At 41.0% G+C, this 72089-nt stretch overlaps 2 protein-coding genes across 2 annotated transcripts in view; both read right to left on the reverse strand.

The window, feature by feature from the left end:
- Window positions 1-14519: 14519 nt before the first annotated feature.
- LOC124152124 lies at window positions 14520-52738 on the reverse strand. Its single transcript, XM_046524898.2, has 3 exons — window positions 52560-52738; window positions 28232-28312; window positions 14520-23044 (listed from the first exon to the last, which is right to left on the reverse strand). The coding sequence occupies exon 3, from the start codon at window positions 23027-23029 to the stop codon at window positions 18587-18589; it is 4443 nt and encodes a 1480-aa protein (XP_046380854.2). The 5' UTR covers window positions 23030-23044; window positions 28232-28312; window positions 52560-52738; the 3' UTR covers window positions 14520-18586.
- Window positions 52739-71448: 18710 nt separating this feature from the next.
- LOC125372270 (repetitive proline-rich cell wall protein 1-like) overlaps window positions 71449-72089 on the reverse strand; it is a 1555-nt gene continuing 914 nt past the window's right edge. Inside the window, exon 2 of the mRNA XM_048381583.1 lies at window positions 71449-72049. Within this exon, the coding sequence (XP_048237540.1) occupies window positions 71449-72049 (601 nt within the window). The remainder of the gene's footprint in view (window positions 72050-72089) is intronic.

The raw sequence follows: 72089 nt of genomic DNA on the forward strand, positions 1-72089 counted from the left end.
CTACACACAACCATCTACACCAACTTCATATCACACTATACACAACAATCTACACCTACTTCATATCACATTACACACAACCGTCTACACCTACTTCATATCACACTACACACAACCATCTACACCTACTTCATATCACACTATACACAACCATCTACACCTACTTCATATCACATTACACACAACCATCTACACCTACTTCATATCGCACTACACACAACAATCTACAACTACTTCATATCGCACTACACACAACCATCTACACCAACTTCATATCACACTATATACAACCATCTACACCAACTTCATATCACACTATACACAACCATCTACACCAACTTCATATCACATTACACACAACAATCTACACCTACTTCATATCACACTACATACAACCATCTACACCAACTTCATATCACATTACACACAACCATCTACACCACCTTCATATCGCACTACACACAACCATCTACACCCACTTCATATCACACTATACACAACAATCTACACCTACTTCATATCACATTACACACAACCGTCTACAACTACTTCATATCACACTACACACAACCATCTACACCTACTTCATATCACACTATACACAACCATCTACACCTACTTCATATCACATTACACACAACCATCTACACCTACTTCATATCGCACTACACACAACAATCTACAACTACTTCATATCGCACTACACACAACCATCTACACCAACTTCATATCACACTATATACAACCATCTACACCAACTTCATATCACACTATACACAACCATCTACACCAACTGCATATCACATTACACACAACAATCTACACCTACTTCATATCACACTACATACAACCATCTACACCAACTTCATATCACATTACACACAACCATCTACACCGCCTTCATATCGCACTACACACAACCATCTACACCCACTTCATATCACACTACACACAACCATCTACACCAACTTCATATCACACTACACACAACCATCTACACCAACTTCATATCACACTATACACAACCATCTACACCAACTTCATATCACAGTACACACAACAATCTACACCCACTTCATATCGCAATACATACAACCATCTACACCAACTTCATATCGCACTACACACAACCATCTACACCAACTTCATATCACACAATACAAAACAATCTACACCAACTTCATATCACATTAAACACAACCGTCTACACCTACTCCATATCACACTACACACAACCATTTACACCTACTTCATATCACATTACACACAACAATCTACACATACTTCATATCACATTAGACACAGCCGTCTACACCTACTCCATATCACACTACACACAACCATCTACACCAACTTCATATCACACAACACACAACCATCTACACCAACTTCATATCACACAACACACAACCATCTACACCAACTACATCTCACACAACACACAACCATCTACACCAACTTCATATCACACTACACACAACTATCTACACCTACTTCATATCACATTACACACAACCGTCTACACCTACTTCATATCACACTACATACAACCATCTACACCCACTTCATATCAAACAACACACAACCATCTAGGACTGGGTGAGGTTTGATGGGGCGTGGTATGGTGTGGTGGGAGGTGGTTTGGTGAGCTGGGATGTGGTGTGGTGTGGTGTGGTGTGGTGTGGTGTGGTGTTGTGTGGTGTGTTCTGGTGTAGGGTGTGTGTGTGGTGTGGTGTGGTGTGGTGTGGTGTGGTGTGGTGTGGTGTGGGTGTGGTGTGGTGTGGTGTGGTGTGGTGTGGCGTCGTGTGGTGTGGTGTGGTGTGGTGTGGCGTCGCGTGGTGTGGTGGGGTGAGCTTGGATGTGGTGTGGTGTGGTGTGGTGGGATGTGGTGTGGTGTGGCGTGGCGTGGCGTGGTGTGGTGGGGTGAGCTGGGATGTGGTGTGGTGTGGTGTGGTGTGGTGTGGTGTGGTGTGGTTGGTTGTGGCGTGGTGGGGTGAGCTGGGATGTGGTGCGGTGTGGTGTGGTGTGGTGTGGTGTGGTGTGGTTTGATTTGATGGGATTTGGTTGAATCAAGTTTTCATTTCAGGTAGCAGTGAGATGTGAGATGTGAGATGTTGGTTGGTGGTTGTGTGCTATTATCACAGACAGGTACATTTTGAGAGCTTGTCTCGAGCTGACGTTGCATGTCGGCAGAGTGTTTCATGGGTTACCTTACGGTGGATTGTTGAATAATAGTCTTTACACAATATAGGCGCCATTTCATCCAAGCTTCTGGATCATTCGAAGAAATATTAATTTAATTTGCTCAATTGTTTTCAATTAAAAATTATGCTATGCTCTTCGCTGTTCTTTCACTATGCATTGTGTAGAAGTTGGTGTGGTGTGGTGGGATGTGGTGTGGTGTGTTCTGGTGTAGGTTGTGTGTGTGGTGTGATGTGGTGCGGTGTGGTGTGGTGTGGTGTGGTGCTGTGTGGTGTGGTGCTGTGTGGGTGGGATGTGATGTGGTGTGGTGTGGTGTGGTGTGGTGTGGTGTGATGCTGTGTGGGTGGGATGTGAAGTGATGTGGTGTGGTGTGGTGTGGTGTGGTGTGGTGTGGTGTGGTGTGGTGTGGTGTGGTTTGATTTGATGGGATTTGGTTGAATCAAGTTTTCATATCAGGTAGCAGTGAGATGTGAGATGTGAGATGTTGGTTGGTGGTTGTGTGCTATTATCACAGAAAGGTACATTTTGAGAGCTTGTCTCGAGCTGACGTTGCATGTCGGCAGAGTGTTTAATGGGTTACCTTACGGTGGATTGTCGAATAATACTCTTTACACCATATAGGCGCCATTTTATCCAAGCTTCTGGATCATTCGAAGAAATATTAATTTAAATTGCTTAATTGTTTTCAATTAAAAATTATGTTATGCTCTTTGCTGTTCTTTCACTATGCATTGTGTAGAAGTTGTCTTTAATATCTATTAATGATTAATGGTCGACAGTTAGAATATATATAATTTCACTCAAGAAGCTGTTGTGAGTCTTCTCTCTGCGATAACACAGGAAACAGTTTAAACAACACCATGCAGTATAACGAGGTAACAGCTTATGTATTTTATACTGTTTCAAATACTAACACAGAGACAATAGAATAGAATAGAGTGTACAAGTGGTCCTCGTGGTGTGGTGTGGTGTGGTGTGGTGAGCTGGGATGTTGTGAGGTGGGGGGTGGTGTGGTGGGGCGGGATGTGATGTGGTGTGGTATGGGTGTGGTGTGGTGTGGTGTGGTGTGGTGTGGTGTGGTGTGGTGTGGTGTGGTGTGATGTGATGTGGTGTGGTGTGGTGTGGTGTGGTGTGGTGTAGGTGTGGTGTGATGTGGTGTGATGTGGTGTGGTGTGGAGTGGTGTGGTGTGGTGTGGTGTGGTGTGGTGTGGTGTGGGTGTGGTGTGGTGTGGTGTGGTGTGGTGTGGTGAGGTGTGGTGTGGTGTGGTGTTGTGTGGTGTGGTGTGATGTGATGTGATGTGTTGTGATGTGGTGTGGTGTGGTGTGGTGTTGTGTGGTGTGGTGTGATGGGGTGAGCTGGGATGTGGTGTGGTGGGGGGTGGTGTGGTCGGGCGGGATGTGGTGGGGTGGGATGTGGTGGGGGTGTAGTGTGGTGAGCTGGGATGTTGTGTGGTGTGGTGTGGTGTGGTGTGGTGTGGTGTGATGGGGTGAGCTGGGATGTGGTGTGGCTGGGTGGTGGTGTGGTCGGGCGGGATGTGGTTGGGTGGGATGTGGTGGGGGTGTAGTGTAGTGAGCTGGGATGTGATTTGGCGTGGCGTGGCGTGGTGTGGCGTGTGGTGTGGTGTGGTGTGGTGTGGTGTGGTGCAGTATAACGAGGTAACAGCTTATGTATTTTATACTGTTTCAAATACTAACACAGAGACAATAGAATACAATAGAATAGAATGTACAAGTGGTCCTCGTGTAGTAGGGTACTTGACACATTTAAACAGCATGTTATACATACAGGTTGTTGTAGTCTAGCTTGGTGAGACGTGTATGATACTTGTACACACGAATTTGTTCATACAGGCAACACAAGACAGCCACAAAAGCATTTAGTACTGGAAGAGTTATGTCCCTTGAAATGTCATTTTTCACGTATCATAACAATGACTGGGTGTTATTGCAAAGTCGTGGACAGTTTGTTCACCCAGTACCATGATTGGGGTTGATACCGGCGTGTGTTAATGTTATTATATACCGGAAGCGACATGTCGGTCAGTGATAACAAATTAACGCCCCTTTGCATTTTATCATGATGCTTTGCTAATGCACTGCCATGCCCTATGACTTCACATAGTATAGTGAGTGAGTGAGTTGGGCTTAACGACGCTTTTAACAGTATTCCAGTTATATCGAGGCGTGTCAGCTTAACGTGGGAGGAAAGCCCGAAGTAATGCAGGTCTCAGACGTTTACCACTTTGGTGAAACCCACGAGCACGGGTATAGTGCTGACAAACCTAGAAACATAATCGGGGCGAACTGGGATTCGAACCCACAATCATAGGTTTCTGGACACACACTCATAGGTTTCTCAACTCTGCACAGCGAATCACGGCGCCTTAGAAGACTGGGCCACCCCGTGCCCCAACATAGTATAGAGTGTTTGTGTTTGCCTATAGACCAGATGGTACATGCAAAATAGTTTATGACTGAATGAATGTTGTTTTGCAATAGTCAACAATATCTGTAATACAGCTATTTTACGACTGTCTGTCAGCAGTCGAATAGAAAGTTGGAAAACGGCCTTAGACCTGTATGTGGTTACCATTTCTCGAGTTTGCCTGCTTTCGAAACTGATCTAGCATGTATTATAGACGATGATCGTAAGTCATATACATAGTCGTGGGTCAGTCGTAGTAGTACGATGATCGTAAGTCGTTCACATAGTCGTGTGACAGTCGTAGTAATACGATGATCGTAAGTCGTTCACATAATCGTGGCACAGTCGTAGTAATACGATCATCGTAAGTCGTTCACATAGCCGCGAGGCAGTCGTAGTGGTACGATGATCGTAAGTCGTATACACAGACGTGGAACAGTCGTAGTAGTACGATGATCGTAAGTCGTATACACAGACGTGGAACAGTCGTAGTGGTACGATGATCGTAAGTCGTATACACAGAACAGTCGTAGTAGTACGATGATCGTAATTCGTATACACAGAACAGTCGTAGTAGTACGATGATCGTAAGTCGTATACACAGAGCAATCGTAGTAGTACGATGATTGTAAGTCGTATACACAGAACAGTCGAAGTAGTATGATGATCGTAAGTCGTATACACAGAACAGTCGTAGTAGTACGATGATTGTAAGTCGTATACACAGAACAGTCGCAGTAGTACGATGATCGTAATTCGTATACACAGAACAGTCGTAGTAGTACGATGATCGTAAGTCGTATACACAGAGCAGTCGTAGTAGTACGATGATTGTAAGTCGTATACACAGAACAGTCGCAGTAGTACGATGATCGTAATTCGTATACACAGAACAGTCGTAGTAGTACGATGATCGTAAGTCGTATACACAGACGTGGAACAGTCGTAGTAGTACGATGATCGTAAGTCGTATACACAGACGTGGAACAGTCGTAGTGGTACGATGATCGTAAGTCGTATACACAGACTTGGGACAGTCGTAGTGGTACGATGATCGTAAGTCGTATACACAGACTTGGGACAGTCGTAGTGGTACGATGATCGTAAGTCGTATACACAGACTTGGAACAGTCGTAGTAGTACGATGATCGTAAGTCGTGTTCACAGAACAGTCGTAGTAGTACGATGATCGTAAGTCGTGTTCACAGAACAGTCGTAGTGGTACGATGATTGTAAGTCGTATACACAGAACAGTCGTAGTAGTACGATGATCGTAAGTCGTTCACATAGCCGCGAGGCAGTCGTAGTGGTACGGTGATCGTAAGTCGTATACACAGACGTGGAACAGTCGTAGTAGTACGATGATCGTAAGTCGTATACACATACGTGGAACAGTCGTAGTGGTACGATGATCGTAAGTCGTATACACAGACTTGGGACAGTCGTAGTGGTACGATGATCGTAAGTCGTATACACAGACTTGGGACAGTCGTAGTGGTACGATGATCGTAAGTCGTATACACAGACTTGGAACAGTCGTAGTAGTACGATGATCGTAAGTCGTGTTCACAGAACAGTCGTAGTAGTACGATGATCGTAAGTCGTGTTCACAGAACAGTCGTAGTGGTACGATGATTGTAAGTCGTATACACAGAACAGTCGTAGTAGTACGATGATCGTAATTCGTATACACAGAACAGTCGTAGTAGTACGATGATCGTAAGTCGTATACACAGAACAGTCGAAGTAGTATGATGATCGTAAGTCGTATACACAGAACAGTCGTAGTAGTACGATGATTGTAAGTCGTATACACAGAACAGTCGTAGTAGTACGATGATTGTAAGTCGTATACACAGAACAGTCGCAGTAGTACGATGATCGTAATTCGTATACACAGAACAGTCGTAGTAGTACGATGATCGTAAGTCGTATACACAGAGCAGTCGTAGTAGTACGATGATTGTAAGTCGTATACACAGAACAGTCGTAGTAGTACGATGATTGTAAGTCGTATACACAGAACAGTCGTAGTAGTACGATGATCGTAAGTCGTATACACAGAACAGTCGAAGTAGTACGATGATTGTAAGTCGTATACACAGACGTGGAACAGTCGTAGTGGTACGATGATCGTAAGTCGTGTTCACAGAACAGTCGTAGTAGTACGATGATTGTAAGTCGTATACACAGAACAGTCGAAGTAGTACGATGATTGTAAGTCGTATACACAGAACAGTCGTAGTAGTACGATGATTGTAAGTCGTATACACAGAACAGTTGTAGTAGTACGATGATCGTAAGTCGTATACACAGACGTGGAACAGTCGTAGTAGTACGATGATCGTAAGTCGTATACACAGAACAGTCGAAGTAGTATGATGATCGTAAGTCGTATACACAGAACAGTCGAAGTAGTACGATGATTGTAAGTCGTATACACAGAACAGTCGAAGTAGTACGATGATCGTAAGTCGTATACACAGAACAGTCGTAGTAGTACGATGATTGTAAGTCGTATACACAGAACAGTCGTAGTAGTACGATGATCGTAAGTCGTATACACAGAACAGTCGTAGTAGTACGATGATCGTAAGTCGTATACACAGAACAGTCGAAGTAGTATGATGATCGTAAGTCGTATACACAGAACAGTCGAAGTAGTACGATGATTGTAAGTCGTATACACAGAACAGTCGTAGTAGTACGATGATCGTAAGTCGTATACACAGAACAGTCGTAGTAGTACGATGATTGTAAGTCGTATACACAGAACAGTCGTAGTAGTACGATGATTGTAAGTCGTATACACAGAACAGTCGTAGTAGTACGATGATTGTAAGTCGTATACACAGAACAGTCGAAGTAGTACGATGATTGTAAGTCGTATACACAGAACAGTCGTAGTAGTACGATGATCGTAATTCGTATACACAGAACAGTTGTAGTAGTACGATGATCGTAAGTCGTATACACAGACGTGGAACAGTCGTAGTAGTACGATGATCGTAAGTCGTATACACAGACGTGGAACAGTCGTAGTGGTACGATGATCGTAAGTCGTATACACAGACTTGGGACAGTCGTAGTGGTACGATGATCGTAAGTCGTATACACAGACTTGGGACAGTCGTAGTGGTACGATGATCGTAAGTCGTATACACAGACTTGGAACAGTCGTAGTAGTACGATGATCGTAAGTCGTGTTCACAGAACAGTCGTAGTAGTACGATGATCGTAAGTCGTGTTCACAGAACAGTCGTAGTGGTACGATGATTGTAAGTCGTATACACAGCACAGTCGTAGTAGTACGATGATCGTAAGTCGTTCACATAGCCGCGAGGCAGTCGTAGTGGTACGGTGATCGTAAGTCGTATACACAGACGTGGAACAGTCGTAGTAGTACGATGATCGTAAGTCGTATACACATACGTGGAACAGTCGTAGTGGTACGATGATCGTAAGTCGTATACACAGACTTGGGACAGTCGTAGTGGTACGATGATCGTAAGTCGTATACACAGACTTGGGACAGTCGTAGTGGTACGATGATCGTAAGTCGTATACACAGACTTGGAACAGTCGTAGTAGTACGATGATCGTAAGTCGTGTTCACAGAACAGTCGTAGTAGTACGATGATCGTAAGTCGTGTTCACAGAACAGTCGTAGTGGTACGATGATTGTAAGTCGTATACACAGAACAGTCGTAGTAGTACGATGATCGTAATTCGTATACACAGAACAGTCGTAGTAGTACGATGATCGTAAGTCGTATACACAGAGCAGTCGCAGTAGTACGATGATTGTAAGTCGTATACACAGAACAGTCGAAGTAGTATGATGATCGTAAGTCGTATACACAGAACAGTCGTAGTAGTACGATGATCGTAAGTCGTATACACAGAACAGTCGTAGTAGTACGATGATTGTAAGTCGTATACACAGAACAGTCGTAGTAGTACGATGATCGTAAGTCGTATACACAGAACAGTCGTAGTAGTACGATGATCGTAAGTCGTATACACAGAACAGTCGAAGTAGTACGATGATCGTAAGTCGTATACACAGAACAGTCGTAGTAGTACGATGATCGTAAGTCGTATACACAGAACAGTCGTAGTAGTACGATGATCGTAAGTCGTATACACAGAACAGTCGTAGTAGTACGATGATTGTAAGTCGTATACACAGAACAGTCGTAGTAGTACGATGATCGTAAGTCGTATACACAGAACAGTCGAAGTAGTACGATGATTGTAAGTCGTATACACAGAACAGTCGTAGTAGTACGATGATCGTAAGTCGTATACACAGAACAGTCGTAGTAGTACGATGATCGTAAGTCGTGTTCACAGAACAATCGTAGTGGTACGATGTTTTTAGTCGTTCACATAGCCGTGGGGGAGTTGTAGTTGTTCGATGATCGTAAGTCGTATACTTAATCGTGGGACAGTCGTAGTGTTACGATGATCGTAAGTCGTATGCAAAGTCGTAGGACAGTCGTAGTGGTACGATGATCGTAAGTCGCATACATGGCTATGTATACGACTTGCGATCATCGTACCACTACGACTGGGACAACCAAAGTGCTAAGATCCCTTTGAGAATCACAGTCCAGATGATTGTAACTCCCATATTTTAACATAGGCTTACAATAGTTGTAGCGCTAAGATCGCTTTGTGCAAGTGGGCCCAGATAAGTAAGTAAGAAACAGGGTTTCACTTCTATCAGGGAGTGTGAGCTTGTTACGAAAGGAATGCCCAGAGTGCATGCAGGTCTTAGATATTGAGCACGTTTGTGGGCCTGCGAGCGCGTGAGTATGGTCCTGGCGAACCTAGAAAACATCTGGGATTAAAACCTGCAATCATAGCTTTCAGGCATGCCTAAGAACGGACCGATAAATGTGCCCCCAATAAATTAGATATGATAGGTATGTGACGTCACACACGTGAGTGATCCAACGACCCCGCCCCCTCCCACAAGCAGCCCTAAATTCCCTCTCACTTTCAATCCTGAAACTAGGGAAATCATGTTTTGCTAAACGTTTAAAGACCTTTTTTTTAGGATATTTCCATTTCAGGATACAGGAGTAGGATCACTGTACGTTCAGCTCGGACGGCGTGTAATGTACAGGGAAATTGCAAGTTTTTGATAAATGTCGTTAATGTAACTCACCTAATGAACATATCCGTGTCATGACATTTTGTTCACAAAAATCCAAGACTTTAAATATTCCTGCTTTGATAATTGCTGTTCCTAAACAACTTAAATGTTAAGACCATGTGCGAACGAACTATTAAATATGTACTTATTTTTCTGTTTCAGAGCGTCTATTCCCTTTGGGGATTGTCCCAGTATGGTCAGGTAATGTGAAATGGGGATTAAAATCGCGATCAAGATTAATGCGACCAGTCCTTGTTTTATCCGCTTTATGACGAACGCCAGACAGGGTAATGTTCAACAAGTACCAACGTCTTTTGGTGTGACGAGGCAGGGGTTCCAACAATGATCCTTCCGCACTCCGGGCAGACAATAAATCCACTAGACCATAGAGGCAGTCGATCCTCCAGTACCAGTCCTTGCCATAATTTTTGTTTGTTTATTTGTTGTTTAGCGCCGCATGCACTCAACAGTATTCCAGCTATATGACGGCGGTCTATAAATAATCTTTATATAGCTGGAAAACTGCTGACTGCGGCGATAAACAACATTCACTCATTTAATTCATACCAAGATGAAACAAACGTCACCAAAATAGGCGACATGGGGTTGACTAAAAAGTTCTGAGACTCGCGTTGGAGGAACTGCGTCAAAGTGAAATATTTTGTTGTGTACATTCTTGATGTCATCGAGGCATGCATATTCACAAAACATTTAATCGATTGAACAAATTGTTTGGCTGTGACAAGTCCGTAAAATAGACAGGGGTCTGTGTGGCCTTTGCAAAATGGATAAATTTGATGAACGTGCAATGATCAAGTACTGTTGGTTGGTTTGTTTGTTGTTTAGCGCCGCACTCAGCAATATTCCAGCTATATGACGGCGGTCTGTAAATAATCGAGTCTGGACCAGACAATCCAGTGATTGATATAATGAGCATCGATCCACACAATTGGGATCGATGACATGCATCAACCAAGTCAGCGAGCCTGATCACCCGATCCCGTTAGTCGCCTTTTACGACAAGCATAGTCACCTGTTACGGCAAGCATGGGTTGATGAAGACCTATTCTACCCCGGAATCTTCACGGCAGCAAAGGGCTTAACAGATATGAGTACAAAACTGGGGAAGGACCTTTGTTTGTCTGTTGTTTAACGCCGCACTCAGCAATATTCCAGCTATATCATGGCGGTCTGTAAATAATCGAGTCTGGACCAGACAATCCACTGATTGACATCATGAGCATCGATCCACGCAAAAGGGATACGGTGACATGCATCAACAAAGTCAGCGAGCCTGACCACTCGATCCCGTTAGTTCTTACCACAAGCATAGTCGCCTTTTACGGCAAGCATGGGTTGCTGGATACTAGGGCTGGGACGAGTCCAAATTTACTACCCGGGTACCCACCACCCTATTACCCGACCCTACCCGGGTACCCGCTGTAGATATTTAGAGATAGGTACAAACTGTCCAATTTTGAAAAGTTTGACCGTAGCCCTGGCAAAACGTATTTAGATACACGTGTAAGTAGATCCGGTCATGCATACACTGAAGTTTAATGCATGAAGTTTTATCTTTATTCAAACATATAAAAGTCAGATCTAGAAGGAATGGGTGCATTGTCAGAAAGAAATGGGATATTAGTGACGTATAGGGTAACCATAGAGTTTTAGATAATTTTTGTCATCAAACAATATATATCACGTGACTAACCACGGGTCCGGGGAGTCCTGTGGGCACCCGGGTCCTACTCAGGACCAACCCGACCCGGGTACCCGAGTTACCCGTCCCAGCCCTACTGGATACCTATTCTACCTCGGATCCTCACGGGCCTTGTACCGGTAGATAAAGGGGGTAGACAGTTCTGACAGTATACATTAAACCGGCATTGGTTGTCTTCCGGCTGTTATATTGACACCCTGAGACCACTCGATCCCGTTAGTCGCCTCTTATGACAAGCATAGTCGCCTTAAAATTACGGCAAGCATTGGTTGCTGATGATCTATTCTACCCCAGATCTTCACGGGTAGGGAAGGACGTAAAGAGGTGGCGTGGCGGGGATAGACTTGAAGACGAACCTCGTCAATCAGCAATCTACAATTGTATTTCAATGTAAAATAATTGGTAGTTAGAATAAAAGTTTCCTGTACCATTCTGATAATGGAAATTACTAAAAATTACTAAAATTTAATACCATATGTCATATTTAATATATTTTATATATCAAAGCGATAACCCTGTAAATTACCAGTTGGTGTTTAATGTTTGGTGACTGACGTTGATATAACACTGTGCATATCAGAATAGATACAGCTTTCTACTTTGTGTCATTATTACCGCGAATATTTAACTCACATGACCTAAGGCTATAATCGGCGCCTTTGTCCGGAGCTTAGCGCTACATCCTGTTTAATCCATGGGACATTGCGCGACTGCTGTTTCAGATAGCTTAAAAATCTATCGTGTTTTATCATTGTCAACAAGGAACGCACTTATCTTCAGGTCGTTACAGTGGGAACAGATATTTTCTAGCTTGATTCAACTAGTTCCTATGTCATCGCGGAAAGGATGGGTCACGTCATTTAAAAATTTTCCTTTTGATGGTTTTTGTAAGATTTTTGTACAGCCATTGTTGCGTTTTCGGACCTGTCTTCTATTCTCTTAAAAACGTCCCAAAGCCAAAGACCACGAACAACGCCATTCTTACGCCATTTTTTTCACCAAACCAAGAATCCACCAAGGGCAGATAATCGAAAAGTAAATTTTCAATGCAAACCACAAGGAATTTAAATAGAACACTTTTGTTCCACACATATGAGATTTACCTTGAAACTTACTCCGAAATGTACTCACTTTTGAGACGCTACAGCATGAACAACGATCTACGTCGTCGTTGTACGATGGAACACAATCAGCCAGGAAAGAATACGTAACCCACGAAGCCTTATTTTGGTAAGTTATTGAGTACAGAGTTTGACGTAGACTAACATATAGTCTCTGAAATGAACATATCGTACAGAAAAAAGTTGTTCAGTTATCTTAATAAAAATATAATAAAAAGGGAGCCCAGTGATTCTCTTCATTTTCAGATACTGCAGTAATCTAGACTTGCCAAACATTATAGACTTGCATGGGCTGTAGTTGATATATTTGTATCAGGGTATGTAAGACAGACTAAGTTTTACGCTGCTTTTAGCGATATTCCAGAAATTCCAATGTCGAGGAACTCGAACATTCCACTGCACACGCGTGTGGCATCGAACCAGCCTTGCTGAAGTCTGTTCTTATAAACACCATGTGAAAAACTAGGGTGCACGTGCTATTGTACGGGTTGATTTGTTTGTTGTTTAACGCCGCACTCAGCAATATTCCACCTATATGACGGCGGTCTGTAAATAATCGAGTCTGGACCAGACAATCCAGTGATTAATATCATAAACATCGATCCACGCAGTTTGAATCGATGACATGCATTAACTAGGTCAGCGAGCCTGACCACCCGATCCCGTTAGTCGCCTCTTACGACAAGCATAGTCGCCTTTTACGGCAAGCATGGGTTGCTGAAGACCTATTCCACCTCGGATTCTCACGGGCCTTAGGGGGTAGACAGTTCTGACAGTATACATTAAACCGGCATTGGTTGTCTTCCGGCTGTTTTTACACCGCTCTTAGCAATATTTCAGCAATATCACGACGGGTGACCCTAGCAATTGGCTTCACACATTATACCCATGTGGGGAATCGAACCGGGACCTTGGCGTGTCTTGCGAACGCTTTAACCACCAGGCCACCCCAAGTCCCCTGACTGTGAGAGCATATATTTCATTGTTATTACTTTTAGTTTGAGAAACCAATTTTTAAGTGCTGTAGTTTCTTAAAAAATAAATGTCGTTTTTTCAATGTTCAGCAAGTAGCTCAAATCCATAGCAGAGGTGGACGCAAACAGATCTTCTTGAGCCCTAAATTGCCCTTTAATACTCCATGTATGTCTTTTGGTTGTGTAATGCAGCACATCATTCCAGAAACATGACCATGGTCTGTAAATAATCGAGTCTGGAGTAATAGCTTAGTGTGCACTTGAGTGTTCATTCTCATTAGTTCTTGAGATATCCCGGCAACACCGTTTTCCAACTCCAAAAGCAGATTTACCTGCTGTGACCTTGAAAATGGGCTCAAGGTCACCAAAACCGACTGGTGTCTGCGGAGTCCGTATATACACCCTAGTACCAAATAGGAAGACAATCCAGAGATTAGTTCTTGAGATATCGCGGCAACACCGTTTTCCAACTCCAAAAGCAGATATGCGTGCTGTGACCTTGAAAATGGGGTCAAGGTCACCAAAACCGACCGGTGTCTGCGGAGTCCGTATATACACCCTAGTACCAAATAGGAAGACAATCCAGAGATTAGTTCTTGAGATATCGCGGCAACACCGTTTTCCAACTCCAAAAGCAGATATGCCTGCTGTGACCTTGAAAATGGGGTCAAGGTCACCAAAACCGACTGGTGTCTGCGGAGTCTGTATATACACCATAGTTCCAAATATGAAGACAATCCAGTGTTTAGTTCTTGAGATATCGCGGCAACAAACAGGTGGGACGTACGGACGGACGGACGGACGGACGGACGTACGTACGGACGGTCGTGAATACTATATCCCCCGCTTTGCGCTTTTGTGCGGCGGGGGACAATCATAAAAGAAACAATCAACAAGGCAAGACTTGGTAAACTCTTCAAATACATTTTTTTCCCATTGTAAGTTGATACAATAACAACTTGAAACAAGGCAGTGATGAAAACACAACAATATCATCTTGGATGATGCACTACAATAGTCTACAGTCTACAACAATGTTTTTCCTGTGATCTACATTTACAATGGGCAAGTCCTGCATACAAAATCAAGGCCAGATACTAAACAACACAGGTCCATTCATACAAAGGGAGTCTTGACTTTTTAGAAAAACAATGAAATGTGAATTAAACTCCCTTACTTGGACTCTTCCAGCCCTGTCTGAACAAAGTGAAATGCACAAGAAAAATTCTGACACTAATTTTTCTCTTTTAAAGACAATTTGTCTGTCAGATAAGTTCTGATCTATAAGATCAATACCATATAATGATCATATAATACATACTAAACACTTTCAAATTCAAACAAGATATTAACATGACATACTTTGATAGCACTGTGTTTATCTTTGAAAAGAATACTTCACATTAATCCAAAATAGGCATAACCATTCAAAAATAACTCTTTTGGTAAATTTTGCAATTCAATATCAATTTCTCAAAGCACTTGGCAAAAAGGAATTGTACAAAGGGAGATAACTCTTAACAATTACTTCCCCTTAGGTGAGATTGTTGCTGTGGTATTTGATGGCTGTATGTTCTAGCTTTATGTAGGTGAGCGAGATAGGTATAACACTGCTTTCAACAGTATTTCAGTTGTATCCCACTGTATCAGCCTCACGAGGGATGAAGGGCAGAGATGCAGGATGCCAATGTAACCACAATGACAAACAAACCATCCTACACCGATCACCAGTGGGATGAATGTTTAGTCCTGTTTGAAAAAACAAAATAGTTCCAGTTGTCCGTGTCTGGATACTGAAATGCACAATTTAGTACCTTTGAGGATGGATTACGAAATAGCGTTTCAGATCGTTTTCTAGGACACACTAACTGTTACTTTCCAAAAAGTTGGAATTTATTTTTCCAAATTGATAATATGGAAGGATGTTCTATCAAAACTTGATAAAAACCTGTAAATGGTATTATGCCATTTGTCTGTAGCAAAATCCCTGACCAAGTGTCCTATTTGGTTCTTTGTTGCTGAAATGCATTCAACGACCCTTCAAACAGTATTTCAGTTTTTAACAGTGTGAGAAAACATGGGAGATGGATTACAATCACGGTGCCAACAGTAGATCCATTTTTCGCTACAGTGAGTGAGTAAGGTTTTACGCCGCTTTCAGCAATATTCCAGCAACATCACGGCGGGGGACACCAGAAATGGGCTTCACACATTGTACCCATGTCGGGAATCAAACCTGGGTCTTCGGCGTGACGAGCGAACACTCTAACCTCAAGGCTACCCGACCGCCCCGCTTGGCTACGGGTCAAAACTCTTTGGACTACTGGGTCACTTTGCACACTTGGCATAATAATAATGCATGACAATATATATACCTTAAATATGTGAACTTAGTCGGACTGGTTTGAAATTTGAATCTACAAAACATAAATACCTCAATTCTACAAATGAGTTCATTACTGTCACTGGTCATAATCAAACTGGGATTTTCATCTGAGATTATATTTTAGCCTTTCTTGCTACACTGGATGTGTGTTACTTTTCAGTGAGGAGACAAATTTGCCAATAAAAAAAATAAGCAAAGATGTTTTCATCTGCCAACATGGACAATTGATTGATCAATTCAAAATCAAGTAAAATTATTTTTCTATTTCTTTTTCTGGAATTTCCCAAAGTCACCAAAGTAGAGATGTCTTGCAATATTCCTGCATCCCTCCATTTTGCTCCAAAATATATATGAAATAGTGTTTTTCCATTTAAATTAAGTTACCATTTTCCTAATTTATGTTCAACGAAACAGTTTAAAAAAAGAGAGAAAAAAACATTTAAAAAAACATTACTTTAATAACATGTACACATTATTAGTGCATCAGGGTAAATTATCAGGAATATCAGTAAATTAAAGTAACAGAGATCCTTAAGTTAGGCATCACCCATACCATTACCATCCAACATGCTGCTTAACATGGATAAACTCTACACTTTGACAACACTTATTTCATATATGTTTGGTTCTGATACTGAAAAACAGTTGAGTATCACAATTGGGCTTGTCAGCACTCTCCTGGCTCAGGACATCCTTCCCCAGTCTGGTTGTGGGACATTCTCCCCTCCAGGGGGAAAATCATTAGAGTTACCTCCCTTTGCTTAATAGGCATTGCTATTTGAAGACAGAAATGCTATGTAGCCACAAGGTCTTAATCATCAAGAAAACAGTCACAAGACACGAAAGCATTTAAACAGCACAGTATTGTAATTCTACGATGTAAAGTAAGGAGTGATGGAAGAAAGGCGTTTGACAACAAATTGAAAGTGGCCGTCGAAACCATGACAGGATGACTAATATTGTAGATAAGACAGCCTAGTCTTACTAAAATTCTAAAAAAAATAATTCTAAGGCAATGACTTTTGGACAGTTATTATAAGATAATGATTGCCTCTAATTTTCCATTAAAAGTTTCAAAAGAGTGCTCTGTAGGTCATAGGAATAATTTCTCAAGACTGTAAGAGAAAATACTATAGCCTTCATGTTAAGATGTTTACTATTGCTATGCATGAGACCAATTTGAACAAGAATTAAAAAGAACTTCACAATATTAACTTCAAACATGTTTGAATAATATGTTCTTTTGGATACACAAGTAAAGAGAATAATTATCAGAGCTCATAGAATTCCACTTACAGTTTCCTATGAAATCTTGGCACAAGCATGTAGCCCTGCACTCACAGAAAGGCGGTTGTTTCATCAATGTCACTGTATTAGTGTTACATGAATAACTAGATGAATGTTCAATATTTATGCAACAAAAACATTTTACTTGTAAACTACTCCTAACCTTCAGGTACAGCTACAGTATACCAGATACACATCCGCCCTGTTTGTTGATGCGACTAATATAGCAGCATGTGACAGACTATTTTTAAAATATGTTCATGACATTTAATTGTGATAGCATTTGTTTCAAGTCATTGTGTAGGGGCAAACCCACTAACCCCATAATATTTTAGCAAGGCCGATCCAAAAAGCATCTAAAAACTTAGAAACTATTACTGAGGAAAGGCCTCATGCACTTACCTATCATGCCTATGACAAAAGGTATCCACTATGCTGTATTCTAGCCAATATTTCTTGGTCAGAAGGCAGACACTTAATACAACCTAGCTGCATCAAAGAGGAAGAACTATTTGTCACACAAAAGGATATTTTAGTCAAAGGTTCTTATTTCTTCCATCTTACCTGTGTTAAAACATTTTATCTTACTGTCATACTTTGATATAGTGAGTGAGTAAGCTGGGTTTAACATCTTTGATAGAGACATATGTATTACATTACATAATTAGTCAATATCATAACCTCATAGGCATGATAGGGGTACAGCTTCTTAAAGTTCATCGGAAGAAGGATACAATGAAACCCTTATAGTCTGGACACCTCACATTCCGACCACCTTGTTGGGAAACTCTCTCTCAGTATAATAGAAACAACACAACATTAGTCTGTATCAAATATTCGTTGATTAGGACATTTGTTGGTCCGAAAGATTCACTAGTAAAGGGATGTGTCCAGAATAACAGGGTGTCATTGTAACGCAGACACTTCTCCAAAACCGAGTGTCAACATTATGAAGTTAATCACCACCTGTGGAATTCTATTACCTTGGTTACTGGAAAATAAATAGATTTGCAGAATCAAATGCAAAGTATGTGAAATTTCATGAATGTGCCATTTTCAAATACTGACAGTTCCTGGCCATAATAAGACATATTGCCACACAAAATGACCTGATTTGATATTTGATATCTGTATCGGATGCTAGATCTGACCTGAGAACTGACCTCGTTCAGACCTGATGTGCTACTTAATCACAGTACAAGCTAATGTGTCTGACAATCACTATGTAAAACATTCTAGTCTTTCTCCCATCACTCACACATGCAAATTGCACATTACACAAAGACCTAGTCCCACAAGGAACCCTATGTCATATAATCCGGTGGCTTTATGTTTTTCCCTGCCTGGATACGAGTCACCCTATCCCAGACAAAAGGCAACTGGTGACGAGCCTCCTGCTTCGCTCCTGTCTTCTTGGGAGTTTCCGACACAACCTCCTTGTCCGGTCGTTTGCCACTATCGTCTGTTGACAAAGGAGTATCTGGCTTCTCCTCCTTACCACTAGATTGAGCACAAGGACCTTTTTCCTTTGAAATAGCACCAGAAGATTGGTCCAACTTTGGAACTTTGGACTCTGACTCTGGGTTTTCGCAAGATTCTTTTCTCTTGCGATGACTTCCAAATTTTTTATGTCTGTAAAAATTGGCTTGCGGGTCATCACCTTCTGCAGGTGATGCCAAAGGTCCTCCATCTTGGGTGCTTTCTATCGAAAGCGACCTTGACTCGGATGATGAACACCTTTCTCCTGAAAAACCAGAATCTTTATCGTCTTCCACATGGAGATACATCAACTCCCTAGCTTTGGAATCAACACAGTTTGAATCATTATTTTTATCATTGCTAGCCTGGTCCTGTTTGGGCCTATCTACACCAGTGTTAGAGTCATGAGGACAGGAGGCCTGAGAAGTGGTGGTAGATGTAGGGTGAGTGTAGTCTGACTGAGACGGCTTGTCACTACTGCTATCAGGACTAGCACTAACAGTAATTTGATCAGCTGGTAAGCGTTGTACCTCTAGATTTGGGTTGGGAACAGGTTCCGAGAGGAATTTGTGAAACTCAGGGATAGATTTACCAACACCAGAATCTATGAATTGAGTGTGACCTTCTGGAGAGGTAGGATTTGAAATACTGCTTGAGTGAGGCTTCTTGGCTTGGGGAGGCTGTCCATCTGAACACATTTCTTTAAAATGAACTGACTTGACATGTTCCTCAAGGGCTAACACAGAGAACTGACAACCACAAAACCTGCACAATCCTGTTCTTCCAAGGTGCTTTTCGTTCTGTTCTAGTCCAGAGGGAGAGTCACCAAGGTGACTTTCAGGACCAATGAAGGGTCCTGGCGTTCTAGCCTGGTTGTGCTGACGACAATGGCGCTTGTATGACCCAAAGTCATTGAGCTGAAATGTTTGATTACACTGCTGACACTGAAGATACTTTGTATCCTCACAGTCATCCCGAAGTGAACTCTTCGGGCGACCATCACTGGCACGTCTGTATGCCCTGGCTTTGCTATTGTTCCAATCCTGCTGGGTCTGCTGACTTGGGGAGACACCCCTTGGATCCAATGGAGACAAGCTCTCCTTCTTGCCTCTGTAAAAGTCAGAACCTGGGGTTGAAACAGCTTCTCTTTCAGGTGGAGCTGAACTTCGTCCAGTAGGGATCAAGGGCTCTCCTTGATGATCTTGTGGGTTTAACATATAAGGACTCTGCAGTGCTGATTTAGTTGCTGAGATTGTTTGGACAATTGTATGTTCGGCTCTTGGCTCAAACCCATGTTGATTTCTGAAGTGTTTCCGAAATCCATATGGACTGCCGTAGGTTTGCCGACAAAGTCGACAAATGAGGTACAGGATATCATTTGGAGGATGGTTTCCAATGATACTTTGGATGGGTTCATGCCTGGATACGCTGCCTTTCCTCTGAGATAGGTCCCCTTTTTCTGATCCTTGTGGAGATGCTAGAGGTTGGGGCGATTCCCTGAGCTGATGAGTAGAAGTCTGAGACAGATACGTTACTGACGTTGAGGTTTTAGGTGATAACTTTTCCTGAGTTATTGAAGGGTATGTAGCTTGACCTTGAGCATGAGAAATGGAAACCTGATTTGCTGGTCTGACAGGTGAAAGGGCTGACATTGTAGAAGGAGTCGTCGAGAATGTTGGTGCTGGAATAGGATGAAGTTGAGGTCTGTGCCCACCGGGTGACATCATCATACCTGACACTATCGTTGGTGCCATGATCGCATTGCCAGGGTTTTCACCACCTCCTCTGTCAAATGGCATCATGTCTTTCCGTGGGTAGCCACAATGGGCCTGCTGGAAGAGCTTGTCTACACTGCTCTCCAGATGCTGCAGGTGGTGGTTACCTCGTCCACTGTAGTCTACTTGACCATGGACAATACCACCACCTTCTCTATGTCCAACATCTCTAGGCACACTTGCAGGATTGGAAGGCTTTTTTGATAAATCAAGGGGCTGATCATTATCCATTAAATCTGGTCCCGGTTGAGCAATAGGAACACTCTCTGGTATTTTTACTGTGAGATCAAGTACTGGTGCTTGAGGCGAGGCATATCTCTCCCCTCTACCATGTGGTGGAAGGGAGACATGTGGTTTGGGGGCATGCATGACATCCTGCCTACTTCCAATACTGGCAACTGGAGGCTGGCCATGCCTACCTGGCTGTGGAGCATTATCAGCATTTCGTGGGAAATCTTTGCAAGAATATGGGCTTCCTTCGTTGTGATGATAAATGTCTTGCCTTGCATGAGAGCTGCCTCTGTCTTGTCTTCTATCAGACTTGGCCATATCTGGATTATAAGCATCACCAACCATTTGTACTCCATGACTTAGAGTGGCAGGATATGGCAAGGGTTTAATAGGCTGAACTGGATACTGAATCATATTTGCCATGTGAACAGCAGTTGTGTTGGGAAATTTGCTTGGGGATGTTGCTTGCAACCTTGCCATGTCTTGCTTTACTATCATACCTTGACTGTGGGGAGACTGAACTGGCACTTGGAGGTGATTCTGATAGAAAGAAGGTTCGGCCTGTGACATAGGCATATTCATCATTGGGGATGCACTGTTAGGTGATGGCTTGCTTTGTTTCGTCGACTTTTCTCCATACTGGAAAAACGTTCGGCAACTAAGACACCTACAGTTTTTACTGGGCATATGAGAGAAGGAGGATGCATCATTCTCTGAAGCTAGCACGCCATCAGCCCTCATCAGAGGAGGAGGAAAAGCCCTTGGTGGCATGTACATAGGGTGTCCACGCAACATGTACATCTGAGCCTTTGGTAGCATCCCTTGACGAGGGATTGCACCATTTAGGTATGGAGCTAAAGCTCTTGGGTTGAAACGAGCCATCATTGCTTCATTTTGCTTTGCCATCGTCGCATATTTACCAACAGAGTATCCAGAAGGTTCATACTGCTTGGGTTCCTTCACCTTATCCACAGGCATATGTTTTGAGTGAAGCCCATGGTAACCGTCTTGTGGAGGTTTCTGAGACCAGTTTCTATGTGTTTCAGAATGTCCATCAGTATGAATGCTGGATCCTGCATCCGAATACCTAGAAGGGGATTTGCTAGCACCAGGCACAGGCGACCGATGCTGAAGACGTTCACTGTCCCGAGCATGCTCATGGGTATAGCCTTTCTTACTGTCACTAGGAGTACCATGGTTCTCTATCAATACTTCATCGGAACTGCCTGGAGACAACAGTTTGCTTATCACTTCAGTTTGACTGATAACTCGGTCAACAATATCCTGCACACTAATAGTACCATCTAACCCAGCATTAGCAGAGGCACTAGTGACAGGCTTGCCTTGAGTTATTGAACCACTACCTGCATTTGTTGTTTCCTTAGGAACACTTATAGTATTAACTGGTTCGGGATTGGAAGTGGATATTTCTTCGTTGACAAAGCTCTTTTCCAGAACTCTTTCAATATGATCCATAAGACAAACCATATTATTCTGCAAATTCTCCATTTCCGGGCTTCTTTTCTTTTCCTTAACGCTGGCAACAACAGATGTGTCCGAGCTTGTGGAGGATGGAGTTGACACTGTAGTGGTTGACTCAGTCGTAGCAGTACTCTGAGCAAGGGATTTCATGGAAACTTGACCTTTGTGGCTTACATCTGGGAGAGAAGTATGCATATCCTCGCCTAATGAATTATCTAACACTTTGTCTATCAAAGTCTGCAGTCTCACTGTGTTTTTAGGAAGCTTGTCATCCCTCTTAAGAGACTCATACAAGCTTGGTCTAGTACAGGTCTGGCTCTTCTCACTGGTCAGAGGTTTGGACTCATGTTTGCAGTTGATGGCCAAGTCAACACTGGGTATCCGATTGGTCACTTCCTCTGTGGTGTCACTCTTTATCATATCGACAATACGATCCTTCATGAAACTGAACACAACATCTACTGGCTGGCTTCCCCCGTCTCTTGCCGCTGCCTGCGGTGGACTGGCTTTAGCTTTAGCTTCCTCAGAATCCTTTTTTGAGTCTTCCGCCTCCGATTCATCGGATTTAACTCCAAGGCACGATTCTATCAAAGAGTCAATAGCGGCCCGAACTGAATTGGTCTTCATGTCAGAATCTGTTGATGAATCTTGGCCTTCTTCTTCAATCTTACTTTCCTTTTCACTTGTATTGTCCTCCCCAATGCTTCTCAGGGCTCCTTGTTCGTCTCTTGTAGTTGCACTCATTAATGGATTTCCTTCCATAGAGGCGTTCTGTCCCATTCTTTGCTTCAGGTACTGAAAAGAGAAAGGTTTAGATGAGAAAGAGCACTCATAAAAGTTGTAGCCAGGATAACAAGTCAAATTAAAGATATTACTTTCATAATTTTCATATTTCGGTAATATCTTGGAGGGTAAAATTGAATAAATTACCAAACTGTGGAATTGATAATTGTTATTATCTCCAGGTCTAGTGCATGCCTATCCGTCATGAGTCTTTTATAAGTGTCCCATGACATGATACACGTCTGGCTGGAACTGGAACTAGAACTCGCATTTAATGCAAAAACAGAAGCAGCTTCATCACCATCTTTTCCTGAATATTTTCCACCAGAAATATGCATCATTTATCATATTGACGCTACTGAGACGGGAAACAGGTGACCTCACCAATATTAATCTATATTCATCTTTGATCCCTGATGTTGTCAAATGCAGTAGAACAAAGTCCTATGCCTGAAGCTACCCTATAATTTGTTTGTTTCTGAGCAATTCTCCAGCTATATGACAGCGGTCTGTATATAAAGTCCTATGCCTGAAGCTACACTATAATTTGCTTGTTTCTCATCAATCCTCCAGCTATATGACAGCGGTCTGTGTGATATATATATATATGAGTCTGGGCCAGACAATCCAGTGATTGACATCATGCGCATCAATCCACACATTTGAGATACGATGAGATGCATCAACCAAGTGAGCGAGCCTGACCACCCGATCTGGTTAGTTGCCTCCTACCACAAGGCAAGTCATCTTTAGCCACCCTAAAAACAACTTATTTACCCTTCTTGTTTTGAAAAACAAACGCCAAATTTTGAAACAGAAAGTCACATGCCTGAATGGTTGTTTTATGCTGCACTCAGCAATATTACAGCTATATGACAGCAGTCTGTAAGTAATCGAGTCTGGGCCAGACAATCCAGTGATTGATATCATCAGCATCGTTCCATGCAATTGGGATCGACGACATGCATCAACCAAGTCAGCGAGCCTGACCACCCAATCCTGTTAGTCACCTCTTACTACAAGCATAGTTGCCTTTTACGGCAAGCAAGGGTTGCTGAAGACCTATTCTACCCCGGATCTTCACGGGTCACATGCCTTAAGGACAAAAGTCTTCTCGTCTGTGTTAGGGATTGGTCACTTCTTACCACTATATCATGGTTGGCTGCTCCCCCATTTTATTTTTCTCCCAAATATATGTTTTCCCATCTTCCTAAGGCAAGAGAGTTAACTGACTTAAAGGTCCAGTTTCCACCCTTGCCGAACTAGGCTGGTATTATGGAGTTCCACTTTGGCTGGACTAATGAGTCTATGCATAGACATCAAAATCGCGAAACAAAATCGAAATCCGGTTCGTTAACTGTCATGCAGATTTCGGTTGATAGTAGGATTTGCAAAGCATGTGCACCGCTAGCTTGTTGTCCATGGATATTTTCTAAATCTTTTCATGTTTTTAATGAAGATGCTCAAGTGATTTGATGCACTTTACAATGTAAGACTTGTTTTATCACAAGATAGATCTTGACTATCGATCAGATCATCTTGGCTAGGCGCCGCCATTTTGTTTGAAGCAAATGCAAGTGGTGGAATCTGATTGGTCCATAGGAGAGGCATAGAAAGGACATAACACTTAATAGGTGAGGTGAGATGAGGTGAAATGGGGTTTAACGTCGCGTCCAAGATTATTGCACTTATATAGCCACGTGCATGTATGTGTGTGTGTTTGTGTGGCTGCTTGTACTAGTCTGGACTGATGCCGATTTATAGTGCTAGCTCACTGAGATACCATGTCGCAGTTTAACATGAATACCCCACTCAGACACAGTATACTGCCTCCGAGCCAACCAGTCCTTGTTTTAGCCCCTTAATGCCGAGCGCCAGACAGGGTAACAACAAGTACCATCTTTTAACGTCTTTTGGTATGACGCGGTCGGGGATCGAACCCCGGACCTTCCGCTCTCCAGGCGGATGCTCTACCACTAGACCACAGAGGCGGTTAACACTTAATCGAGCCAAGGAATTCAAGCCTAGTTCGGCAAGGGTGGAAACTGGACTTTTAAAGTCAGTTAACTCTCTTGCCTAAGGAAGATGATGTTTTCCATGACACACCCTCTATAATGAATATGATGAGTCCCTAAATAATGTTCAAATGTACAACTTTTATTTGAAAAATTAGAAATGTCATTTTGGGGTTTGTTCTGGTGAATATTTGACTTGCCTTTGCATGTGTTTGTATTCTTCATCATGTTAAAGGTTTGCAGTATTTGAATCAAGGGACTCCCTACTGTTTTAACCATGTTAACTTTAAATGTACGTGTTATGTCAAGCAATCCATTTTCATGATCAAATTTCAACAGTGGAAGGAAACATTAATTTTATCTTATTTCATGCTTTTTTAGTTTCCTTCCACCTCATAAAACCTTTATGAGGTCATGGGAAATAAATAAATAAAAAATAAAATATAATAAACAAAAAATTAGATTCTAATGATAGACAATGCAAATGACAAAAGGTCATTGGGACATAGATTCAAGTAAATAAAAGACACATTACTTCTTTCCAGGCAAGTTAACAATTCGACTGGGTTATGAGCATAAATATTAGTTTGAAACATAAACCATCACTGTCATCATGATCGCATCAGATGACTGATACAATGTATTGTAGATAAATGTCATCCATCATTGTTCCATGTATTTCCTTAGAACATATAATGTTTCCTGTCTCATGTTGCAGAATACATGAAAGTTGTTGTCTTTGGGAAGGCCTGTTTTGGGGGGGTTATTAACCAGCCTTTAACATTCACACTGGTCTGTTAGCTCGAGATTTGGACAAGTAAATATCCAATTTTTGTAGCCCTCATTAACTAGTAGGATTTGAAGGTCAATATTCTGAACCAGTTCTCAATGCTTCAGTTTTACTACAAATTGAAACTGAATAAAACTGGACCCGTGAAGATCCGGGGTAGAATAGGTCCTCAGCAAACCATGCTTGCAATAAAAAGTGACTATGCTTGTCGTAAGAGGCAACAAACGGGATCGGGTGGTCAGGCTCGCCGACTTGGTTGATGCATGTCATCAATCCCAATTGTGTGGGTCGATGCTCATGTTGTCAATCACTGGATTGTCTGGTCCAGGCTTGATTATTTACAGACCGCCGTCATACAGCTGGTATATTGCTGAGTGTGGCGTTAAACAACACACAAACAAACAAACAAGAGTTTGTCACTAACGTGGCTATATCCCCTGCCCCTGTTGCAGAACTTATGACATAATTAAAACTAAACAAACCCTAACCTTTTTTAACCGAGGTGGAACTTGTCGTGGAAATTGTAAAAAAAGAAGAGTTTGGAACCTAAGTCCATCTTGTTGCCATGGAAACGTAAAAAAAATTTAAATTTCTAAAATTTCTAAATAGCAAAAGGCACCAGTTCAGCATGTACCTGACAGACCTGCAAAGTTTGATGAAAAAATATTGAAAGGTTTATGAGTTATGTTCCGGAAAGGAACCCTACCCTCACAGAACCTAAGTCCATCTTGTTGCCATGGAAACGTAAAAAATAAAATGTCTAAAATTTCTAAATAGCAAAAGGCACCAGTTCAGCATGTACCTGACAGACCTGCAAAGTTTGATGAACAAATATTGAACGGTTTATGAGTCATGCTCCGGAAACGAACCCTACCCTCACAGAACCTAAGTCCATCTTGTTGCCATGGAAACGTAAAAAATAAAAATGTCTAAAATTTCTAAATAGCAAAAGGCACCAGTTCAGCATGTACCTGACAGACCTGCAAAATTTGATGAAAAAATATTGAAAGGTTTATGAGTTATGCTCCGGAAACGAACCCTACCCTCACAGAACCTAAGTCCATCTTGTTGCCATGGAAACGTAAAAAATAAAAATGTCTAAAATTTCTAAATAGCAAAAGGCACCAGTTCAGCATGTACCTGACAGACCTGCAAATTTGATGAAAAAATATTGAACGGTTTATGAGTTATGCTCCGGAAACGAAACGTGACGGACGGACAGAGCCTGTTTCTATATTCTCACATTGCAGATTCTCAACTAGCTACAAACTTGGAGGACAAGTGAAATAAGGTTTAGATGAAACAAGTTTCTAAGGCTCAAGATTATTCTTGTTACTGTTTCAATACATACAATTATTAGAACGGGGGGGGGGAGGGGAGGAAACAATATTCTTCAGGAAAAGCAAAAGTCCAGCTAGACCTTTTACAGTCTTTTTATAAGACCTGAAGCCAAATTACATTTTTCAGTCATTTCCTGGAACAATTGTAAATACAAATCCCCGTCCTCAGAGAACCACATAGTCAGTCTCATTTAGCATAAGAGTAAATCTTTACAGACTTACTAAACTTTAAACATTTAAACTTTCAAATTTAATGTTTGAAAACAAACAGGATGTTGTCAAAATAGTAGGGCTGGGTGGGAAACTCAGGTACTTGGGTCAGAAGGATCCTGGTACGACCCGTGGTTAGTCACGTGATATATTGTTTAATGACAATAAAACTCCATGGTTATACTGCAAGTCACTAATGTTTGCATTGCTTTCTGACTACGCACGCATTCTTTCTGACCTTTAAGTTTGAATACTGATAAAGCTTCAGTCAACTTCAGTGTATGCATGATCGGATCATTTTATACGTTTATCTAAACAGTTTTTTCCTGGGCTCCAGTATAATAATTCCTAATCGGATGTTTGGTATCCAAGTCTTTAGACCTACTGTGTGTACCTGGGTAGGGTTGGGTAAATGGGGGTTGGGAACCGGGATAGTAACGTTGGACTCGTCCCAGTCCTATATAGTAGTAGTAGTATGTTTTGAAGATTTGATTGAAAGATTTGATTGGCTGGAAACAAACCAGTATAATAATTCCTAATCGGATGTTTGGTATCCAAGTCTTTAGACCTACTGTGTGTACCTGGGTAGGGTTGGGTAAATGGGGGTTGGGAACCGGGATAGTAACGTTGGACTCGTCCCAGTCCTATATAGTAGTAGTAGTATGTTTTGAAGATTTGATTGAAAGATTTGATTGGCTGGAAACAAACCAGTCTTTATTCTTAATGTCTATACAGCCTGAAGCAGGTTGTCTTGTCTGTATTGAAATCCATTCATTCTGTGAGCTATCATCCATAAACAATGGTCAGATTATTGACTGCTTCCAAATGGGGTCATCGTTCTCACCTTAATACATCAAATGGCTGCTGTAGCAGGGAAGCTTCAGGACATGCATGGTCACTCTCTGTACATATAAGATGATTCATTCTGCAAAAGAAAAATAATTTCTTTAGTTCACATATACTGGTAGTCTGTGAGTGAGTGAGTTTGATTTTACGCCGCTTTTAGCAATATTCCAGCAATATCACGGCGGGTCCCACCAGAAATGGGCTTCACACATTGTACCCATGTCGGGAATCGAACCCGGGTCTTCGGGGTGAAGAGCGAACAGTTTAACCACTAGGCTACCCGACCGTCCCTGGTAGTCTTTGAGACAAATCAAAACAATACAACTAGGATTGTCATTTCTTTCGGGTTAGAAGTCTTTCATGATGTATCGAATGCTGCTTTCGTGGACTCTTTCACAGACCCTGAACCATATTTTTTCCCTTCTGCCCAGCCCTGACTGTAATGCTATAACCTTAATGAAGCAAGTCTAGATTTTCCACAGGTTCTCCCTTATCACCAGGGCTCCTTTTCAAAAGAAATACTGTTGCTTAATTGTTTCTATCAAAATGATAAACTCTGAAACAAGTTATAGAACACCCACAATTGGAGGCTGTGTGTTGCAAAACTATAGTCGTATGAACAAAATCAGGTGTTCTTTAACATGTTTAACTTTTTTTGGAGTAATATGTGTTTACAGAGAGTAACAATTCCAGTTGCATGTACACTGATTAAATCATCACACCATATTTCAATTGGTTAATGTTAGTAAAATCCATTTGTAGTCTTATGTCAATTTCAGATACAGAAACTTTTTCATATATTTTCAACCGAACTGATTTACTTTGAAGCGGGCCCAAAAATCATATTAGAATGGAAGAGCGAGTATTGTTTGATGCTGAGGTCAGCATAATTCCGCCAATATCATGGCAGCTTGTAAATAAATATATTTGGATCAGACAAACTAGTGACTGAAACATTTAAAATCACTCCAAGCTGCTGAGTTATGGTGACAAGCAATAAAAAGTCATCAAGTCTGACCACGAATCCTTTTCTTCTCCTGAGTGAGTGAGTTTGTTATAACGCCACTTTCAACAGTATTCAAGTTATTTCACAGCATGCCACCTTGACGGAGTAACGACGAAGTGATGTTGGACTTAGATGTGAAACCAATGAGAAAGGGAACAACGCTGACAAACCTAGACCCACAGGTTGAATTTGGGATTTGAACCAAAGATCATAGTTTCCAGGGGCATCTTAGGAACGGACGCACCTCATCCAATAGTGTCCTTAACATTGAAGATTCGACAACCCCTACTTCTTCATGGGGTCACCTTGACCTGATTGCATATCGACTTAATTGACCTGATAAATGTCGTATGATCCTGATACTGTCAGAAACTGTATCACGACATCGAGACACTTGTAAGCTATCGTGGACAACATGTACTATATGGGTCAGGTCAAATTTAATGACCAGCCAGGATTAGACACCACGATCGATCAAACTAGCCCATCACGTTCATTATTCCTATTTTGATCAATCAAGCCTGAAGGGAAAAGTCCTAAAAAGAAAGTAAGAGATAGGCTAAGGACCCTATTTGGCCCACTTAACAAGTTGAATTTAACAGTTGTGGAAATAAAATATTGGTATGAAAGTTATCAGACATATTCAAAAGGCTGACAACTAGTCTTTTCCGTTTTTACTTCTGAAGTTACCAAATACAGTAAACTACATTCATAACGAAGCTTTTAAAGAACTGCCAGATATAACTAATGTATTGTTTGGTCCTGGCCCTTTGTTATATACTTGTATAAGCTGTACATATGCTTATAATGAACTAAAATTAGTGGTCCCTTTGAGATCGTCATAATTGTAGTTTATTGTAAATTTGTATGACTAAACTGAGTGAAAAATGCCAATTTCATGAGATTTTTGACCAAAAGATAAATGTTTTAGCACATCTTGAACTGTTAAACAGAGCTCCAGATAAGCTGGGTATCTGCGTGAAATACGCATCAGAAATGTAGAAATACGCAGTAAAATAAAATCCAAGCGTATCAAATATGCAACGAACATTACAGATATGCTACAAAAATAAAACGTGTGCGTATCATCAAAATATTGTGAAGTAACCCTGCATATTCGATTAGCAAATCAGCAACTTATTTTGAAATTATAAACGGGTATTCCGCCAACCTCACCAAACTCCACGATGACAGTTACGTCATGATCATTTGCCATCACCTTTTCTTGTGGAAGTATCATGGTATTTTTGAGTCCTATAAAGCTCTCGAACCCACACGACACCAGTTTGCAGGGACTAGATGAATAGTGTTTTTAAATATTTAACTTAAATACCCACATGTCTAAAAACTAGTGGGTAACAGAAATTTGAATACCCAGATAGAATTACTGATACCCAATGATTTTAAAATGCATGGGTAAAATACCCACAACACCAAAAGCACATCTTGAACTGTTAAAACAATCAGCTGGGGACAAAGATGTGCTCACATTTCAATATTAGAAGAAAAATACACTTCATGAAAAAATCGAATATCTTCCTTTTTCACTCATTTTAGATTACCTATGCATTTAGTGTTGTTGAAACAAACTTTTATTCTGATTCACATAAACATAATTGATAACATCCATATAGGTTTTCATTCGTTCTTGCTTTATCCATACCTTGCAGGCAGAAAAAGACCCTTATCGTACCTTGGCCTTTTCATAAACATGATTAGTTCTGAGGTGACACTCACGGACAGTGATCCTAACAGGAGATTGTTAATGCATGACATTTTACAGTACAAATAGATCCTGATAGCCTGCAGTGACAATGACAACAGTTTGTTTTGTTTGCAGGTTAATGTTACGGTTGGCAATATTCCAGCTGTATACTATTTCGGGAAATAAGGGGGTCACGGGTCGCCAAGTCATCTCAGGAGCTGCAATTGGCTGTGCAGAGTTATGTCCCTTGGGCATGCCAGAAAGCTATGATTGTGGTTCAAGTTTAAAAAATTATGTTTAATGACAATCCTGGTTTTTTAAGACCAACCAAACCACGATGAAAATATTGAAAAAATATCTATATAATAATAAAAATAATTACTTGTTTTTCAGTTATCTGTCCTTGGTCATTGGGCCTACGGCCTTGTGATTTTGGTAGAATCTAGTACTTTACAGTCTACATTCACCAAGCGGATGCTCCTTGTGCTACACTATTATTACCTTGGTTAATGGATCAGTGTGCACTCGTTTTCCATTCTCATCTCCCTGGGGAGTATTCAACCCCAGCTGCCTGTGAGGTGCTAGAATGTTAACAGCCACATTACCATCTCATCCTATATCGGTAATCTGTGAGTGACATACTTATTCCTTGGTTCTGGTGTCTTTTGTTTTCAAAATGAAATAAATACAATTACCATGAATATACACCAGTGAAGATCTGACTTAGCATGCTTAGGATACTTCTTGAACAACCCATGCTTGCCATAAAAGGTAAAGATGATCTGGTGGTCAGACTCAGAGGCTTGGTTGATGCATGTCACTGTAGAGTGAGTGAGTGAGTGAGTGAGTGAGTGAGAGAGAGAGTGAGAGAGTGAGTGAGTGAGTGAGTGAGTGTCTGGTTTTATGCCGCTTTAGCAATATTCTAGCAATATTCCAGCAATATCACGCGGCGGGGGACACCAGTAATGGGCTTCACACATTCTACCCATGTCGGGAATCGAATCCAGGTCTTTGGTGGGATGAGCGACCGCTTTAACCACAAGACTACCTGACGGCCCCCATGTCATTGTATACCAATTGCGTAGAACGATGCTGATGTCAATCACTGGCTTATCTGGTCCAGACTCAATTATTTACAGACCAGCGTCATATAGCTAGAATATTATCATGATTATATAGTACACATGTATACAAAAAAATACCCCCAAAACATGAATATATATGACCATTTATGTCTTCCTTAAGATGAATTTGCACATATTGACAGCAAAAAGTGCACAAAATGTTTGAAAACAGATCTGAAATGCTCTTAGTAAATTCCAACACAATAGTAATGAGAATTGTCTCCTCGAAAAGAGCACAAACAAGTTTTGTTTTGTTTGTTGTTTAACGCTGCACTCAGCAATATTCCAGCTATATGTTGGCGGTTTGATAAATGATCAAGTCTGGACCAGACAATCCAGTAATAGACATTATGAACATCGATCCACGCAATTGGGATCAACCATGTCAGCGAGCCTGACCACCTGATCCCGTTAGTCGCCTCTTACGACAAGCACAAACAAGTGATACCCAAAACGGTACATAAAGCCACAATAATGATCTCTGTCACCAGTAGAGGAGTATCTGATATCAAGATAAGTAAACCGTATTATCACGGGACAATAGATTGCATCATGTGGTGGTTCGACTTGGGGAGATAAATATCATGATCATGATGATGCTCCAAAGCATGGGCAATTAAAAAGAGAAATATACTACTCAAAAGAAGTTAAAGGGCAAGTGAAGTCAACATAGCAACTTTGCAGCTTTTAATACTTTACTGGGGGCGGTCGGGTAGCCTAGTGGTTAAAGCGTTCGCTCGTCACGCCGAAGACCCGGGTTCGATTCCCGACATGGGTACAATGTGTGAAGCCCATTTCTGGTGTCCCCCGCCGTGATATTGCTGGAATATTGCTAAAAGCGGCGTAAAACCATACTCACTAACTAACTAATACTTTACTGCATACTCTATCACAAATGCTTGACCAAAATTCAATTTGAAAAGCAGAAAATGTGTAAAAAAGATGGTAAAAAACGACAGGTGAAATCATCCCCGAAGAATAGATTCCGTTGTATGTATGAGTGAGCGAAAATATCAATCATTAATATAAGATTTGGGCTATCAATGAAATTACAGAAAAACAGGGTTTCCAATGTGACAAATGTGAAGGTTGATTTTTTTCTCTTAATTCCAAGAGGGTCGGCACTTGTTTTCCGACTACAAGTTCATGGTTAAGACCAGATTTCAAACTTCCATTCATTGCAATGTTTCCAAAGAGGATGCCTGACCACCATTAGCAGCAAGGACTTTGCCACAAAGGGCGGTCGGTAGCCTTGTGGTTAAAGCGTTCGCTCGTCACGCCGAAGACCCGGGTTCGATTCCCGACATGGGTACAATGTGTGAAGCCCATTTCTTGTGTCCCCCGCTGTGTTATTGCTGGAATATTGCTAAAAGCGGCGTAAAACAATACACACTCACTCACTCACTCATTGTCACGAAGCACAAAATATCTGTTAGTTTGACGCTACCAAAGAAGAAGTTTCGAAACCTAGAACATGCCCATGAGAGGGAGAAGAGACAACATTTGCCAACCAAAATCCAGTTGATGATTATCACAATGCTGTTACACAGTTAGTTGGGCTGTGAATAATGTATATTTGAGATGTTGTGTATTAATGTGTTGCAATTGTTATCCATGTGTTACAAGCAAATAAGTTTGTTTTGGATGCTGATTACGGGCATGTGGTTTCACTTGGGACATTTAAACACTTTCTTAGTTTGCAATCTTTTTCCCTCAGAAAACTGTAGTTTCTGCCATGCCGTTAACTTCAGCAACATGAAACAGTCAAGTGGTTCTCTACTTCTTTTGAGTTGGGATTGATGCTCATGCATCAACCAAGTCAGTGACCTTGACCACCCGATCCCATTAGATTATGGTGTGTGTGTGTGTGTGTGTGTGTGTGTGTGTGTGTGCGTGCGTGTTTGTTTAACACTTTACACAGCAATATTCAAGCAACATAAATATGACGAGGATGACAACAGTCAGGACCCGACAATCCAGTGACTGATATTGTAAGCAACAATCCTCACTGTCAAGGTATGACATGCATCAACCAAATCACCGGCCAGACCACCCAATTCCTCACCAATTCTAACCCTGAATCCCCACATGAATAAAATGATCATCACTCAATTCATTACAGTTAGATAGCCAAACCCATACCTGATATCTCTGACAAAAGCAGACTCTTAATATTCTTCTCAAAAACCCAAACAGATCCTAAACAACCAACTTACTTTACCCAACAATCAAATCCAGACAACCTTGTACACGTCCAAAAGAAACTTACTTCCTTCCACAGTATATAATAGAACCTCAACATTCTTTTCAGTCATGCTTGAGTAACGTTGATGTCTGGCCCAAGTCCATATTGAGCCTCAGTCTATGTGAACTCATCACTGCATTCAACAGGTTCTCCAACGTCATTGTGCAAGTCATCACAGGCAATTTTCCAACAGTTCCCCAGTTCCCCCTCACTGATCAACTACAATGGCTGTCTCAGGCTACTACACAATGCCCTGGTACGAGACAGCTTAATGTACCATATGAAGCTCAGACAAGCACCAATCTGGATACCTGGGGGACTTCTCAAACATATTTTGGACCTTTAAAAGAGAGCTTCGTGTAGTGCTGCTTCAACAGCAAATCAGTCACATGGCGCTGCTTGAAGGAGGCATAGGTATGGGACTGACAAACCAAGAAACAATCTGGGATCAATCTTCCCCATCAAAGGTTTCTGGAACAAAACTCAATTTGCAGCACCTTAGACCTGATTTGGAGTGAGTTTAATGGCTCTGTTGGCAATATTCCAGACACATTATAGCATCTTAACGAGGCAAGGGAAATAAGTGACTGTAATAGTCCAGTTTCCACTGGCTGAACCAGGCTCGAATTTCTGGGCTTGATTGTAGTGCCACCAGTGACCAATCAGATTCAACCTCTCATATCACTTGCAATTGCTTCAAAACAAAATGACGGTGCCCAGTGAAGACGATCTGATCGATATTAAAACAAGATCTATATTGTGACAAAACAGATCTTACTTCGTGAAGTGCATCAAATCACGTGAGCACCTTGATTAAAAACATGAAAATATTTGGAAAATATCTGTTGACATGAAGATGACGGTACACATGCTTTGAAAATCCTGAAATTGACTGAAATCTACATGGCAGTTTACGAACTGGATGTTGATTTCTTTGCATTATGCATGGACTCCTTAGTCCAGCCGAAACATAACTCCATAATTCCAGCCAGGAAGATGCATTATGGTTGCATACACTAGAAAGTCTTCACACTTAGGACCATGATTGGAATCAAACCAGTGTTCGTACTGACTGACAAATGTTAAACCACGAGGCTGCTCCACCACTCTTGGGCTGTTAACAGATGGGGAACCATCTTCCTACCATCCTTGCTTTGAAGAACTTACCTGAAATTGGTTCCATTTTGTATAAAAACACCCTAAACATTCTGAGTTTGGAATGGAGTTGGAATGACAGCATTCTCCATACCTCATTCATGAAAGGAATTTGGAACCATTTTCCTCCCATCCTAGCTGAGAAGACCATGGAATGTTCATTAACTTCCAAACTGGAACGACCATATTGGTACCTTCATGTCCAAGGTTTCCATGTTACCAGGCCAGAAATAAAGCAGAATAGTCCGCTTATATTCTGCTGCCGGAAAAAATATATCAAAATTATGCAGTCAATTTTGGCACATTCTGCGACCAAAATTTGATCATTCTGCACACAATTCTGCAAACTCTCAAGCTTAGTTCCGTGAATTTCGGAGTTCTTCACCTGTCTGACTTGTGGCAGTCATTTTTATGATAAACTGATCCATGGCCAGAATAGCTTATTGAAGTGAATCAGGAGATCCCTAGTGTAAACAATATTTGACGAATTCTCTGGCAGACAAAACCAAAATTCTGCACGAGTTCTGCACTAAATGTGATTTCTGGAAGATAAGTACATTTCTGCACCAAGCTGGTATTTCTGCAAACTATAATGCGATCATGGAATCGCAGAAGACAGAAACAAAAAACTAAATTGAAATCTCCTTTGATACATGTACCATGTCTGATCTGATTTCAACCCACAAACAAAATTTGAAAAATGTAGGGGTTACAAGACAACCCCCAGTCTGAGCATGGACCAGGAATGTCCTAGAAGTATTTCCTTTCCTTTACTTAACACATGACAGCACTCCTACAAAAGGAACATTTCTTTGGGGCCCATCACGCTCTACTAGGTCTGTTTGTATCTGGGATGACATGCCAGTCCTTTCAGTGAGATAAACACATGGATCAAGTTAACAATCAACTCTGTATGGTTGACGAAATCTTCAGAAAATGGTTTGGTAATTGTCAAAGATTATGAATTGATAGCTCTCCAGAAGGATTTGTCAATAAAAACATTAACTGTCTACAGCTCCACTTATTTTTTTTCGTAACTATTGACATTTTATATATGTGAGTTTCTATTTCTTGCTCATAGTTGCACGTATATTATGTTCTTCGATACTGGTTTCCCAAGGAATCATACTCCGTGGTCATGCTCACATATCTCCAGACGGAAAAATAACATTTTGATATTTTGAATAGTTACCTGATACCTGATTGGGTGATTAGCTTGAGTATGAGGAATGAATGTTCAAATCTAACCCTTGAAATTCAACCTATCTAAGATTACCTTCAACTTAAATAGAATTTCTTTTTAGAAGTATTTATTCAGGTTATGAAATAATTGTCCAAATATAGTAATGCGGCCATTGTCATGATTGTAATCATGTAGGACCTTGTTACTTCAGCATGTTGTGAGTGAGTGAGTGAGTGAGTGAGTGAGTGAGTGAGTGAGTGAGTGAGTGAGTGTTTTCCAGCTCTGACAAGTATTTCAGTCAAATTAAGGCATGTCAGTTTGATGTGATAGTAAAGTCTTAGATATTTACCAGTTTCATGAAACCCATGAAAACTGATATGGAGCTGACAACCTAAAAATACAATCACGGCGAGTCTGGGATTCAAACCCGCAATTTAGGTTTCTGGAACACCCAAGGAATTCAACTCTGTACAGCTAATTGTTGCGACTTAGACGACTGTGCCGCCTAAGCCCCTGACAAATATATGGTTTGTTTTGTTTTATGTTTAATGCCACACTCAGCAATATTCCAGCTATATGACGGCGATCTCTAGCAATATCCCAGCTAATGGCGGCGGTCTGTAAATAATGGAGTCGGATCCAGACAATCAAGTGATTGACATCATGAGCCTTGATCCACGCAATTGGGATACGATGACATGCATCAACCACGTCAGCGAGTCTGACCACCCAAATTGGGTTAGTCGCCTCTTACAACAAGCACAGTCACCTTTTACGGCAAGCATTGGTTGCTGAAGACCTATTCATACTCGGATCTTCACGGGTCGACCAACACATGGAGAAAAACAGACACTATCAGTATACTGTGAACAGCACTTGTTCAAATTTGTCCCATATCATTTTTTGAAGGGTAAGCAAAATACATGGATACAGATAAAAACAAAATAGAACAGTAACCATGGTAACCTTCGAAATAATAATATAGTCCATGGCTGCTACGAATTAGCAGGGATTTACCCCGGGTTCTAGGATTTGCCCTTTGAAGGCAAATTGGGAAATATTTTTCTAATTTGTTGAAAATTGGGATTTTTTAAATTTCATTTTTTCATTACATTTTAATACTGCTTTCAATGTGATAATATACACTCAACCATAAAAGCCACTGTGAACATACGGATGCTGTTGTGAGACAAATTGAAGTCATTTCATCCAAGTCATTATATTAGTTATAACTATATTAACATGAATTTGGAAATTTTTAATTCTCGTTTATATTTTTGGGCCGAATACCATGAATACCGACCTGAGTAGGTCCAGATAAATCCTTGATGAGACATCTAATAAAAATAAGCCTTTGCTGATTGTCTAGGATAAACTGTATCTGAGGTTATCTGATTGGCTAACATAAAGTGTGTGGAAAGCTGTTAGAATACATTGTTTGTCTGGTTAAGAAGAAGAAGAAAATGAATAGTTCATATACACCCACAGGGAGCAGAGTACAAAACATGTACATGACTAGTTAAAATGAAAAGTTATAAACATTGACATACACAATGGAATACAAATATTGCCCTGTTTAGGTCCGGAGAGGAGATGCAGATTTTCTTTGCATGAACATTTTGTAAATCAAATGGGAGATAATTTTGGCAAAAGAGTCTGGTGGACTTAGTAGCATTTTCAGTGATATCGGGTGCACAGCTAAGGTGGATGATGAATTTAGTTCCAGTCTCAGGTTATGAAATTAAAAGACAATGATAGTGTTGCTTGCTTATATTCCAGAAAAAATGTTAATAACTGTGTCTGGATCAGACAATCCAGTGATGATATTATGATCAACTATCCATGTCATCGGTGTACGATGACACACAAACAACCACCAGACTTGGTCGCCTCTTTCACAAGCTTAGGTTGCTGTGGACCTGTTCAATCCGTAAACCCCTTGGGATTACATTTCAGCATTAAGAGAGGGTATTTAAGCTCTGATGTTCATACAGTTTGGCCCTCACTCTATGAAGGTTCATGCTCCATGAACTCACACATAGTGAAAGTCAATTCTTATAATTTTTTGTATTACTATTTTGTGCCTCAAAGGATCTAGATCTGTACGCAATATTTAGTACGTGTGACTCCATGTTTACAATGACAGCCAAACAACAACCAGCTGTATCGGGGAATAAAATAGTTCCTCAAAACGAGAGGTGACATGAACATATGTATGCTCAACATGCTTTACAGGAACAATCTTTGTAGTTTCTTTACAACAAATGTATTCAAATAATATCCTCATCAGATGAGAAATGTCTGATAAGAACTACCTCAGTAAGTCAGTCACATTAACAGTGTCGTAATACATTTACATCAAGTACAAGACGTCAAAATGGCCGACACGATAAACGTGTCGGGAGAGATTTTGGAAGTTGTTAATGAACCTGTGGAGGTTACATGTTTTAGTCATCATTGAACAACTGGTCGAACATTGAAAGGCGATTAAAGATGTGTTAATTCATAGATTGCTGTAGACTGTCAACGCAGCCTAGACACATTCGAGTCGACACTTCAATAGTGTGGATGTGCATTTCTTTGTTTTGTTCACGAAGTTTCGGTTGTAGCGAGGATATTCATAAACGATCATCCAGTCAAACTCTCTGATGTTGCTCAATGTATACTGAACCGCTGAGTTTAAGATTAAAGGGTGTAAATGATCAGAAGGAACGTTTCTGTATGTATTCGTGCAAGGGAATTCCCAGGGGCTTCCCCAGGAGTCTGGAAGTAGTCCGTCAGTGTTTACGTCATTTCAAGAACACGGTATCGTGAAAAAAGTAAAAACGTCAAATTGTGTCGTTCATACACTTATGAACATCAATTTCACGGTAATGTGACTGATCTCTCGCCCAATGGAAAAGCCGTATATCGTGTAAACTTCAAATTAAAAAATTATACAGATATGTTCCTTAAACACTTAAAGAATGACACAGTGACGTTGTATTGTTGATATATGGTTGTCATCAATTGAATTACATGAATATCCCATCTTGTGCTATGATTTGACATGTGATACCTCTGTCAGAAGAACATTTGGCAAACAACCAATGAAAGTGAAAGGTGCATGTTTTTTCACCTTAAAAAAATATGGCTTCATTGCAAAACTGGTAACTTGGAGAGCACTTATTGGCCTCACGTCATTAACTGAAAGACGAGTCTGAAACGACTGGGTGTTAGATATCCACAACATCTGCACTGTCATTGTTGTTCTCCATTTGGAACTGCCCATTTTGATTCAACTTTGAGAAATAGATTCAGACATGTTGCTCTGAAAGTATTTCAATCCACCAAAGTCATTGATTGATTTGAAAGTTCACCATAGGTGACCTATGTCGGGCCATCTTACCGAAACAAGGGAGTTAACAGACTGTAAAAATCCAGTTTCCACCCTTGCTGAATGTGCCTGGAACTTAGTGGCACAATTGTCATGCCACCAGTGGAAATTAAGAGTTACAGTAAAACCTTGTTGTGTCAAACATGGATGTGTCAAATTCCCGGTAGTCTCGAACTCACTTTCTGTTCCCTGCAAATTCCTTCCATATTTATCGTCATTAATACTCGGATCAGTCAAACAGGATGTGTCGAATTCTCGGTTGTCTCGAACTCATTTGGGAGTCCAAAGTATCCAAAATGTCCAAACATTATGGTTGGTTTTCGGTAATTCAGTTTGTTGGTTGTCTCAAAACCTCGGGTAAGTCGAACCTTTTTCAAAGTCCCTTCGAGTTTGACACGAGGTTCGACTGTATGTCCCTTCTATTGACCAATCAGATTCCACCTCTCATATCACTTGTCTTTAGACAAAATGGCAGTGCCCAGTCAAGATGATCTAATTGATAATGAAAATACTGCAGTGGCCATGTTGTTCATGTCATCGTATCCCAGTTGCGTGGATTGATGCTCATGATGTCAATCACTGGATAGTCTGGTCCAGACTCAATTATTTACAAACCGCCGTCATATTGCTGAAATATTGCTGAGTGCTGCGTTAAACAACAAACAAACAAACAAACAAACAAACAAACATGAACCAGATGTCAGACTCGTTAGTCCAGCCAAATATAACGCCATAATTCTAGCCTAACTTGGAAAGGGTGAAAACTGGACTTTTTATAGTCAGCTAGCTCCCTTGCCTCATGGAAATAATGGCGGGCGTGACATATTCGGACAAAAATATCCGATTTTAAAGCGATGAATTATTAGACATTTAACATCTAGAAAAAATCATGTGCATGGATATCTGAAAATCTCAAGTGCTGAAAATCTCAAGTAACTGATATATTTTGCCATCAATCATAAATAATATGAAAAACATGACAAATTTCGCTGACATTTTGTTTTCATTGGTTGTCTAGTGATCAAATCCATCCATGCAGATTTATAAGCTCATATAATGTTTCACTGGGATCGAAATAGCAGCAGTCGTGTCAGTAACCTAGTGAGTGAGCTACTAGACTTAAGAGGAACTGATAAACCCCAATGCTCTGAGGAATTTCCTTTTCAAATGCCTGTATGCCAATATGAAATTGCTGATAAATGTTGTTTCTGAATTTTCCTCCGGCTTTTAAGACAGATAAAACACTGTCCCTTGGGTTTGGTTAAAAATATACACACGGGGGCCCCTCCCCATCATGTTTGCATTTTCAATTCGAACCAAACCCTCGGGAGCATGTTTTCTCATTTACTCATAATCCTACTGCCGCTTTTGCCTGAAGCATTGTGGGTATCTTGTATCTCTTTGTAACCTTGTAAGAGGCGAGTGAGACCTGCTAAGACTGAGGTTTTAGGCTGTGTCTATTCGCACGATATCGTGTACATAAGGAGTACATATTCCACAATGTACACGATATCGTGTAAATAACAGACAATTTCTCCCAATATGCACGATATCGTGTAAATAACAGACAATTTCTCGTAATATGCACGATATCGTGTAAATAACAGACAATTTCTCACAATATGCACGACATCGTGTAAATAACAGACAATTTCTCACAATATGCACGACATCGTGTAAATAACAGAACTTTAACACGATATATCGTGTAAATAATGAAACATTTACCATAATATGCACGAAATCGTGGGAATAACAGCACACGATACTCACACGTTATGTTATCACGGGTTATATTATTTGATCTATCAGCAGCGATTACGAACATTACATATCATATGATATAAGGTCAAACCAAGCATTCCAATACTTGTATATCTGTAGTTTTCGTCTCTTATGTGATTTCAGTGCCAACGTCTGTTCATTACGACAAATTCATTAACTGTAACCTCCAGAAATTAATAGACCAATCAGCGTTCGCGTCTCATGGCGGAGAAGGGAGTTTTCCGGTCGTGTATATAGCACGGCATAGGTCCACTATTTGCACGATATCGTGTATATAGACGGTCCGGAGGTTTTACATTTCACATGAAAATTCCATGACGTGAATCAAACCTGAAACCCCACATAACCCGTTTAGTATAGAACCCACTGAGCCACTGCAAGGGTGTTCAGTCTTACATGCCATGACTTCAGTTGCATGCATGCTGCACACAGTGTTTCTCTTGCCCGCTGTCATTGAATTCATCTTACACAGCGACTACTGCATTGTTTCACTATAAGGTATCCCAATGTTTTCTTATTCTTGGATTTCTTGCATTTAGATTGTTCACAACTTAAAACATGATGGTTTTAAAAGATCGAGCTCTGGAAAAGCACTCTGGATTTGGCCCTTGTGCCCCCACTTGAGGTTTTACTTTTTTTTACCCAAACCTTAGAGTCGTGTTTTTACAATAACATCATACATAATGAAACAAGCACGTCAGAATTGTTACTACCACTCGAGAATTACAGATCCATCCAGTGATCAATATCGAACTAGGACTGTGACAGACCTTGAAGAACAAACCAGGTATGACCCGCCATGCATGTTTGTTGTGCTTCGCGTGAGACAGCAACCTATCACAAAGTTCCAACAGAATCATTTTTAAAGCAGATGTTCAATAAGAAACGAAGTCTGATTTGGTTGCCATGGTATCTAAATGTCATAACAGCATTCTCTTTCTATTATCACCTTTCTAAGATCTGTTTTGAAGATTGGCAGTAAAGGAGTGTTGTTTGGTGTTCATATTTTAAAATAAAACCCTTGAGAAGGCGTCAGTGTTCAATAGGTCACACAAACTGTACCAACAAAAAACCCTCCCTTGAGAAGATGTCAGTGTTCAATACATCACCTACACTGTACCCTCACCAAACCCTCCCTTGAGAAGATGTCAGTGTTCAATACATCACATACACTGTACCCACACCAAACCCTCCCTTGAGAAGATGTCAGTGTTCAATACATCACCTATACTGTACCCTCACCAAACCCTCCCTTGAGAAGATGTCAGTGTTCAATACATCACCTACACTGTACCCACACCAAACCATCCCTTGAGAAGATGTCAGTGTTCAATACATCACATATACTGTACCCACACCAAACCCTCCCTTGAGAAGATGTCAGTGTTCAATACATCACATATACTGTACCCACACCAAACCCTCCCTTGAGAAGATGTCAGTGTTCAATACATCACCTACACTGTACCCACACCAAACCCTCCCTGGAGAAGATGTCAGTGTTCAATACATCACATTCACTGTACCCACACCAAACCCTCCCTTGAGAAGATGTCAGTGTTCAATACATCACATACACTGTACCCACACCAAACCCTCCCTGGAGAAGATGTCAGTGTTCAATACATCACATACACTGTACCCACACCAAACCCTCCCTTGAGAAGATGTCAGTGTTCAATACATCACATACACTGTACCAACACCAAACCCTCCCTTGAGAAGATGTCAGTGTTCAATACATAACATATGCTGTACTAACACAAACCATCCCTTGAGTGAGTGAGTTTGGTTTTACGCCGCTTTTAGCAATATTCTAGCAATATCATGGCGGGGGACACCAAAAATGTTTTTTCACACATTGTACCCATGTCAGGAATCGAACCCGGGTCTTCAGTGTGACAAGCGAACGCTTTAACCACTAGACTACCCGACCACCCCTCCCTCCCTTGAGAAGCTTGTAACAGCTATTAGAAGGAAGTAGTGGTAATTGAAAATCTTTTAGATGAAGCAAACAGTTTTGTCACAAATTTCTGAAGGAAATTGTTACCATCTGAAGCAAACCTTAATCATGTTAATGTCCTGTTAGTCATAATGGCAATATCACCTCAAGAGGCCATCCTTTTCATGGTGCAGGAAATGATCATTTGGATTTTCTCAAACATGTTTCAAAATCTTTTAAGTTGCTAAAAGGAAAAACATGATGAAGACTTCATTAGATGGCAGCTTAATATTTGCTCATTGGCATTCAACAAATGGCTAATGTTGTCTTCAAAAACACAACATGAAAGAACAAGTCCAAACATCTCCTCTCTTTGCTAATATTAATGCTTGTTGGTAAGCATGTTTTAGGGGTCCCTTGCCCATGTTGTCATGACTGTAAAGTAAATTATTGGAAGCCCAAGACAAGCGAATTTATCATAATAGAAGAGAAAAATAATAACCTGGATTATTGAGGATTTCTTCCATGAACTGATGAAGTATAAACAAGATAAACAAGAATAATTCTCAAATAGAAGATACTGTATTCGACGTAATTTGCTAATATATTGTCTGGCGAACAATCCCAATTAGAACCCCTTCCGATTGATCAATGTACAAAAGACTTATTTATTCATGTAAAATACACACTCGTATGTTATATGCACCCTTAATTATGGGCAATTAAATTCTGGAAAAATATATCTGTCGTATATAAACATTTCAGGCTGTTAGCATAAACCACGAAATTAATCTTTCAACTGTTTTTATTACCAAAATAATATTCTAATAAGTGTCCCCTATTTTAAATTTTGACAGCTCCCTGGGCTCTTATTACGACGAATACGGTACTGTTTTCAATGTAGGGGTTTCAGTCAAAAGCAAACATGATTTCAAAGATGTACAAGTCTTGAATGACAGTGATATTGCCCAGTAAAGCCCTGTTGATCACTTAATTTTACAATAAACATTCTTGAGTACTTCTTCGTCACGTTTTCTGCTTGAAATAAAGTGCCACACTTGCTGAAAATAATGTAGGAACCACAACTAATATTATTTAATGAAGTACAACAAGTATTCAAATTGACAAATGGGCGGGTTTGCGAAAGAAGTGCTTCTAAATAAAAAAAATTCTAGGTCATCAGCAAAATCATGTCTGACGCAGATTTGACACAGCTGGCAGACCAATCAGAATGCAGCCTTTCAAAATGTAATGGTAGAATTTCTCACAGACCTCATTAGAATTGAACATATCCCTCCAAAAGAACAATGTCATAATACTAAACCACAATACAGTAAATTACGTTAAAAACGAACATGCTGATAACAAAATAAAATTAGTGGTCCCTTTACTCCTGTCCATTTGCTGTATATATGCTGTATATATGTTTATAACGAACTACGGTAATAACAAACTAAAATTAGTGGTCCCTTTGAGTTCGTTATAACAGTGTTTACTGTAGTGGTGTTTTATATTTCACTCAACTTAGAACTGTTTCTGATGAAGTAAAACAATGGAAAAAGCTATGTTAGAATTACATACAAGACTATTTGTTGTTTTCATTACTGTGTTTTACGGTCAGGCCATATCCCTCATTGCTTTAGGAGTAACTCGGACCATCTCTGTGGCCTAGTAGATACTGCATCTGTCTGGAGCCCAGGTCAGGGGTTCAATTACCTGCTGCGTCATACTGTTATTGTTGTTACCCTGCCTGGTTATCATCATTTCTTTACGAAAATTCCCTGCTGCGTCATACTAAACAGACTTTGGTACTTGTTGTTACCCTGCCTGGTGTGCAGCATTTCTTGATGAAAATTCCCTGCTGCATCATACTAAAGAGACTTTGGTACTTGTTGTTACCCTGCCTGGTGTTCAGCATTTCTTGATGAAATTCACATGCAATAAAACCATCCTTAGTGCATGCAGGCAAGCTGAGCATGACCAATAATCGCTATTCATCAACAGTGTTTGTTTGTTTGTTGTTTGACATGCATCAACCAAGTCAGCGAGCCTTACCACGCAACCCATGCTTGCTGTAAAAGGCGACTGTGCTTATCGTAAGAGGCGACTAACGGAATCGGGTGGTCAGACTCGATGACTTTGTTGATGCATATCATCGTATCCAAACTGCGTGATCGATGCGCATCATGTCAATCACTGGATTGTCTGGACCAGACTCGATTATTTACAGACCGCCATCATATAGCTGGAAAATTGCTGAGTGCAGCGTTAAACAACAAACTAAGAAACAAAACATCATTCGAAAAAGAGATGAGTGACCACCAACATCTATGAGAATCAACCGATAACTGTGTGGACTTTCGCATTTTTAAGGCTTGTCTCTAAGGGAATTTTTTTTAACCCATTTAAAAAAATTAAGGCAATGATAATTGAAGAAAAGTAACTTAAGAACACTTCAAGTTCCAGAAATAATGTTACGACCATAGGGCATATTGGGTGCGGTGATCATATATTTTGTGCTCTTACAATAGAATCTGTGTATACATCCCCAGGCAGTGTCTAAAAATATAAACTGATGTCCTGTTTACTCCCACATTCGGTTGCCATGTAAACGAGACGAGAAAGTGTGAACTGAATCACAATATACATGTCATACGTTGTGTCTATATTTTAAGAAGTTGTCACAAAAACAGCTAAAAGTATTCCTGTAGTCTATGGTAACAAATAAATGTGATTGTCCATGCATTTGTTTTCAATGTTACCATGGTTACTGGGATTTTCTTCTCCCATTAATTTTTTCGCCTTGAGATGCTAATATCAAACGTACCATTCTAACATACTGGTAATTATCATAAGCGAAAATAAAGAATCTCACCCTCATATTTTTTTATTTTCAAATATGTAAACTACGTCAGTAACGAACACGCTTATAACAAACTGACGGCTATAACAAAATGTTTTTTGTCTCGGACATTTCCTGTATATTTTATCATAAAAATGTATGTAACGAACACGTTTATAAGGAATTAATGGATGTAGGGAACTCACTGTAGTGCCCATGAGTCATTGCCATGAAAACTCAAAAAATAATTTTTTCAAAATTCCCAAACTATCAAAAGGCACCATTTTACCACTAAACCTATTTATGTTCCAAGTTTGGTGAGGATATCTGTCGTGGTTTTTGAGTTCTGCTTTGGTAACAAAACGTGACGGACAACACCCATTCCTATATCCCCCTTCTACTTCGTGGCGTGGGATAATTACCAAGGGACACAAGGACTGGGAATGTTTTCTTGGAAAGAGTCATTTGAACACAGTTTAATAAAATTTGGTTAATTCAAAGGAATTTATATATTCAGTATTATTTTGATAAGAGCAACAAAACCCTTTCCACTTTCTAAGAAATCTCTTGACAAATCCCACTATATCATGAGCATGTGCCTATGAATCATCAAATAGTGATGATACCAGGTGTTTGAAAAAAATGGGAGCATTTCCTGCCCCCCCAGAGGAACCTGTCACAAACACATGCCATGGCAAATCAATTGTTCACCTTAAAACCCCAAATGCATATAAAGTCTACATGTCTACCATAACATTTTTTGAAAGCCGTATTGGGGCCTGGAAAGGTGTAACCTTGATCAAACAACTTTTGAGTGAGTGAGTGAGTTTTCACGTGGCTTTTTACAATATTCCAGCAATATCACAACGGAGAACACCAGAAGTGGGGAATGAAACATGGGTCTTCAGCGTGACAAGCAAACACTTTAACCACTAGACTACCCCACTGTCCTTAAACAACTTTTGAGTTAGAGTTGTATGACGCTTTTTGAATTCTTCGTAGAAAGATTCGTTCTTCAAAAATTGTGAAATATAAACATCAAACGCAGGAACTGCTGGAATATTGCTCAACATGAGGGAAAGTTGACGTCATCCCTCGTCATACAGCCTGGTGGAGAGTGTTTTGTCACTCTGGATCTTTATGCATAGATCGGAAATATGAAACACGAGGCGGTCTCGCTGGTCTCCTTTATTTCTAACTCAGGTGGGTGAATCAGTGGAAGGGAATTGGCTATATGACCGTTATTGTACGATATAAGATGGACATACCTGAAGCTCAAGTTAAACTTCTTGGCCAAATGGCCTTGTTTTGACCTTGACCAACAAATGCAAGGGACTAATTCCAGAAATACAAGAGCATATGACTTTTGATGCCTTTCTTTCCATGCTCCTGCATACCTGTATTAATGTCAACAATCGTAGGAAACGATTTTTTAATAAATATAGCTGAAGAAAGATAAAGCTGACCTGTTTTTTTATGAGTGTGCACTGTAGGGGTATTTTTTTATCACTTTGGGCATAAATTTCCACAACGGGGGAGGAACTGAGATGAGAAAACTTGTTTTTATTTCAGGTTGGAAAGAAAATTCAGGGTGGGCGGGAGATGGGTAATACAGAAATATATTGGGACGCCTTGGGATGGTGGATCGTTGGAACTGTTTGAAAACATTGATGACATTGTGACAACACGAGACGGAAACATTGACCAGATCTGCCTTTGAACCAATGTTCAAAGCAAATCACAGATTACCTGACTGTTGACAAGTCGATTTTTTGTGTCTGTATTTCAATGAAACCGTGTCAATAATATATCTATAACTTTTATTTACTTATGTATTTTATGTCATTTATGAGATGAATAAACATAGCATACACACACAGTGCACATTTTTGGTATTTATCAAGAAACATGATGTAGTTACATGACTTGATGCAAGATGTCCGACAGTCGAAATGCTTATAACGAACTATGGACGTGATGAATTAAAATTAGTGGTCCCTTTGAGTTTGTTGACCAGTGTAGATATATTGACATCAAAAGACGTGGATGAGATTCTATTTATCATCCAAAATCAACCTCCGACTTTTTCAGTTTGTAAACAGTAATAGCCAGTGTCTTGAGTTTCAACAGTACAACGAGCTTCAGAATGATTAGTGTTTGTTTGTTTGTTGTTTAACACCGCACTCAGCAATATTCCAGCTATATGACGGCGGTCAGTAAATAATCAAGTCTGAACAAGACAATCCAGTGATTGACATCATGAGCATCGATCTACACAAATGGAATACGATGAAATGCATCAACCAAGTTAGCGAGACAAACAACCGATCCTGTTAGTCGCCCCTTACAAGCATAGTCGCCTTTCACAGCAAGAATTCTACCCTGGATCTACACAGGTCAGTGTGAGATTAGTGATGTCATTTGATTGTGATAATGTCAAAGCTTTGTTATGCAATTTCATTGCAGCGACTTATCTTCAAGGTGAAAGCACTTGATCTCAACCAAAGGATATATCCTTTGGAAGCCAGTCTTGGGTGACAAAACGTTTAATTATTTATTCTAATCAAGCTGTGAAAATATTTTCTTTCATAGATGATTTAGTGGACAATCATATAAAGATTCCAGTGGTGAAAAAATATATAAATTGTTGTCTAGGTTGATTTGACAGTTAATGTTCACAAATCATTCTTGAAATAATATCTGAGTGAAGGAGTTTGGTTTAATGTCGCTTTGAACAGTATTCCAGTTATCATGGCGTGCGAGCAGGTCGCGAATATTTACTAATTTGCTGAAACCCACAAGGAATATGTGTATGGTGCTGACAAACATCAAACATAATCGGTGCAGATCATACTAGGTATTTGGTGTGCCCAAAGGATGCATCTCCGATACATGAGTGTGTGTGGCTGCTTGTACTCGTCTGGATAGTCTGTCTTACAGACCCTGATACAAATATATATCAAATATAGCCCATGCAAGTCTATAATGTTTGGCAAGTCTAGATTACTGCAGTATCTGAAAATGAAGAGAGTCACTGGGCTCCCTTTTATTATATTTTTATTAAGATAACTGAACAACTGTTTTTTCTGTACGATATGTTCATTTCAGAGACTAGATGTTAGTCTATTGTCTGGACTAATGCCGATTTTACAGTGCTAGCCCACTGAGATACCACTGAGTTTGACATGAATACCCCACTCAGACACAGTATACAGACTCCAAGCCCACCAGTCCTTGTTTTTGCCCAATAATGAGCCAGGCAGGGTAGCAGCAAGTACCATCTTTTAACGTCTTTTGGTATGACGTGACTGGGGATTGAACCCCAGACCTTCGGTTCCCCGGGAGGACGCTCTACCACTAGACCACGGAGGCAGCCCCACACCTTAAGGCGACATGTGAATCATCAGTGAATGGGACGACCCAACTGACAAATTAATAATAAAGAGTGAAAGAATTCAGTGATGCCCTGGGATCATCATCACTTAAAACCCAACAATAATATACATGATATATACCCAACATGCTATGGTACATTATGTATTATTGCTTATTATTATTTTTTATTAGTAGTAAAATTGATTATTGATAATTTTTTTATTTATCAGCCATTCATTTATTTACAAGACATAAATATTGGATTTTGAAAAGAACTGCATTAATTTTGTACATATTGTAAACATGATCTTTGTCATGTGTATTTATCCAATCAGTCAGACCTCATAACTCTTACCTGTTCGTAATATTATGATGATCTGAATATGGTTATTATACATGTCATCTTGTTTAATTTATCTTTTTCATGATGTCAATCACTGGATTGTCTGGTCCAGACTTGATTATTTACAGACCGCCGTCATATAGCTGGAATATTGCTGAGTGTGGCGTTAAACAAACAAACAATAAAAAAAAAGGTTACACCAAATTAATAACAGGTCTTATCCATCACATCAAAATGATTAGATCAGTGATAAAACCCCAGCACTACAAAAACGAACAAGAGTCAAATCTGTCTTTCCATATACAAGAGTAGTTTTTTAGCCACAGAGACAATACTATGGAATTGGGATTCAGAACTTTGCATTTCTACGTCATTCAAAATCATACTTGTTTCCATGGAAACAGATATATATAAATTCTAAAAATCCCTAAATAGCATAAGGCACCAGTTGATAACCTGGTCTTTGTGTATGCACAACCCCATCCCCAATGGAGTCTATGTCCAACTTCTTTCCATAAAATTTAAAAAAAATAAAAATCCAAAAAGTCACAAAATATCAAAGTGCACCACTTCAGTATGTGATTTGCCAAGTTTCGATCAAATACACTGAATGGTTTTCGAGTTCTGCCCCGGAAAAGGAAACAATTACGGACGGACAGAAGGACGGACGGACAGAAGGACGGACAGACAGCCTGACTGATCACTATATCCCCCTGTATTAGATGCCAAGGGGACAAAAGACTGCAAACATGTCCAGAAAAGGCCCCATCGTACACACACCTACAAACCTACTTGTCATGACGCACTCCCGTTGTTGGCCTTGTTACATGCATAGAATACACAATTCTGTATCGTGCTTGATATGACCTTGACCTTACACCGAATTGACATTCTGAGAGATGAGGCACATATTTATTATAATAGCATTCAGCACCTACATGTCGTGTAAACATTACGACAGCCTACATTGGACTGAACTCCATGAGCTATCACGCTACAGTGCGACAACAATGGATTAAAAATCAACAACAATTGATATTAATAGGACAAGATGGAACAATCAAAATATGCCCAAAGGAAAATCAGTGAACTTATCAAATTATTATAGGCATAAACTCACAAATGGAATTTCATCTGAATTGTTGAAATTTAAATTTGATTGAAATTTAAACAAGTGATGATTACAATGTTATATAGATTGTAAAAGGTAAACTTTATAGTGAACAGTAAACTGAAGTTTAATACAGTATCCTAAACAATAGACTCACAGAATGAATAGTAACAACAAATAGTCCATCAAATCTGATGATTGCCACATTCATTGAACATCACAATTTCACCAATTGATTTATAATTAACTCTAATTTATTATTTTAATAAATAAAATCCTTCAATATTGTACAAAGATATGACACAATTTCACATGCTTCATCTTATATAAAAAAAATCACTGTAAACTTAGAAATGAGAATAAAGCTGTACCCGCCTTGTCCAAACAAACTACAAAGCAGAATCAAGTTGGGAAAATGGGGGGGGAATTTGACCACTCATTTGTTCACGCCTTTAGATTAAAGCCAAATTTCTCAAAAGAAACAACATCAATAGAGGGTCAACCAACACAAAACCCAAACATGGCCACATTTGGAGCCTGAAAAGTGCCGAAATTATCGAGTAGTATAAAATGCCCAATCAACCAATTGATACCAACTTCCTGCTTTGAACCAGGTTCCAATCACCCCCCTGTATTGGGTGATTCCATGTTGCGTAATCCAGTATTCACCTCCTAGCTGTGCGATAAAAGTGTCTCGGTGATTATATTCTTCTGATAAAAAAGGACACTGGTCGTGAGTCTCGTGACGTCAATGTGTTACAGACAATCCGCAACATTAGTGATGCAGAAATCAGCTAGCGGCGATAAAATTGCATACCGGAGAACAAGCTTCACCAACATGACGCACAATAGTATACTAAAATCCCCCGACAAATATCTCGGCAAATACTACCATAACCTTTCGCAAAATAGTTCTCCGAAGATGTGAATATTCGTTATTTCAGCCCATTCGGGTTACAAGTTATGCACACCATATTGTATAACATGTCTGGTGATCGGGGGTGAACCGGAGATCTAGGTCTCGGACGTGTCTGCTTCTAGCCAGAATTTACCCCACCTCGTGCAAACCTCGCGAATTGGGTCTGCGGGTTCACGAGACATCTCGCGCCGTAAATCTGCTTCGGGGTTTCTTACCTGTAATGGCGATTATTGGCGACGAGACACGTCGTGGTGTCATCCACTGTGATTGTAAGGACAGCGTTAATTATCCAGATATATCCAGTGGATGATGGGCCCTGGTCAGGATGACACACATTCTCTACATGATTTAGACCGACTTCCATTCAAACATGCACCATGGCTTCCTAGCTATTATTTGGACCAGTCCACTTTTCACGACAGGTATGACAGGTTGTTATAATAGTTGACATGCCGACGCCTCCGCAAACGCGTTGAAATACACATCTGTTGATATGAAATCGATTGCAGGGGGTTGTATTAAGCAACCGCGCAGCTTTAATACACATTCTATGCCATTGTTAGGGCTGATTCTATGGACTGTGCGTAGAAGATAATAGGTATTCTAGCCAAATAAGAGTGCAAATGGGTCGCGATTGTTGACCTAATTTGTAAACTCGTGGTATTCGTGCAACAGGATCGCTGTTCCACTTATGTCTAAAATTATAAACGTGACGTTTTCACCGCTACCACGTTGCGTCATAAGAACACAGCCCAACAATTATTGTCTGAATTTGACCTTGCGCTGGAAATAGGTCAGTTTCGCTATCTGCAAGATGTTTATTGAATGCAATGTGCTGCATTAAGAGAGATCTTCAATATTATGCTCGAGGGATGTTGAACCACTACATATTTTATTCATACGTGTTAACGTTTGTGCAACTGACATCATTACTCTTTAATGTTAACAATTGTTATTTTGTCATTAACTACATTTTAAATCGATGCTGTCAATCAAGCGCACTTATTAATAGATGTTTGTTTGTCATTCTGAACAAAGACATGTTAAATATTGAAAAGAACATTACCTTAATGTCTTTAGTTGACTTCTTTAAAGTCGCTTTGACATACATCGAGAATTGATATTACTGAGTACAAATTATCTGAGCAATGATAACTGTTTGAGTTTCACGTGGAACCTATTTACATATACGAAATAAAAGATTATATACTAATTTAAATCATTTCTGCCAACTATTAATTTTGATGTTTCCATGGCAACTAGGGCCCGGTTATTAATGAGTTTTTATTTATTGATTTGTTTGTTACGTATCGATTGGTTTGTCAACTGAACGAACAGAGACGTATCGCGGTAAAAGATCTGGTTTCCGTCGGAGGCTGCAAATCGCTGTGCGGAGTTACATCCCTTAGTCGGACAAGGATTCGCTGATTGTGGGTTCCTATTCTAGAGTTGACCCCAATATAATCCTAAGATAGATGAACAAGTTATTAGTAAGCTCTTCCGACCGGTGTTACTCCCCCCGACATGACATCATATGTTTAACAGAGCGCGGTTCCACTAGGTCGCTCAACGCATCTAACTCACCATTGATCCGTTTCACTCGCTGACAACCTTTAGCGATATTAAATAATGCATTTATATATTCAATATATATTAATAAATAGTTATGTATATATCATAAAGTGCACATGAATAAAAAAAACGGTAAACGAAACAATCTCTAGGCAATGAAATGGTTCACTTGCTTGTTTAAAATTCTATAAAACTATAAAAAATAGACGTCAGATATGAATAACAGGCATTGAACGTTGTGAGTGCAAATGTCAGCCCCGATATACCGTAAAAGCCGTATAGTGGGGGTCAGATGACTTGGCCTGTTGTATGTCATCCTTCACCCCAACAACATGGGTCGTTGCTCATGTTATCAATAACACAGACGCAGGGTCGATTATTAAATTGCCGTGAAGTTAATAAGGCTCGTTTATAACGCCCTTATTTGCACAAGTATGCACAATTACAGTTTGTGTAAATACACACCCGTAAGGGACTGGTCATTTATTACAGGGGAGGGGGAACCGGTGAGTTTGGCCTAAAGACGCCCCCCCTCCCCATATTATGTAGCATGTTTTCATTGCCCCCCCCCCCCCCCCCCCCCACACACACACACAAATACATGTAACATTCTGCCCCCCCCCCCCCCCCCCCCCCTTCCCCTACCACCACCACCACCACCACTAAAAAAATAAATAAAAAATATATTAAATAAATAAATAACAATTTTTAAAAATCCCCAAATACTGTAATGTACAAAAAAATTCATTCTTGTCTCCCCCTGTTTGGGTCATAATAGTGGTAAGGATGGAGAAAGACTTCCCTCTAACTTCAGCAACCCATGCTTGTCGTAAGAGGCGACTGACGGGATCGGGTAGTCAGGCTCGCTGACTTGGTTGATGCATGTCATCGTATCCCAATTGCGTAGATCGATGCTCATGAGGTCAATCACTGGATTGCCTTCACATATCTCCTTCACATAACTGGAATATTGCTGAGTACGACGCTGAAAAAATAAGAAAAAAAACATAAGAAGGATAACGTTACCTTAGGAAATATTGATGAGAATGGAATCTGGGTAAGACTGAATGGATAATCAAACCAAAAAAAATCATCGTAGGTGAACACGCCCCAAACCAACCATGTTGAATTTACCGATTGCCTGAGTGTGCTAATGTATCATTAAGTCATACCATTCCTGTGTGACGTCATCAGCATTAGTCAGCGTTCTATGTGGATCTAGGCATAGAAATTCAAAATGATGACAACCTCTGTACCAAGCTTTATCTCAAGAGGGATGATTTCAATTTTCCCATCGTGAATATACCATAAGCCCCTTGTTATGGCGCCTTCATTTGCAAGTGGTTTGATGCTTAAGAGTGAGTGAGTTGGGTTTAACTCCACTTTTAACAGTATCCCAGTCATATCACGGCGTGTCAGCTCAATGTGGTTGGAAAGCCCGAAGTGATGCAGGTCTCAGACGTTTACCACTTCGGTGAAACCCACGAGCACGAGTGTGGTGCTGACAAACCTAAAAACATAATCGGGGCGAAACGGGATTCGAACTGGTGCTTAAGAACGTGTGTATATATTTTTATGGAAATACACATTTTGCTCACAGATAAACCTTTCAATCAAGGTTTCACCAGCAAAGACCTGTTCAAGTCATTCCAGAAACGTAAGTGTAGACATTTAGGGCAATTTACTAAATTACCAAAAATGGCGCGTTGCTTGGCAACGCTGATCACTGGATTGTCTGTCCCAGACTCGACTGCCAGCATCGTGGCAGGATTAATGCCTGGAGCGGCGTTAAGCATGATGCACTCACTTGACAGATTAACTACAGTACTATAAACGATTGGTTTATATGCGGAGGCGGATGAAACCGGTTTAAAGATTCGTGGAAAGAAACACGCGGTAATGTTGGTGTGTAATTATTCACTGCCACGATCGTGTTTGAAGATACTGCACCAGGTTAATGACTCCCGGACAGACGCCCACGCTCCTTTCGCAGTAATTGATGTTATAGTGTTCGGCAAAGAGAATGGCTGGACATCAGGGAAGCAGACAGAAGAATAACGCCAAGTCCCACTTTGTTGCTGTGTTAACACACGCCGTTGTGTCGGCAGATTGATAGGTGAGGTGAGGTGAAATTGGGTTTAACGTCGCGTCCAAGATTATTGCACTTATATAGCGACGTGCATACACGTGTATGTGTGTGTGTGTGGCTGCTTGTACTAGTCCGGACTGATGCCGATTTATAGTGCTAGCTCACTGAGATACCATGCCGCAGTTTAACATGAATACCCCACTCAGACACAGTATACTGACTCCGAGCCGACCAGTCCTTGTTTTAGCCCCTTAATGCCGAGCGCCAGACAGGGTAACAACAAGTACAATCTTTTAATGTCTTTTGGTATGACGCGGCCCGGGATCGAACCCTGGACCTTCCGCTCTCCGGGCGGACGCTCTACCACAAGACCACGGAGGCGGTCGCAGATTGATAGACAAAGACACCATGATTACCATTTTTGTTTGTTTGTTTTGTTTTTTAACGCCGCAATCAATATTCCAGCTATATGACGACGGTCTGTATATAATCGAGTGTGGACAGATTGACATCATGAGCATTGATCCACGCAATTGGGATACGATGACATGCATCAACCAAGTCAGCGAGCCTGACCACCCGATCCCGTTAGTCGCCTCTTACGATAAGCACGGGTTTCTGAAGAGCAATTCCAACCCGGGATCTTCACTGGACGAAAGAATAATGTGAGGGCGATCCAGTCTTTGGGAATGATCAACGATAAGGTCGCTTACATTTGCAGTGAAGGTTCAGTATTTGTATATAACACGTTTTGTCCTATGTCCGATGCAGTTACCTTTTGTATTTGTACCACAAGTTCCCCTGTTTTCACAGGTAAACAATTGACCTGTATTTGCATGTATTTGTGACGTGACTGGGACAGGATACGCTCACCCTTTCGCGAACACCTTGTATCATCACGATTTGATAGTGATTCATAGTGAGTGAGTGAGTGAGATGGGTTTTAACGCCGCTTTTAACAGTATTCCAGTTATATCGCGGCGTGTCAGCTTAATGTGGGAGGAAAGCCCGAAGTTATGCAGGTCTCAGACGTTTACCACTACGGTGAAACCCACGAGCACGGGTTTGGTGCTAAATCCTAGAAACATAATCGGGGCTAACCGGGATTCGAACCCGTAATCATAGGTTTCTGGTGTGCCCAAGGGACGCAACTCTGCACAGCGAATCGCAGCGCCTTAGACGATTGGGCCACCCGTGCCCCCGATAGTGATTCATAAATACATACTCATGATATAGTCGAAATCGTACAATCGACTCTGCTCTTAGCAGTGATTTCGTATGAACATGGAAAGGTTTGGACGCTTTTATTGCCAGGATCGAAAACCGTAATTGATAAGAATAGAGAAACAAACACTCAATGATAAATTAGGGGTCAGACGCCGCGTCCAAGATTATTGCACTTATATAAGGACGTTCTCGACTCGATATGGGGCGGTCGGGTAGCCTTGTGGTTAAAGCGTTCGTTCGTCACGCCGAAGACCCGGGTTCGATTCCCGACATGGGTACAATGTGTGAAGCCCATTTCCGGTGTCCCCCGCCGTGATATTGCTGGAGTATTGCTAAAGCGGCGTAAAACAATACTCACTCACTCACTCTCGACTCGATTATATACAGACCGCCGTTATGTGGCAGGAGTACCGCTAGGCGGCGCCAGGCAACAAACAAACACTTTTTGGAATGGTCTCGAACTTGGGCTTAATAATTATCTTAAAAAAAATAAATTGACAAAATGTAAAATATGTTATGTGGCTTGGCTCTCACTACCATAATATTTGTACACTCTTCAAAAAAAGAAGGTAGTATGAAGTTCATTGAACCTGACTACTCAAAAAATCCGGTATATAAATTGGATATATGTTATTGGAAAATGTTGGTGGCCTCATAGTCCAGTTCACAATGTACTAATGAAAAGTTTCGTTAATTTTTTTTGGAGATTTGCTAAACTATACATTTTTGGAAAGGTTAGGACCTACTGAACTTGAAAACCAATGTTCCCATTTTTTTCAATGTCTCTATGGCGGCCATCTTGGAATTTCAAAATGGCGTCTACCAATAACTGGTTTTTACTATATTTCAAAAGATAAGTCAACTAAGCCTGTGATTTTATTGGCTAATTCTATATTTTTTAGACAATGATCCAAACATGCAAGAGAAAATCTTCAAGATTAGCTCTGGCTATTCATCATGATACAAGAAATAAGAAGCTGGTACATCTCCTCCATGCCCAAGATTACTGTGTATCATATGGCATCACTTTGATGATGGAAACAACCCTTGCCAATGCAATTGTGAAGAACACGGAACAGTTCCAAGGGTTGTATGTGCCACAGCTCTTGAAAAGGGGCACGTTTGTCTTTTTTGCAGCTGATACCGCTGATTTGGCCGAGGATACGGCAGATGGCAAAGGTACCACACACAGGACAATAACTGCTGTGTACCAGAAAGCTGGAGAACCGATCGCATCACTCTTACATATTACTGATGCACAGAGCTTTTCTGTGATCCCACACCACATAACTATAATGCCATGTCAGAAGCCGAGGCAGAAAGATATATCAACAAACGAGAGGATCAGTGAGTAAACTGTCAACAAGGAAAGCTCACTCATCTGGGATGGGTCGTTGCTTCAGTTTTATCTCGGCTGAGGGACGGAGGCTCTTGTCCATTTCCAGGGTGGGCCGGCTACAACACACCACTGTGTACCAGCAAACGCTTGACCAAGGTAGGAGCCTTACCTCTACTCCCAGAAGTAGCGCACGAATGGCCAACATTGCTCACAGTTATGATGCAGGTTCGCACGTTGAAGGAGTTTGCAGCAGGTGATAAGTTTCTCACTGTCATCACCTTTGACATGGCACTGTATGAGAAAGCATTGCAGTTAGTTGATTCCAAGCTAGATTTGAAAGGCAAAGTTATGCCTAGACTTGGTGAGCTGCAAGCTGTCACGGCCGCTTTAAGAGCACTCAGCTCTTCAATTGAAAATTCGGGATGGAAGCTGATCTGTATGGTTCTGCCACCGTCCGACAGATCCTCAAATGCGTTTGCTACGTGCACACATATACTCATACATGGCACTATATAAACTGGCAATTCCTCGAGGATAACCCTCATCTCAAAGTGGTGTGCATTGAGGCAACTGCACATGTAGAAGATGCAGTCCAGGACAAATATACGTTTTGACTCAGGAGGATCTGGTCAAGAAGCTTCAGGATTGGGAAACAGAGAAGTCAAAGAATGCCATGTTTAGATCATTAATGAACTACCTGCATCGTGTAGAGACCATTCTATTCTTTGTAGCAGCATACTAGAATCCTGATCTGAACCTTCACCTTGAAGCAGGAGAAGCTATATATTGCAATGGACAGGATCAAGTACAAGCGACTTTGGCCACGCTACATACTTGATATGCACGACCTAAATTTCAACCACCCTGACACATGGAAGGAATTTGAAGAAGGCAACATAGCTGTCACCACAAGTGACATACCTTTTGTATCCATTGAGGCAGACCATGCCTGTGAACATTTGAACAAACTAATGAAGGTCCACGCCGGTCTTATTTGAATTCCAATAATTCAAATGCATGACAACGCTTCTTCATGGCTGCTCCTGAGCTTTCTTGCCTGGCAAAGGAATTCAAGAGCCAGTTCAGCATTGAAGAAGCAACACCATTGAACATCACAACCTTTCCCCAGCTAAAGTGAAGCGAGAGCATGGAGAAATGAGCAAAATCAAGGCTGCAATATGGACGCATGGCAATCCATTTGCAGTTGAAGGCCATGCACTCTACAACCTGATCACCCATGCCTTTACCCCAGACAAGTATGTGCCCCAGATCCTGAACATAGATGACACTGGTCCAAAGCTGTATGAAGAATATGTTGCTGGACGAATCAATGGAACTGTCAGTCTTTGGTCATCTGTAAAAAGACAAAACAACAAGATGCTCACATCTGGAAACACAAAACATGCAGTCAAGATTCGTGACACAATGATTGATATGAAGGAGACCAAAGATCTTTATGGCAGACTGATGGTGTTGGCAAGGTCAAACCGAGATGTGGACCAGAAGGAAGCTATTGGGAACTATGAATTTACATTGACACCAAGGGCGCTGTTTGCTCCAAACGGATTAGTGTTGATATGCAGTGACAAGTCCAAGTTTATACATGTCCTAGAGAAGCTGGTATCTGAGAAAGACAGTACAATGGGACTCTTTGCCAGACGAAGAGGCCACTGAAGTGGCCCATCACAGCAAGCAGATTGCAGTTGTAGACGGAGTGGTATTTGTCCTGGAGCTGACTAGGAAGCCAGCAACAATGGTTACAGTGAGAGATCTGAGCCAGGTTTTGTATGAAAAACTGATGAATCTCACACAAAATTTTGATGAGATTATTCTTGTATTTGACACTTATTAATCTCATTCCCTGCAGAGTACAACCAGAGAAAAGAGACGCCATGGTCAGGACCCAGTTCAGTACCAAGTCTCGTCACGATATGGCTGAAATATTGCCGATGTGACGTTAAACTTTAACTCACTCACTCACTCAGTACCAAGTCAGAGATGAGACGAGTATAAAGCACATACCGATGGGCAGATTCCTATCACATGACAAGAGCAAAGTAGATTTGACTGAGTACTTGGCGAAAAGGACTCTGGAGTACAGCAGAAGTTCCTCCAAGCTAGTCATCACTTCAGAATCTGGTACAACTAAGAGCAACAAGGATCTCGGGAATTTTGATCAAAACAACCACGAGGAAGCTGTCACCTTGATGCTATATATGTCTTGCAGTCTCTGCAGCAAGGCGACAGCCAACTATGATTTGCTGCCAAAGAGTACCTCCATCTCAATTACATCGGATGTTCTGCAGATCAAATCATTCTGGGATGTTCTAGGTCCAGAAAATGCGAAAGCTTTACCTGCATTCCTTGCTTTCTCAGGTGCTGACAACACTGGAAAGTTTACAAGAGTTGGCAAAGTTACTCTGTTTAAGACCTTCCTTGAAGCTGATGAAGACATAATTGAAGCCTTTAGGATGCTTTCATATGACGCCAAACTATCAGAAGAGCCGCTGAAAAGTTTGGCCAGGTTTGTGTGTTCTGTTTATTGTCCGAAAGGAATCCAAATTAGCAACATTCCAGAGCTGCGATGGCACTTATTCCGCAAGTACATGGCGGACAGTAATAAACTGTCACCCACAATCGGTGCCCTTAAACATCTCATAATGAGGGTACATCTACAGGCTCGAGTTTGAGGCCAGGCAAGCATTCAACAACAAGTTCTACTGGATCCGATGCAATATGACTACCACAAGGACGTCGGAGGTCAGCTTAGACCAACTACCACTGATGTTCTTCCTGCACCAAAGGCCATTATCGAGATAGTGAGATGCCAATGCAAAGGAGATCCTCACAAAGGTGTTCTTGCAGGTCAAAAAGCTTAAAGTGCACTAAACTCTACCCAGTGTGAAAATGATGAAGACTCACGTACTGAAAACCGAGATTCAGATGACAGTGATGATGAAAACGATTACTGATACATTATAATGACAATCATAAAGTGTGCCCACTGTTGATGCTGATATGAAGTTATATGAAGATTGTTTGATAGAAGTATCAAGATGTTAATCGCAAGCAGAGACACTATTTCAGTGTATTTGTTTTAAATTTTAATATTTTGTGGTTAAAAAATGGTTCTTCATATTAAATATCTTACTTTACATTATACTTGGATGATTGTTGTTAGTCTGGGTGGATTCCTGATTACTTAAATCATATGTTTATTCAGCAATGCTTACAATATGTGTGGTCTAGAGGCAAAGTTATCGAACAAGTTGTGTTTTATTGGTCGCCATTTTGAAAAGCCAAGATGGCCGCCATAAAAACCCTGAAAAAAATGGGAACATCAGTTTTCCTGTTCCCTATGTCCTAACAATTCTAAAAATATATAGTTTATCAAATCTCCAAAAAATTCCAACGAAAATACATAAGGAACTGGACTATCATATTCGACAAACGGTGCGTCAAAACTCAGCCGTTGTCGATTTGCAATGTCTTAAACGGCATTGTTTTCACACTTGTTCAATAATGTCATTGAGGAAACCAGTAAAGCAAAATGCACGTGCAAGATATGGCATTCGTAACTCGTGGTCAACATTTTTTAAGTTCGAAAATGCCGAGACTCAGAGCCGGCGATCGAAACATCGCCATAGGACGTATCCAAAGAGGAGAATAGCAGTCTTCTGTTGCACGCCACTTCAACGTCCACCACAGCACCATTTGCCGCCTCTGTGACCGATACACACAGTTCAATTCCACTGTAGACCGTCCGAGAACCGGCCGACCAAGAATTACCACGCCTGCACGGGATCGCTACATCTGACTGTTACACCTACGTTATCGCAATGCCACAGTTACGGAGTCTGCAGGACGCATCCCTGGTTTGAGCAGGATATCGGACCAGATTGCCAGGAACCATCTTCGCGAGGCTGGAATCCGACCAAGAACCCAGTTATCGTCCCTGTTTTGCAACAGATCCCCACCCACAGTGACGCTTGCGTTGGTGCCATACCTTACAGCCTTGGAATTTGAGAAACTGGAGACGAGTGTTGTTTAGCGATAAATGACGATTTCTTCTTTCACCGGCGAGATTGAAGACAACGTGTTTATCGTCGTCGAAATGAGCGTTTTGCGCAACATTGTGTACGTGAATTCGACAATTTCGGTGGAGGTAGTGTCATGATGTGGGGGACATTTCCTACACCAGGAGATCTAACTTGGTTGTGGTTCAGGGATATTTGACAGCAAATCGCTACATGAATCAAATTCTTCAACCTCATCTTCTTCCCACCACTGACCGCCAGAGGGAGCTGTTTCAACAGGACAACGCTCCACCGCACACAGCTCGTGCATTTGATTCTTAGCTCTTTGTTGATATACACGGTATGTTTGAGTCTGATTGTGTGCGGCAACTTTTTAGTTTGAAATGTGACAATGTTTGTTTCAAAACCTTTAAATTTTAACTAGTGTATTGTGTTAGTCTTTTCCAATCCGAAATACGGAACACTGTATTTCTTAACCTTGGAACAATAAAAATTAATATACCTCCCACCCACCCCCAAAAACAACAACAAACAACAACAACAACAACAACAAGAAACAAACAAACAAACAAACACAAAAAATAACAAAAATAACCCTAACAAACAAACAAAAACAACCCCCAAAACAAAAACACAAACAAAACAACAAAATGCAAAAACACAAACAAAACAACAAAATGCAAAAACAAAACAAAACAAAACAAACTCAAATACTTACATTTTTATGCAAATTGTGGCTGCGGAGGATGCTACGGGTGGATCGAGACATGCTTACCTATTTTGCAAACACTTGGTGTCATCACTGAAATTCGTCGATCCATGCATAAAAAATCCCCACTATTTTGCATTGCCATTGGAATATGTTTCAGCAGATAACCGAGACCGACAATAATCCGGCGTTGACGTTTCATAATACTGATGTGTTGTTGTTAATCTCCGATCTTCATCTTCATATATATATATATATATATATATATTTGTCAAGATTATATGTCTATTGTCCTCCCAATTGAGCTTGACATCGGTGTGAGGAACTGTACCAACACGTCGCCATAGCACGTTGCTATCTACGAGTGTGATATTAACTGTCACGTTCGCAATGGCATTCTGACAATGGCGGTGCGGCCCACATTTCACTACGATAAATAACCGGTAGCTATAAAACGTGAACAAAATATACAGTCTAGTGTTTAGACTTGTTTAGAATGTACACGTTTAGTGTTTAAACATGTTCAGAATGTACACGTTTAGTGTTTAAACATGTTCAGAATTTTCACGTTTAGTGTTTAAACATGTTCAGAATGTACACGTTTAGTGTTTAAACATGTTCAGAATGTACACGTTTAGTGTTTAAACATGTTCAGAATTTTCACGTTTAGTGTTTAAACATGTTCAGAATGTACACGTTTAGTGTTTAAACATGTTCAGAATGTACACGTTTAGTGTTTAAAAATGTTCAGAATTTACACGTTTAGTGTTTAAACATGTTCAGAATTTACACGTTTAGTGTTTAAACATGTTTAGAATTTAAGCACGTTTAAATATATGTATTTGAAATTTAGATCCTTAGTATCGGACTTCTCTGACACTTATTTCAGTGTCTCCCCTTGCAGGTAAATACACCTGTAAATAATTACATACAGCAACTCTTCTATTTTGATGAAATACCGTATCTCCTCTAAATATCTACTTTTTACATTAGTCTCATTTTAACATGTGCCCCCGATACATGCTGAACCTTTGGCGAAGAAGTTGAAATATATAACAAGACGCTATTGCATTGCGTCCTATCATAAAATGCGACGTGCTGACTTCGTTGATGCATGTCATCGTAACCCAATTGCCTAGATCGATGCACATGATGTCAATCACTGGATTGTCTGGTCCAGATTTCCTATGTCTTAATTGGTTCCCAGCAACCTGTGCTGGTCATGATGGATGGGGTGGTCTGGCTCAGAAACATAGTTGATACCGTGTCACCTCACCCCAACGGATTGTTGCTCATAGTATGAATCACTGGAATGTCTGGTCCTGATTCGAATATTTACATACCGCCGGCATATAGCTGGAATATTACTGAGTGGGGAAACAAACAAACAAACACACACACACACACACACACACACACACACACACACACACACACACACACACACACACACACACACACACACACACACACACACACACACACAAAATAATAATAATGAAACATTCATGTTATTTACATGTTTCCGTGTATATATATTAACTTGAATGATTAAGTGAACATCGCTAATATTACCGAGTGGTGAATTAAACAAACAAACAAACACAAAAACAAAAATAATAAGAATGATACATTCATGTTATTTTCATGTTTCCACTGTATATATTAACTTGAATGATTAAGCGAACATCGTTGTTTCTTGAAACCTCGCTGGCCCCTTGAAATTCTTGAGATTATGACGTGAACAAAAAACTACTACAAGTGGTGAAAAAAATACAAACCACAGCCAGTCACGTGCATATATTTTTCTACTTCAAGACATACATTTATCACCCAGAAGACAAAAACGCCCCTGAGAACGTGTGACTGTTGACAGGTACGCAAAGAGATACATTGATCTTGTTGAGCGAGATTTCAAGAGGACAGGTGCTCCACCCTGCATGTTTCTTTGTTTTGTTGTTTAACGCCGCACTCAGCAATATTCCAGCTATATGACGGCGGTCTGTAACTAATCGAGTCTGGACCTGACATCATGAGCATCGATCCACGTGATTGGGATACGATGACATGCATCAACCAAGTTAGCGAGCCTGACCACCCGATCCCGTTAGTTGCCCCTTACGACAAACATAGTCGCCTTTTACGGCAAGCATGGGTTGCTGAAGACCTATTCTACCCCGGATCTTCACGGGTACCATCCTGCATGTACTACAGTGACGTAGTATCCTTTAGTTGTAGGACAAGAAGTGAATGACTCAGAGACCCAAGGCGTGTTATTGGCTCTGCAGAGTTACGCCCCTTAGTCTGAAGGATCCGCTGATCATGGATCTGAGTCCACATTTGCTCCGATTATATGAGCATTGGTTCCACGTGTTTTACCGAAGTATGCGTCTGCGACCTGCGAGAACGTTAGAAAGGAGGCGGGTACCCAGTCTTCGAAGGCGCTGGAATTCTTTGAGTTATGTCCCTTGGTCATGCCAGGATCCGAGGAGCATGGGTTCAAATATGATTACGGTGATTTATTTGTCAGCCTCATACCCGTGTTCGTAGTGTCCAAAGTAGTAAACTTATCAGACAGGCGAGCGGTCCTACCAATATGATAGAATATGCAGCTACTCGCCGACTCGTCTCGCATCAAAACACGGGGCTGTGTCCTCGCGGGCAGATGAGCACGGAGTACGCTGATCACTGTGTCGGATTAACGAGACTGATTAATAAGTGATTTCAGCAAATCGTTGCAAATTAGGCGTGTCGGAGTCGGAGTGCGAGACTGTCGGATTAACGGATCTAAATAGCGCTGTTTTAATCGGTTCCCGTCATTAGTGTCGGATAAAGCCGATAGTCGGATTAACGAGACTTTACTGTAGTTCGGTGTAGTAGCCCAGTGGTTAAAGTGTTTGCTCGTCACGCCAAAGACCCGGGTTCTATTCCGAACATGGGTACAATATGTGTCGCCCATTTCTGGAGTTATTGCTGATATACTGCTAACTGCGGCGTAAAACCATACTCACTCACTCCAATATTATGTCGACGTTCTGGAACATAAACACAATCTAAAAAAACCCCATCACTAACACTCCAAGGGGCATGTTCAGTAGGTTATGTTTTAGTGAATGTCATATGTCACCAGTCAGTTAAATGAATGTACAACATTAAAAAACACCTGCCTTTGTAGGTCATAAACTAGCTTTACGAAACTATGGGGAAAAACTACAAAATTAGTTGTGCAATATTCTCAACTGCAGGCATGCACGCAATTGAGTATTAACTGACTTGGTGATTTGTATATTTCCTAATCAATCACATGCCCACCGTCACTGTACGTGAGAGCAGCTGTCAATATGCGATCTCCACCTGTTGTTATGTCATACGAATGCCACGTGTCGCTCACGACGTGAACTAAACACAAAGGCGGTGTCACGACAATAACCATTCTTATTAAAAACATATTTTGAGGGTACTGACCTTCAACGGTATAGGGGGCGGTCGGGTAGCCTAGTGGTTAAAGCGTTCGCTCGTCACGCCGAAGACCCGGGTTCGATTCCCGACATGGGTACAATGTGTGAAGCCCATTTCTGGTGTCCCCCGCCGTGATATTGCTGGAATATTGCTAAAAGCGGCGTAAAACCATACTCACTCACTCAACGGTATAGATAACTGGTTGAATATTTAGAGTTTATATACCCGTTTCCTGTATTCATAATCAAGGATATTATTATAGCTTGCATGACCAAATCATGCTTGTGTATTTTGAGTTTACAGTAGATTCTCAAGATTCTTACATAACGCAATACCAGGTCAGGAAGTGGTGCTCCTCGTGCTTATTTATATAGTCTAGTTATTAACTTTCTCTTGATTTATAGGTATGAAAAGCTCATATATCGCCGGGAAAATGCAAAGAGGTGAAGTAAGATGGCGAAAGACTTCCTTTGCATGCCGTAAAAGGCGACTATGCTTGTCGTGAGAGGCGACTAACGGGATTAGGTGGTCAGGCTCTCTGACTTGGTTGATGCATGTCATCGTATCCCAATTGCGTGGATTGATGCTCATGGTGTCAGTCACTGGATTATCTGGTCCAGACTCGATTATTTAAAGACCGCCGTCATATAGCTTGAATATTGCTGAGTACGGTGTTAAACAACAAACAAACAAAACTTCTAACTGTAGGTGAGTGAGTGTTTCTGTGATGTCACGCCGTGGCAGAATGATATGGGAGGAGAGACACCTTAATGCAGTCTTAGACGTTTGATGGTTGAATGCCACCAGCTGGGTCACGGTGATGACAAATCTACAAACATTATCATGACGAATCTGGTATTTGAATATCGGATTCTGGCATTCCTAAGGGACGCAACTCTGTACAGAGATTTAGTTGGCTTGGCCTCGCACGCCCCCTTCATTCATGCAATATGTATTTTAATTTCGCTAATTACGATGATAAACGACGAAAAAGATGTTCTTATTATTTAACGAGAAGGCATCGAAAAGGGGATACATTAAAAATGTCATGTTATATCTTGATGCAACGCGATATGCTTTGTATCGTAAAGGCCTAGTGTATTGACATTCTTTACATTGCTAATTATATTCGAAGAAGTCAGAAAACATTTTCAGGGCCTTGATATGCTGATATTAGCCACCACTGGATGACTGTTGTTTTCAACGTGCTTTCTACAAGTTACGAACATCGACTCTAGAATATATTGCGCATCGCATTATCCCATCAACGAAACATCAATTCAAACTAATACCCTAACGCTTTAATTGCCGTGTAACCGTACAAACACGCCCAAATCGAAATCGAAATGTTCTATTGATTTACTAAATCGTCAAATACGATGGACTTCAAGGTTCAAGGACTGGGTCAGTTGGGTCATATGCTTATTAAAGTAATGCATATAAATATGAAATAATACCCCCAAGCAAAATTTAATTTGATTTTTTTTAATAAAGAACCCTATCATTATTGGTTGCGGGGACTTAATTATGGAAAATCCCGCTTGATTTCAATATTACCTGAGCTTTCAATGGAGTAATTATTTCCAGCTGTCACGAGGCAGTACAATTGTATTAATACATCCTCATGGATTCATGATAAACTAATTTGTTGCGCGGGTGTTATCTTACTCTATGAGACACGCTGTGCTTGTAGCCAGTAGCTGTGTCTACCTGAATATATATTATCAGAAGTAGGTCACATTGCAAGATTATTAAGTAGGTCACGTTGGTGAGAACACGCGACGCTCATTAGTTATGGCGATGGTCAAAAAGAAGGACTATGTGTGCCTATTGTCATATTATCGCAATGTTAGGAACCGGCTGATTATTCTCCTCGTTTATTATTCATTAACCAATGCTTGCCGTAAGAAGGACTAACGGGATCGGTTGTGAGGCTCTCTGACTTGGTTGATGCATGTCACCGTATCCCAATTTTGAAGATGGATGCTCATTATATCAATCACTGGATTATCTGGTCCAGACTTGATTATTTACGTCCGCTGTAAAAAAGGTGGAGTATGGCTTAGTGGAATATTGTTAAAAGTGGCCTTAAATCATTCTCACTCACGCCACGCCATGCCACACCGGAAGTATTGTTCGCGCTGAGTATCGGTACTTCAAAATACTTCTCTGATATATAAACGAACATAATAAGACATCAGATTACAAACAGCCACATCAATTGACCTGAAAATGATACATAAATTTGGCCATGGGAAATGACGGTATGCCCACCCGAACACCTGTTTCGTTCACTATACACACCTGTTTTTATGTTGCCTGCTCCATGTATACATCCCTACCAGCGCAAGAAGAACATGTACTTGCTGCAATCAATCCCTTTGAAAGAACGCAACGATTTATGATCCCTAACATTTTGTGTTCAGTATATAAAGTGAGACGGTGTTGTGTGTATCGTTAAAGTGAGTGAGTGAGTGAAGTGAGTGCTCGTTGGTTTTCGCAACATTCCAGCTATATCATGGTGAGGGAGCCTTAGATTTGTTGACGTTTTGCGCCGATGTCGGGAATAGAACCCTCGTCTTCGGTGATCCGAATTGCCGCGGTTCATGACTGACCGTCCTTGGTTCATGACTAACCTGCCGAGGTTCATGACTGACCTTGATTGGTCCATGACTTGACGTGTCGTGGTTCATGACTGACCGTGGTCCATGGCTGACCAGCCGTGGTTCATGATTGACCTGCCGCGGTTAATGACTGACCAGCCGTGGTTCATGACTGACCTGCCGTGGTTCATGACTAGCCTGCCGTGGTTCATGATTGACCTGCCGCGGTTAATGACTGACCTGCCGCGGTTAATGACTGACCTGCCGTGGTTCATGACTGACCTGCCGTGGTTCATGGCTGACCTGTCGTGGTTCATGACTGACCTGCCGTGGTTCATGACTGACCTGCCGTGGTTCATGACTGACCTGCCGTGGTCCATGACTGACCAGCCGTGGTTCATGATTGACCTGCCGCGGTTAATGACTGACCAGCCGTGGTTCATGACTGACCTGCCGTGGTTCATGGCTGACCTGTCGTGGTTCATGACTGACCTGCCGTGGTTCATGACTGACCTGCCGTGGTTCATGACTGACCTGCCGTGGTCCATGATTGACCAGCCGTGGTTCATGATTGACCTGCCGCGGTTAATGACTGACCAGCCGTGGTTCATGGCTGACCTGTCGTGGTTCATGACTGACCAGCCGTGGTTCATGACTGACGTGGCGTGGTTCATGACTGACCTGCCGTGGTCCATGACTGACCAGCCGTGGTTCATGACTGACCTGCCGTGGTTCATGACTGACCTGCCGTGGTTCATGACTGACCTGCCGTGGTCCATGACTGACCAGCCGTGGTTCATGACTGACCTGCCGTGGTCCATGACTGACCAGCCGTGGTTCATGATTGACCTGCCGCGGTTAATGACTGACCAGCCGTAGTTCATGACTGACCGTGGTCCATGGCTGACCTGCCGCGGTTAATGACTGACCAACCGTGGTTCATTACTGACCAGCCGTGGTTCATGACTGACCAGCCGTGGTTCATGACTGACGTGCCGTAGTTCATGACTGACGTGCCGTGGTTCATGACTGACCTGCCGTGGTTCATGACTGACGTGCCGTGGTTCATGACTGACCGTCCGTGGTTCATGACTGACCAGCCGTGGTTCATGACTGACCGTCCTTGGTTCATGACCGTGGTTCATGACTAACCTGCCGTGGTTCATGACTGACCGTCCTTGGTTCATGACTGACCGTGGTTCATGACTGACGTGGCGTGGTTCATGACTGACCTGCCGTGGTCCATGACTGACGTGGCGTGGTTCATGACTGCATACATTGTGCGTACATTGTCGGACATGACATAGTTCATGGCGTTCGTAGAGGTAGTTCAAAGCCTGACGTGACATCAAATGCAGATGGGACTCGGTTGTTAGGTTCGTCAAACTCTTTGTATAATAAATTTCATCCCATTAACGAAGTTCGTGGAGCGATAATTCGGTTTTAAACAATACTGTAGTGTATATGTCTTGATGTGGGACAATATTCCATTGACATCACGTGTATTATATATTTATACGTATGACGTTTTTACGTTGAATGCAAATATTCCATTATGTACGGGAACAAGCGCAAAAATTAATTAATGTCGTTGGGAGATAGAGATAGATAATAAAACGCTAGTCCACATACGGTTTGTCGGTACAATAGGTTCTAGGACGTGAGACAGGACCAGCTGTCGACAAGTTAATTTCACTGTCTTTCATTTTTTAATGAAATGAACATGACATTTATATGCTGTTATGAAAACAACAAGCTGGCCAGATGGCGCTTATGGTCGATGAGAATTTCAAGCGTGTAATTTAGAGTCATGTTAAACTGGTGCAAACGCCACACACAGGTAAAGGGATGATATCATATGCGCGTTATGTCCTTTTTTCTGGTTTGCTTTTCAGAACGATGATATTATGACTGGGGATGGCATGTGACTCGTAAGCGCATTATCAGGTATAGGAATATATAACGCCAACGACAGACAATAACCAGTCTCGATTATCTGACGAAACAGATTCCATTGGACGTAAAATGCAAAATAACGATAAAAAGTCAAATGAATGTATCACTGACAATCAGTGATGATGACACCAGGTGTCGCATGCGTACAGCTTTGGGTTGTACAGCTTTGGGTTGTACAGCTTTGGGTTGTATAGCTTTGGGTTGTATAGCTTTGGGTTGTACAGCTTTGGGTTGTACAGCTTTGGGTTGTATAGCTTTGGGTTGTACAGCTTTGGGTTGTATAGCTTTGGGTTGTATAGCTTTGGGTTGTACAGCTTTGGGTTGTACAGCTTTGGGTTGTACAGCTTTGGGTTGTATAGCTTTGGGTTGTATAGCTTTGGGTTGTACAGCTTTAGGTTGTACAGCTTTGGGTTGTATAGCTTTGGGTTGTATAGCTTTGGGTTGTACAGCTTTGGGTTGTACAGCTTTGGGTTGTATAGCTTTGGGTTGTATAGCTTTGGGTTGTACAGCTTTGGGTTGTATAGCTTTGGGTTGTACAGCTTTGGGTTGTACAGCTTTGGGTTGTATAGCTTTGGGTTGTATAGCTTTGGGTTGTACAGCTTTGGGTTGTACAGCTTTGGGTTGTATAGCTTTGGGTTGTATAGCTTTGGGTTGTACAGCTTTGGGTTGTATAGCTTTGGGTTGTATAGCTTTGGAGCTTTGAAATATGAGAAACTGAAGAGCAAGCGAAATTATCCATCTCATTTGGTGTTAT

Source organism: Haliotis rufescens, unplaced genomic scaffold, assembly GCF_023055435.1.
Source record: "Haliotis rufescens isolate VD_foot unplaced genomic scaffold, xgHalRufe1.0.p SCAF_4, whole genome shotgun sequence".
Lineage (NCBI taxonomy): Eukaryota > Metazoa > Mollusca > Gastropoda > Lepetellida > Haliotidae > Haliotis > Haliotis rufescens.

Excerpts from the sequence above, each read along its gene's own strand:
- LOC124152124 (XM_046524898.2), bottom strand. The coding sequence starts at position 23,029 with ATGGGACAGAACGCCTCTATGGAAGGAAATCCATTAATGAGTGCAACT.